Below are 64071 nucleotides of genomic sequence, written 5' to 3'. Positions count from 1 at the left end.
CAGAATTTATGTTGTGTAGAAAGCGAAGATGCGACGAGTATATTTTGACCACCCACCCATGTACGTATGTGTATGCGTATGTATGTGTGCATTGAACAAGTCATTGAACTCATTACCGAACAAGTTCATCTGTGTTCCGGGATGATCACGGGTTTCGGGTTCCGACCGGCCCTCGAGACCGTCACCTCTGGATGATTCTCACGTACGCATCTCACCAACCCCACATCAGCGCCCACATCGGCGCGTTCGTGACCACAACACCGTCGGACCCCGCGCAGCGGGTAGAAGAGAAAAGAAAGATAAACCACCAGCACTACCACCTCTTTACGAAAGACCTGCTTCTCACACTGGCTGGCCGGCCAGTGGGCCGGGCCGCAGCTAAACGTCCTCCAACACAGGAAATAGCTCACGTGATGAGCATTCCAGCGCACCACCGTCCGCCGTGCCGAAGACCGAGGAAGGCGAAGATGGAAGATAGAACTGAAGTTGGAAAGGAAAGCGAACGACCGAAACGAAAAAGAACGCAAAGATATGCTGTACTATGACGAAGGCATAGAACATGTTTCGTAGCACCACGCAACCTACATACAGCCAAAGCCGACGCAAGCAAAGCATAGAAGGGTAACAACGCATAGGTGAAGGCAATCAACCGGTCGTTGGTTCTAGTCGTTGACTCCTGCGGCGGGTGAACTCGTTTCTTTTTCCCGAAACCACGGGATACAGAACCGACATTCTATGCAACGCACTCTCGTTCCTATGTTTGCCTACGATCGTGGTAGTCTTCTTTTTTCCAAAGATCACGCATCTCGTAGGCGTAAGATCATGGTTATCAAATCGACCTTTCATTCGAAATAAAACGAAGATCATGCGAGATCATTGCTTGGACAGGTTTTTATTACCTCAAAGGGGGGCCAATCGTGGTTCGAAGGGACCAATCTACTGATACGCTGCGGTCGCCAAGAAAACTCGAGGAGCATCGGAAGATCGCTAACAAAGACAGAAAAACGGAAAGACACAGCAATTCTCTCTTCTACAACAGGAAGCAATTGGGAAGCCTTCGCCAGAGGGTGGTTTAAAACTTTATGGAGCACTAAATGAAACTTTTCTGGTAAACAGCTACAACACAAAACGGAAACCGTTCTAAGCCAAGTGTTGATCTCGAATCTACACATAAATTGAGAATTAATTTAAATATATTTTGTATTAATTGAAGATGGGATTTCATAAAAAGACGAAAAAACTAGTACATGAAATGTAAACAAACAAACGAACAACAAAAAATATTGCAGGGCAATTATTGTTCGCCAAACATATTCTCAGTTTTTGCAGTTACTGTTGATATAACCACAATCAAGGCTATTTTTCAACCAGAGCCGTGGGCATGACTCACGAACAAGACGTGCACAGGTGAGGAGACAGAATTTATGTTGTGTAGAAAGCGAAGATGCGACGAGTTCTATCACTTATCAATCACACTAATGTTCGTATTATTCATTCAACTCGTTCTTCAATCACGACTAAAGTATTACGTATTGTACATAAAGTATATGAAGTATTTCGTTTAGTATATTTTACGAAAATGCACAGCTTTCCCAAAGCGTCGACTGTTTTCGAATACGTCGATAATCGAAAATCAAGCATTAGGGAATGTATTACGAGTAATAAAGGATGGCCAACACACAGTCATAGTGATATCAACGAAATATGAAGATCTCTGTTTCATTTAGATCTGTAGTACTATTAGTCACACTGGCGCACTTTTGCTTCAGAAAGATCAGCCAATCCCATCCACTAAGTTCGTTAAAAATCTATTGAAAACACAAAAAACATGACGCAAGATCACCTCGGCTGCTATACAGCATTTCGTGTGTCGTGTCATTTTGCAGAACTTGATGGTTTATGTAGAGTTAATACTGATAGGTGAAGTTGATACTGCATGGCAACCTCTCTAGTCCCTTCGCTACGACTAAACGATTGGGAACTGACCAATTATTCTCGAGTAGCGATCTTCTACTTAAAGTACAGTCAAATCTTGTTCCATACTACTGACGACGTAGACGTTATATACCAAAGGTTCTGCGATGTGGTTCGGGTCTACTTAGGGATAGAGCCAGTTTCGGACAATCCTTGCCTGCAGATAAACGAGAGCAAGACTCAATTCATGGTGGGACCACCATTAGCAGCCCTAGCCATCGGGAAGCATATGTGGAGGTGACCGAATCGGGTGACCGAAAGAACGAACTCGTCCCGAGCTTCATCTACCTATGGTCAAAGATTGATACTACTGAGAAAAAAATGATAAAACTGAAGAAATTCGCGGTAAGGTGCTAGCATCCAACAGGTTATTCTACAGTCTGAGGAAAATATTTAGCTCACATCTCGTTTCGAGACGGTCGAAGTTGTGGTTATACAGATTATACTTTACTTCATTGTCCCAGTACTCACATACGCATCTGAGACATGGACCTTGTCCAAAATTGACGAAACCCTCTTAGTCGTGTCCGAGAGGAAAATACTCAGATTGATATTTGTCCCCAAGGGAAAGTGTGGAAGGACAATGGAGAATGGTGGATGACGAACCATCCCGCAAGGTCTTGTTAAGCCGTCAGAATTGACAAAGGGGACGTGGTAGGCACTAAAGGGGAATGCGAAAGCGCCCAAGAGAACAGAATGGTGGACGAAAGGGCGCCACTCAACGCTAGGATCGTCCTACGATTGTGATGCCGGATAAAGTAAATATACTGAAAGCCATCACCATACAACTCTGTTTGTGATGGTGATGGTAGCCGTTTATGTTTTACTGGGTTTTAAACGTACTTAGTTGTTTAATTTCTGTTTTGAAAACACTATCAGAGTGGCCCCAACGATACAGTATCAAACCTTATTAATCATTCAAATAAAATATGAAAACAAAAGCGTTTTCAATAAATCAACCGGTTGCTGCCGTAGAGTTTAACCCACGGGTCATTTATCCTTTCTCAAACCTTAGAACGAATGCCAGTACGTACCATCTAAATGCGTTGTAGTGGAAGTACACCAAACCCAGTCCATAGAGGAACGGCGCATCCCTCCAGTGGTCCACTTTTAAGGCAAAATATTTCTGGTATGCCGATAACGCTGCAAGGCCAATAACAAACACGATTAGTACTCATTAGCTGCCGTCACAATAGGTCAAAACTCCTGCTGGTGTCTCTGATCGCTCTCACCTTTCTCGTAATCCTCCAGTAGCAGATGAAAATGGCCCAGTTTGCAGTAGGTTTTTGGATCAATATTTATATCCTTCTCGAGCAAACTATCTTCGTCCGCCTTGCTATGATCCTCCGCACCGTCCTCCACGGCGGTGCTCGTTTTACCATCATCCGTACCTTCCTTGGACCCGCCATCCGTTGCCGGTCGACTTTCGGCATCGGACATAATTTCCACCGGAAGATTCTCGTCAACCTTGACATCGACATCGCACAGTGGATTCTGTTCTTGCTTAATCTTCACCTGGCTACACTCGTCGCCAGCGACAACCACCGAATCTTTCGACTTTCGCCGGTCATTCTCATCATGGGCTTTCTGTTGGTTGTAGGCTTGGATGAGCATCCGCTCCAGGTACTTTACCGCCTGTACGTTGGATGATCATGGAAATAAGTGAAAATAAAATTAGCACCATTTTCCATCCTAAACACTGCCCTCCCGTTGTTTATGGGTGTGCGGCGACCACAAATGACAGAAGATTTCAAGGTTAAGGACGCACCTTCAGCACAAGAGCTTTCTTTTTCAGATTGTCGGGGGCCGAGAGCTTCAGAAACCCATACTGGCGGCTGAAAAGGTGGAACAAGAACGAGTGCATTCATCAGTGGCTGGCCGATCGCATCGGGTGGACAGTATGCGGTGTGGGAATCGAGTCGGAGTCGAGCCGGTCCCCCACACGTACCTGTCGAGAGAAGCCAGCGCCTGCAGCTCCTGGGTGGAAATACTAAACTCCCCACACTCGAGGATCATCCTGTTTACGCTGCGAACGATCCGACGACGGGCGAGGAGTAAAGGCGCGCTTCGCACACAAACACACGTACACACACACGCAAAGGAAAAACAAGATCACACAACAAAACACAGAAACGGCCAACGAAGGCTACCGGAACCGGATTACCACCGCACCATTCTCCAATCCAAAACTGACGCCCGTATCTGGTGCAGACCTTACGGAGCCAAATTTCCGATGGACCGACGCGAAAAACGCGATTGTTTTACGACGATCGTACCACTAGCCCGAAATTCTTGATAACGCGTAGCGAAAATACTCGCTACTCGCGTGACAGCGGCTGCCAGACGACTTCGCCGCATTTTTGGCGACTGCCATACTGCTCGGCGCTGGGCTCTACCACATTGCAACAACAACGATGCTTTAAATTTCCAATGTGCATTTCTGGTTTATGGTGTCACAATTTGCAAGCGTCCGAAGTTATCTTGTTTTAAGTGTGCACTGAACGGTACACTGCATCGCAAGATAGAAATAAATATTGTCAATTTCATATACAAACTGTTATACGATACACAGCGGCTGTCAGGCGAAGTCAGGCGAAGGTTGTCAAGTGCGAGAACGAAAAAAAACAAATGCGAAGAAAACAGAATCTCGACCATCAAAGCAAGCAATTCCCACTGAGCAGTTGTTCTACGGAGTTTCTCGTTCTAAATTCTGCGTTACGTTTTCGAAATTGCTTCACACAATCGTAAGTAAGGCGGCATCATAAAGCGTAAATCGGCTTCATCGGTGAGTTTTCTCACACGAACGAAATCAAAGCTTGGGAAAGTGCTAGGAGGTAAGAGCAAAAATGCAAATAATTTACAATAGCCAAAGAACGAATGCGTAAATTAGAGGAAGAATGGGAGACATAGGCACATTTTACCAAACAAGTGGTCCAAATCTTAGGGATATCGTCACAGAGAAGAGCCGACGTTTTTCAGCCGTTCGTTCCCTTTCACGTTCCCAGCTCATGTTGTAAGTTTGGCCTTCGATGAGGTCATGATGGCGTCGCGATGTTCGGTTTATTCCTCCGTCGTAGACATTGAATCATCAATAGGCTATGGTTCAACAAAAGACATCCTCGTTTAGAACGAGACCGTCTGATTGCGGCTTGCACATTATGTAATGCTTTGTCAAACATCATCCACGCACACACACACACACCCACGAACAAACTGGTTATCCAAAAAGGAGCTAAAGTAACAATGTACACGATTGCATCCTACGAACCAGGACCACACAACGTGTAGGGAAGAGTTGTCTATTTTCCCTTCTCGTGCGCAGTGATGCATGATTAAAAATAGAAATCGTCTTGCCGCCAATTATAAGTGAAACAGGGGGAACAGGGAGAAGTGTTTCTTTTGCACGATCCCTAAACTTTTCGCTCACCCAAGGTTGGCGCCTCGCAACGTGATGGAACAGTTTTCCAATGAATGCTAGACAACGTGATCAGCTGATCGCTCTCCACGGCGCCAAATAATTGACGCATGATGTTAGTGGAAAAACAAACAACGATAAGCCGTGGTGTATCGTAAAGGTGCATTTTCAGTGATAAGAAATTCGCATAGCTGAGCGAGAGAAAACGGAAAACAAAATTACGCCGATTACGCCATGCACTGGACAAAGCACTAATTTCTCAACATAATCTAATGGGAAGCGCCTTTCAATTCTTTATCCGCAGGAATGAGCGACGGTAAAACGAAAAAAGAAGCAACGAATAAAGAAATTATCAACATGAGTGACGCAGCCGGTTACCTCGATCGCTTCGTTGGCGATGTAAGCAAAAAGTCAGCTACCAAACAAATCCTGATCGGTGCCGGCAGTGGATGGTAAGCAATAGAGCGTTGAGATAAGATGTATCTGTTCTCGAGTGATGGTGGTTTAGTGATGATTTACACTGTTTGCGTTTCCAGGGCAACTGGTTACATCACGATGAAGGTGGGCAAAATGGCAGCGATCGCAGTCGGCGGTGGTATCATCCTGCTTCAGATCGCCAACCAGCAGGGCATAATCGCGATCGACTGGAACAAGGTGCAGAAGAAGGTGGACAAAGTGAGCGACAAGGTCGAAGAAGCTGTCACCGGACAGGGACCGAGCTGGGCTGATAAGGTAAAGCAAATGATGTCACGTACATTTTCTAACCAATCGATGGTTGCACGCTCAATTTGTATTCCTCCTCCTAGTGGGTGAACGAAATTCTTACAAACAATGCCTCCGCGCTCACATGTTTCGCATCATTTCTGGATGTTGTTTTCACTGTCATGTTTACCCTCATCTGCTTGCAGGTGCTTAAGATTGCTAAGGAAAACTCCTACATGGCCAGCGGGTTCCTAGGTGGTTTTCTGATTGGTCTCGCTTCGTAGGCAGATGAGTGGGAAAACGGTTCCTTGCTAAGCAGTGTATGCAGCTCGGTGACCAAAATGCTGGGTGTCGAAGAACAAAAGAAAATTGCTTCCTTGGCGAAACGAAAAGAAAAATGAACCACAATCAAAGAACAATAATTTGGGACTAACCGTAGCGAGTTTCGCCATTGGAATCGGCATTCTTAAAATATCGAACTTGCGAAATATATAGCTCTACAGCTGAAGGAAGTTTCCACATAATGCTTCCATTCATAATTATATTCTTTAATTTTTATGTGCATTTCGCGGCAGTCGCTTATGTTAAGCCATAAATAAACGAGTCACCTATCGACCGGAAGGCCGTTGAAAAGAATTCTCAGCTTTTTGCTTTTACTTTTGTTTAATGTTTCATCCACTGAGAGACTGGACAAATTAAAAACCATTTATCATCCACACACTAATTCGGTCTTCTATTTCATCTCCGCAGGCCGAACGATTCGTCGATCGGAAGTTAAATCAAGCCGAAGGTGCGCTCAACAAGCGTACGAAAAAGGCCAAAAAGTGGTACACCAACCTGATCGGTGACGAAACTGGCTGCAAAGTAAACGATCTTCACATCTTCCTCTGTGCCTTTGTTGCCGGTGTGGCAATCGGCGTCGGTACCGCTTAAACCGGTGTAACAACAACCAAGCTCACTGTGCTTCGATCGGATGAAAGCTATAGGAGAGCATAATGAATCCGAAAACATACTTATTGCCAGTCGACGGTAGGGTAAGAAACGAACAGCAACGGTGCCCTGAAACTAGTTTTCGTGCAAATGGCGAAAATGAGTAGATGAGGGAAATCCTAATAGAGAGACAGAGAGAATGAAGAAATTCCATTAAGCAAATCAAACCGAATCGTCAGTTTCAAAACTATACCATTTCCGAGACACGTTTTTCAATTGATTGAAGAAATGTAGGGCGAGATATGGTTTACTTGTGATTATTCTAATTATTCTGAGACCCAGGCAAATGCAAAACACCAGCTTTGGGTCGCCCACTCACTTTCGTTTCAATTAATGTTCGTTTGTACTTCGTTGTAGAATTTAAGAACCCATTTCCTCTCAGTAAATGTACGACAGAAGCGATTTGTAATCATTTAAGATAATATACCAGCATGCAAGCTAATGCCAAATAACGAACAACTTACAGCCAGAGAGCACGCCAGCCGATGAAAAAACGCACAAACTGTAAAAATTCTAAACAGTTCCAGTGTGCAGTAAAAACCACCGTAAACAACCTTGCCAGTGGAACAGGATATCCTCTGAAATCCTAGCAGACAAACGCCAAGAAAGACACAGTTGATTTATCCTTCAGCATTATTTTCATTTAATCTTCGTGTCGTATTTGCGGTGAATTATTTATGCTTTAATGTCCATCACTCAACGCTCGAAATATAAAGCCAATGTATTTAAAGAATTTAATGGAATATCGCTGCCTTTCTTGAGGGGCTCTAGTTACCGGCCAAATATCCACCCTCCAGCGGCAGGCTGTGGCCGTTCAAGAAACTCGATCGATCGCTCAGCAGATAAACGATCGATTCAACGACTTCGTGCACTTCCCCGAAGCGTCCCAGCGGTATCTTCGCCAGCAGCGGGTCCGCCTTTGCCGGATCAGACCAATTATCGCGTCCCATGCGTGTCAGGATTACGGTTGGATTCACGCTGTTCACGCGAATCTTACGCGGCCCCAGCTCGAGCGCCAAACTCTTCGTTAGTCCATCGATGGCCGCTTTGGACATTGTGTACGCACAGTGCCCTTGGAACGCCTTCATACTGGCCAGCGACGAAACGTTGACAATGCTGGCTCCAGATTCCATTTTGGTGGCCAGTATTTGCGCCACATTGAAGGCTGCCTTTACGTTCACATTGAACGTGCTGTAAGAATCGGAGATGGTCCACACATTAGACGTGGCCACTGATCGGAATGGTTCCAAGCATCACTGACCTGTCGAAATCCTGTTCCGTTAACTCGAAGAACGGTTTTATGATGGCAACACCCGCATTGTTAACCAACCCATCGACCTTGCCGAGTCCACCAAGGACAGTGCGCGTGGCTGACCAATCGGAAAGATCCACTTGCTTGATCTCGATCGCTGGGCAGTCCTTTTTCAGTTTCTCCAGTGGTGCCGGGGACCGGGAAACCGCAATCACCTTCGCCCCAAGCTGATCCAGCGTACGGCAGAGTTCATTTCCGATGCCTTCCGGATCGACACAGTACGAGAATGTGATTGATGGGTTCAGACAAAAATCAAGACTTAAGCTCTCACCCTGTCCAGCTCCGGTCACTACAATCGTTTTGCCCTTCAAACAGCACTCCATCGATTCGTCCGTAAGTGCGCCACTCGAGCAGAACCTTAATCCTCCAACAATCTCCTTCTCCAGAGACCGGCCGCGATGCACTAATCTTATCAAACTCTCTTCAAGCAAGTCGTACGCAAGAGATTCGTCTCCTGCGCGGCAGTATTGTTAATAACCGATTGTGTTCTGGCCATCGAAGATGAGCGATACGAACCTGTTTCGAAACAATTGCGTTCAATTGGTTGAGTTGAGTTTCGTTCATTCGTTCATTCTCCTTTTTCCCAATACGCGAATAGGGAACTGAAATACATTTATAAACGGCAAAGCAGGAATGCTTATTACCACCAACAAACGGTTTATCAGCTGTTTGTGGTTCTACTGCTACTTGTTGGCTCCACACATACAACTGCCGGGCGTTGAATGTCAAGATAATTGGCCACCACCAGCGAAACACGCGTTCCTCGCAATCTCCTCATGAACTATCTGGCGTAGTGGTCGCGGTTCCAGCTCATTTTGCAGCAGCGCGAAGGGTGATGTTGCGCCGCGGTCAGTGTTTCGCGAGTCCCCAACGAAAACGAAAGCAATCGGAACGCACAGTGGGCGTAAAAATAGCAGTCTGAGGCACAACATTGTATTTATTAGTTCGTGGAGCAGTGATCGTCGTGTTGCGTATTCGTGTTAACAGCCCAAAAAAATAACACAATGGCGCTACGAATGTTTGGGTCGAGAATTGCACAACAGATCGTACCACAAACCGGACGTGGGACCTCCGTCTCGCTGTCACGAGGTACGTTAGAGCTGGGGAACGGGTAAAAGAAGTTTGATCTTAGGAGCTAATTTTGCGTATTTTCTTTTTTAACATCTTTGCAGCCGCTTCCACTGATAAAGGTAAGCTATTTCGGATCCTGAGCTGGCTTCCAAGTTCCTGCTATCCTTACAACGAAAGAGTGTCACTTGTTGACACGAGAGGCGGTCAAAGACAGGATTGCCGCACCCCCAACTAGAAACTGGCTCGCAATCCACAGCGATAAGATAACGCACCGCGGCAACGGCGCGACGTTGCTGTGTCGTCTGTCGCGATCTTCTCGCCATGGAGGTGTGTTGCTATGTCTGATGACGATCAATCAAGAAACCCTTTCGTCTTTTAATCCCTCCGTTCCGATCAGGGCCCTCGTTCAACTGGCAAGATCCTCTGAATCTCGAGTCACAGCTGCACGAGGATGAGATTGCGATCCGTGACTCGTTCCGTGCCTACTGCGAGGACAAGCTGGCGGCCCGCGTGATCGAAGCGAACCGACAGGAGGTTTTCCACCGTGAAATCATGACTGAACTAGGTGCGTTCGGTGTGCTCGGTTGCACAATCCGGGGCTACGGTTGCGCCGGCGTTAGCAACGTCGCGTACGGGCTACTGGCGCGCGAAGTGGAACGCATCGATTCCGGATACCGGTCAGCTTTCAGTGTCCAGAGCTCACTTTGTATGGGGGCAATCTATGATTACGGTAGTGAGGCGCAGAAGGAAAAGTACCTACCATGGCTGGCTCGTGGCGAGTTGATCGGGTGCTTCGGGCTGACAGAACCGAACCACGGTTCTGATATTTCGTCCATGGAAACGCGTGCCGTGCACGATTCAAAAACGAAGACCTACGTGCTGAATGGGAGCAAAACATGGATCACCAACTCACCGATCGCGGACGTTTGTATCGTGTGGGCCAAGACGGAAGATGGCAAGGTGCGCGGCTTTATCGTCGACCGCTCCGAAAGCAGCGCCGGACTGGCGACACCGAAAATTGAAGGCAAATTTTCTTTGCGTGCTTCCGCAACGGGAATGATTCTGATGGATGAAGTACGAGTGCCGGAAGAAAATATGCTGCCAAACGTCTCGGGTATGAGAGGACCGTTCGGGTGTTTGAACAATGCCCGTTACGGTATCGCGTGGGGCGCAATGGGAGCTGCTGAGTCGTGTCTGAAAGTGGCCCGTGGCTACACGCTTGACCGGAAGCAATTCAAAAAACCATTAGCCGCAAACCAGCTGATGCAGAAGAAAATGGCTGACATGCTTACGGAAATCAATCTCGGTTTGACCGCCTGTTTGCACGTGGGACGATTGAAGGATCGGAAAATGTAATGCTCCAGAGGATGGTGAGCTTTCACCAGATAATGTTTAATCATGTTTTATGTATTTCCCACAGGCACACACCGGAAATGATATCGATGCTCAAGCGGAATAACGCCGGTAAGGCATTGGAAATCGCCCGGGTAGCACGCGATATGCTCGGAGGAAACGGTATTGCGGATGAGTACCACATCATCCGACACGTAATGAATCTGGAAGCGGTCAACACTTACGAAGGTGAGTAAGGTTGACGAACGTAGGAACGCATCCGTGCGGCAAATACTCATCCATCTTTTTCCTAATTATACCAGGAACGCACGACATCCACGCTCTGATCCTTGGACGTGCCATAACGGGTCTGCAAGCATTTTCCTAAGGAAATCAATGTTGTTGAAAGTGGGTTGGTGGTGCATTTTTATATAAATAAATAACACGTCAAGTGCCTTTTTAAAAGCAAACTTACTTTGGTGATTATAATTTTGTTCTTTGAAACCAGACGACGTTTCCAAAGGGACAACGAAAAAAATATGCTTCTTCCGTAACTGTCAAATCGAACATTTTCCTTGTCAAAAACCATCGGACGAAAGAGACGATGAAAAATCAAAATATTTTCTTCTTCCTTGTCACTTTAATTATCATTTGACGGAACGTGGGTTTCATTTCATTTCATTTCAGTCCCGTCCCGTTAATAAATGCGGTTTTGCAATAAAATCGTAACAGAAACTGCCAGTGAATTCCACCAAAACTTCTGGCTTTCGGACCATCAACAGGTTTAGGAAACAATGGACACCGTCCCTACCGTGGACCAGTCGCCTTCGCCTGCAGAACTACTCGCGGCTCGCCGTGAAGCGCGGAGGAAGAAAATTTTGGAAAACTCCAATAATCGCTTGTCCAAAATCGTTGGTCGAAACTCGCCACTAACAACGTCATCATCAGACGCAGCAAACGACGATGGTATGGAACAGATGCGGTCTCGTCGACCGTTTCAGATGCTTAATTCGTTGACCTTTTTCGCTCCAAAGAGCCCACTTTTCCACAGCCAGAAAGCATCATTTACCCCGACCCGGAAGACGAACGTGTGGTGTACGAAAACACTGAGCATGACCCCTTCCAAGCTTCTACCGAGCAGCAGGATTTTTCCGCCATGAATGGCTTGATGAATGGCCAGAATGGTGATATTTTTCAGCTGCTTAACCGCCTCAACCAAAGGCAAGGGAACGAAGGGCAGAGCATGGGTAACGCGGGTGCTCCTCCTGTGCAGCACGTTCGTTTACGGCGAATTCTTCACACTAAAGTGCACCTCATGGTAGCGGCTGTTATCGTCTACTTACTTTTTGCAACGGGTAGCGAACGGTTCATTGGTGGTAGCGTGTTTTTGCCCCTGCTTGCCTGGGAAGTGATTGAGCTCCTGACGCTCGGCAGCTCGGACACGAACGTCGGTGGTCCCCTACTTAGTTTAGTGCTAATGTTCGGGGGCATTCCTATGCGTACCTCACGGATGCTTCAAACGGTAGCCGGTACGATCAATAAGGTGCTGAAAGACGTGACGTTTTTTGTGTTTTTCTTCGTCCTAACACATCTGCTGTGGAGCCGGTTCGGACTGGGGCTTGAGTTAAGGTATGTGCTCGGGTACGACCAGCTGGAATCAACCACGGACGACATCCTGATGTCCGGCGGTGTGCTTTCGTAGTGCCCCCTTGGACAACACGATTAAACAAATTTACACAAAATACCCATAACATTTGTAATCCTATATGTGACTGCTACCACCACAGACGGTAGACCACTCGCTTAGTTCCGTTCTAAATTGGTTCTTGGTTGTATTTCAAATTAGTTGTTCTTAGTAGCTGGCGATTTTAGTTATTACCATTTTAAGTCCTCTAAAAACTGCTCCCAATCCGGCTGCAGTAAACCACGCACGAAAAGCCAGTAAACTGTGGAAGACATATTGAACCGGGAAGTGTGGTTAACGGTAAATAATAAAAAAGAAAGTACTCAATCCTGATGATAATGAAATTAAGTATTATTAAGTGATTTCGGAAATGTGGCACACGTATTAAAACACGACACGTAAGTTGATTCTTAAGACACTAGTTCTTCGTACTTCGTATAGCACGATGTGGTTCTACAGCGTTTGATTAGGATGAGGCTTCGGTTTCGTATGGATGGTAAAGTTTGTAAGAAAACTAAAGTCACAAAATGCAGTATGATCAGGATTCCAAACTCCGTCAAATTACAAAACTGATTTAAAGAAAAATGAGACGATAGCGAAACATGACAGCTCGAAGGATTAGGATGAATGCATGCGAAACCAAACTGATACGGCCTTCAACAGAACCGCATCCTGCATGCGCTGCAACCACTGTCAGAATTTAAAGATTGATTTCAGCTTGCTCACTATACCCTCCTTCTGCTGGCGGCTTTGCTCCGGTTCTCTGGTTGTTGTCTTTTCGAATGGCACAGCTTTCGCTGGAATAGTTTGTTCATGCAGCGAAACTGGTTCACACGTGTCCCTATCCGGGGTGAGAAGGTCTTTCGATCGTTTTGGCTTTGGTTCACGCTCCCTGATACCGTTGATAGAAGGTTGTTCTGCAGGCACCGTTTTATCATCTTCCTTCACCAGATGGGGACACCCGAGTTCCTATGGCCGAGCACCGGGACCAGTCGGTTGTTTCTTCGTCTTCGATGGTTCTACCAGTACATTCTTCCTGCGCACCACATCGGTGTTGTTCGTCGAGAGCATTTTATCTTCCCAAAGTTTCATCTCCTTCTCGTAACGTACCAAATCTTCTTGGGCCTCCCGGTTGTAGCGCTCCTTCTCGGACGACGGTAGGTTGCGCCACTTTTGCCCGAGATCCTTCATCAACAGCATTCTTTCTTCCCTTGGCATGCCCGTTTTAGATTTATTTTGGGCGGAAAAGCGCAAGAATCCGTTCACCGGACGCTTCGGACGACCAAGCTGCTTCAGCATGCGCCTGTGTTCACGCTTGGCCTTGTCCTCCGCCTTTTGTTGCCTCTCGTGTTTCAACTGCTCCTTATCTGCGTCCGTCAGCTGGCTAAGGTACTTGGCGTTTTTCTGCAGCCACACGGCAAGCTCGCGTTTGTACGCTTCCTCGTGTTTTGTCTTCTCCGACACATCAAGTGCTTGCCACTTAAGGGCAGCCAGCTTCGATATGTCGGAAGGAGAGGTACCAGGGTTCGCGCTGGCCAGGGCAGACCGAATACTCTGCATGTATCTTATGTAAGCATTGGCCGGACGCTTTGGTTTTTCCGGAGCCCCCTTGGACGTGGCATCATTTAGCGACGCTGTCCTGTTCAAGCCACGCGATTGCGTTGCGACCACAGCAAATGGACTCGTTTGGCTGAAGGTGCAAGAGATAAATTAAAATCAGTACCAAACTTGAACGGAACGAACGGAATGTCCTCACATAACCTTGTTTCTGGGTATGCCAGTAGAAGGCAGCTCTTGACTCAACTTACCCCGTAGACACCAGCAAACGAGTACTGTTGAACAATTTAATCAACGAGTTTAGTTGCATTTTAACCGATCGTGTGCGCCCTTCACAAAAATGTGGCGTTTGTTAGGGAATTGTTTCTGCTCGCTGAATACAAAATGTTGGCTTGGCCCAGTGCGAAGCTCTGAAGTGACAGATGAGAGTTGTTTACTTTTTAACCGCGCGTTTTGCTTTCTCGCTTTACTGCGCCGTGGGTTGGCTGAAAAGTGGTTTACGGATGTAAGCTATCAACCTTTAAGCAGCAGCACATTCAATGAAGAAGAACCTCTCGTTTCGCCTGTGAAAAATCTCGTTTTGCCTATAAGTTTTCATCAACTTTCTCCTTAATGTAGTATTTCCATCAAGCGAATGACCTTTAAACGTTTATCGCGCGTTTGTGTGCAGATGAGCTTTTTGACACAAAGCCCGAGTAGCGCGAAGGTCTTCTCTTACATAATTTGTTGACATTGCACACCATCAGCAGGACGATGAGCGCAGCTGGATAATTCCGGTAGACGGAGGGAGAACGAGGTCGAGCCGAAGCTCCATTCATGAACGTGCGAGAGAGTTCGTCCTTGTGGTCCTGCGAGTCCTGTGAGCGCGCCAAGCTACGCAACGAAGACAAGAGAACGCTCTTGAGAACGCTCAAATTCCAACAATTCCAGGTGTGTGGTTGTAAAGGCGTATGTGTCTATCCTTCTTTTTCCCTCTATTTTAGTTCCACGGCCCCGGTAGAAACAGGACAAAAACAAAACGAAAAGTTCATCAAAGGCCGGCAAGAAAGAGACACACAACTCCAAGGAGTGCGCCTCGACGAACAAAAAAATCCAAACTTCAAACGGATCGAAAAAGCAGGCAAATCGAAGGGAAGTTTTGCAGTAGGATTCGTTCCGCAAGCGGCTCAGAACGTGTCTGTTCTGTTGATCGTCGCATCACCTTTGGCCCATCGGTGTCCGTCCTGGGGGTGCCTGGCTCCGGAGGAGGCCTCGGCAACTAAGCCTCTAGCCATCCATCGCCTATCACATTTACGCCGTGCTCTGTCCGGTAACACCCGTGGTGCGTATCAATCATCTTCTCTGCAATGTGCACCCGAAAGATGAAAACGAAATCTAGTGCACACAGGAAACGCTGCACCACACAGCGCCCCGTTCCGTTCCTGAGATCCGTCTGTTTGTGCAGTTACGCATAACAAAAAGAGGCAAGATCTACCCACCAGTGGGGTTCGGAAAGTGGAATGCGTCTATGCAAAGTTGTGACCAACAAAAGCCCAGGCTAGTGCTCGGTGAATGTGAACTTAAAAACGTAACAACATCGCTGCCACAAGAGATGGAATGCAGCGAAAGTGGCCTCCGTACGCATATCAGTTCTATAACGTGCCTATAGGTCAGCCACACCGAGCTCAAGGATAGCCGTCGCAGTATTGATCCTCGGTGTGCGGTTTACATTGATTGACAATCCTCCTTTTGTGGTTGAGAAAAGGCGGCTGTGCACCACTTTTCGAAGAAGCCCCACTCAAAGGACACCATGAAGTCGTTAGTTTTACGTCCTTATGAAAATTGTGGAAGTTCTTGTAATCAACATTGTAAAAAGCGCCGCCAAAAAATATTTTCGAGAAATCATCTGTGCCTTCCGGTGCACTGTGGAATCACAATTAATTCTTAGCAATTAAGCTTAGACTGGCGAATGGATTGAAAATTAGCTCGGTGTTCACATGGCCAACAGAGACTGCACCAACAACCACATACATACGTTCACCGCATGCTCTCAGTTATTCGGTTCATAAATCAATAACTGTTCGCTATCGTTTCGTGGTGGCCGATGCCATTCCTGCTCGGCCACTTTCCTGCACGATTCCTTATATTTATTAATGTTTTTTTTGTTTAGCTTCCTTGTCATTCAATGGCCGCCAACTTTATCGCACTTTCGGTGTTGGCTTTCGCTGCTGAGGTTGATGCTGAAAAGTCTAGGTGTGTGGTTCGGTTTGCAAAATGTGTATACCATTTGTTTCACGAATGGAAAGTACCTTAGTGAAGAATGGATTTATATAATCAACCGGAACACGAGTGAAAGTGGTCGCCGTGCACGTGGCGCATCATGTCATCATCATCATCATCATAAACATCATGTTAGGCAACATGCGAATGGGCATTGGGAAACACTACATTCGTGAAATGGAATTTATTTTTAACTGAAGGGCTCTTGAGGCACGCATCTGCCCTTTTCTGAAGGCACCTCGGGTGGAAGTCTTAAAGCTCTCAACAATCTGATTTGCTATCGAACTGCTCATTAGACCACTTTCCGCTGCCATTTGTTCTTGCTTTCAGCTTTTCAGCGATTTGCTAACGATGGCAACGCACAATGGACGGGACGGCAAAGAAGGGCCCAATGGCAGCTCTCAAGGGCCACAGGAACGAATTCTGCCCACGGCAAACACGAACGGGCACACAACCCAGCAGCAGCAGGAGCATTCGTGTGAAATTTGCGGCATGTCTGGCTTGTCCGATGAAGCGATGCGCGAACACACGCGCCAGTACCATGTGGAGGGTAGTGCCCAATGCCCGTTCTGTGGACTGACTGGTGTACCAGCGGCCGAGTTACTTCTCCATGTCAATCAGGCGCATCTTGACTATCTGACGCCTGAGAACGAGCTGATGTCATTTATCGACGATCAGACGCCCAGGTACGCCATGATCACTAGGTCCTTCAATTGATAGGAGGCCCGCTCGGTTCTTAGCAGGATGGCGAAAATGCATTAATGGGTTAAAGCTTTTGCAGTGTCGACGGTGATTCCGATTCAATCTCTGACTGCCGCGGTCTTTCTCCGTCGATCACATCGGAACTACTAACACCGATTTCTGGACCAGCGGGAAAAGTTTCTGGATGTGGTGGCGGTAGTACCGTTATCACCAACAGCAATAGCAGTATCGTCAACGGTAGCGGAACAACTGATGGCGCGAACTGCACCAACCACATCCATCAACCGGTGGCGGAGTCACTACTCCACAACGGCAACCCGTCGGCATTGGCTGGTGGAAGTAAGATGCAAATGTCTTCTGCGAGCAATACTTCGACAGCACCCGGTAGCAGCATGAGCAGCAGCAGATCCAGCTTAATTGGTAGCAGCACTAATCTGAATGGTAGTCACAATCTAACGAACGGTAAGGTGGCCGTAGGTAGTGGAAACCAGCTGCAACACTTGCCAGAAGTACTGGCATCCGGAAGTGCTAACGACCAGACAAATGGAGCCCTCAGCAAGGATAGTGGGGCGCTGCTGAATGGTGGGGGCGCTGGATGCACAACACCGGCAGGTGCCGGTGCAGGCGGGCAAGGATCACCCTTAAGATCACAGCTAGGTTTGAAGCTGAAAACTCACAAACCAAACCCCGGAGGTGCCGGTGGTCCAGCAACTATAATGACGGTCGCAACAACAACTAGCACCACAACCATCACCACCAAACCGGCCAGTCCATTGCAGTGTTTGCTGTGCCCGTACACATCCGATAACCCAACGGTGCTGGAGGAACACATCAATCGGTCACACTTCGATCCGCTCAGTCCCGGTGTTAATGGTGTGGGAGCGAATGGATCGGGCGGAAGTGGTGGTCCCGGTAGCCAACATGTCGACACGCTCAGCGTACTGCAGTGTCCGATCTGTAACCGGACGTTCGAGTCCGGTTCGGACTTGGAACTCCACGTTAACATCGAACATCGGGATATTCTAAGTCCGGCGAAGGCGGATGGCCGGGCGAACGGCGGTGGAGCACAAGCCAGTGGTGCCGCAACCGTGAACGGTAGCTATGGTGGTAGCACTGGCAGCCTCTGTCCCGTCTGTGGCATTTCATTCGATAATATGAAAACACAGGAGATGGAGTACCACATCGAACGACACTTTTCGAAAAGTCCCCAGCACCCGTATCTTACTGGAGGCGAACCGATGGCGAGCTCGGCAGGAACAGCGGGAGCAGCGGCGGCGGCCGCAACTGCGATTGTTGTGGATCTCGAGAAACAAGCACAGAAACTACGCGAACAGCGCGAATTCGAAATGCTGCGAGCACAGTACGGCATGGACGATCAGGGTAACTTCCGGGAGCAGTCGGCGGCCGCCATGCAGCGGGCCGTTTACGCCGGTGAAATGAGTGTGGCCGATTACTACGAACGGCAAGTTGGATTGCGGGCGGCAGAATCACACGGCGTTGACGATGGTTCATCCTGCACGAAGTCCGTTTCGCCGCGGGTCCTTTCGCTGTCCTCCTCGTCCCCGAACGTGATCAAAACGTACGTCTGCTCGAGCGTCGATCATTATGCCTCCAGTTACGGTGATAAGGGCTGGGGCTGTGGCTATCGAAACCTGCAGATGATGCTCTCCTCACTGTTGCAGGTATGTAACACCATCCTCACTGTCCTGAATGCTCTTCTGAGGATGGTTTTGTGTCAATTTTTGATTTCATTTTCACGCAGAACACCTCCTACAACGAAGCACTCTACTCGGCGTGGGGATCGCATGGGCCAGCCCGTACCGCCATGCCCAGTATTTCACGCCTACAGCGCATGGTTGAAGCAGCGTGGGCCCAAGGTTTCGACATTCAGGGCTCGGAGCAACTTGGCTGCAAGCTCTACAACACCCGCAAATGGATCGGTGCAACCGAGATCGTCACCGTACTGTCGTGGTTGCGTATTCGCTGCGAGCTGGTCGACTTCCATCGCCCCACTTCGGTCGATGGTCGTCATCCGGAGCTGTTCAACTGGGTGTTGCGATACTTTGAGGAACCACGCATCCATACACCACCTCTGTACCTGCAACATCAAGGTAAATACGCTTCGAAAAAAAAATCGGCATTTTGTACAACCTTTTGGGTTTGTGGTTCTCTTGTTACAGGACACTCTCGCACCATCATCGGCATCGAGCAGCGCACTTCCGGCCTTTCATTGCTCGTGCTCGACCCAAGCCACGGACCGCGCCAGGTGGCAGCACTCGGATCGTCACAAGACACATTGCGCTTGATACGCAAGAACTCGGCCGCGATGCGTGCTCCCCAGTATCAGGTGGTTGCCGTCAAAGGCCTCATTGATACTGAGGAACAGTATCAGGTGAGTTAGGTTGGGGGGTTTAGCGTTGACATGACAATTTGGTCAAAGCTTCTCGGGATGCTGTCCACATTTTCCATCGCCAACGGTATCAGTATTTTACTCTAAATGCGTGTATTACGAAACAAACGAGGATGATTTACGTGAGTTAATTGAATTGTTTTTACCAAACATATCTTCCACAGGCCAGCAAGGTGTTGAAGTCCTTACACATACCACCGGACCGTTGACGTGTCCGTGATCGGTTCCTGATCGATTCAAGCTATGCTATAAACGTTTGTAAGCCACAATCGCGCGGGCTGCACTGGCAACAATGGATCACAACAGGAAGACGGTTAGTTTAATTTTACAAGTATGCCTATTCCCTTCTAGTATTTGTAAAAACTACGCGAAAAAGGATATGAAAGAAAAAAGTGCGCGAGAACAGATAAAGATGGAAGAATGGCTGGTTTTGATTAAGTTAAAAATCACTCTCAACCAAAGTCAAGTGAAATGCATAGCAACATCGATAAGGCTTTTGCGAAATTCCTTAACGTTAAGAATGTTGAAGTGATTTGAAAATAGTTACTAAAGAATTTCCTTTGTTTTGAGATTGTGTGTATAGTATTTTCATTTTCTAGCGAATGCTGCGTGTGAATCGAACGGTGTTTTAACGAAAAATAAATAAACAAAATCGTCATCAAGATGGATGTAGATTCCTTTCCTCGGAAGTAACGGAAACCGTTGGTTCCGCTTAATCATTTTCAATAAGCTTGCAAAGTGCAAAACATACACCACATTCGGAAGAGCTGTATTAATTTGATCGCCGCGTTTGCTCATGCATGCTCATTTTAACGGTGGAAAGGATGTTTAAAAAAGAAAAAAGTGTAGTGACAATTTTCGTCTTCTCTCGTTGAAGCATTGGCCAGTTTTTATGTGTTCAAAGTAGTACTCTGCTCAAGAGTTAAGCGTTAACGTACTCACCTTTCGATACGAAATCTTACAATTAAATAATACGATCACACGCTAGTACGTTACTTTATCATTCAGAAGCGTCGGGTACTTCGAATGAAATTATAAATAATTCACCAACTTTTGGGTTCTGATCGCAACGAGGAATGAAAAATCGGAACGAATTCACGTAAAAAATACATTTCGGTAGTTAGGAAGCGCACCGAGAAAAAGAGAAAGCAAAACACATGCAAGCCGACGAGTTGCACAAGAGACAATCCATTTCCTCCAAAGAGAAGAGCACAATTCTACAGAAACTAAATGGCAAACAAGCAGCATTAAAAAAGCACAAATCCAAACGAATTATAAACCAAAAGTTAGTACTTACTTATCCGGCAATTACAACGGCCGAGCGATCCTGGCCTGCAGAAAGGAAAGATAGAATTTATCTTAAAACCAAACCCATACGCTACCCCTGAAAAACAAAGACAAGTGATCCTGAAAACATTCAATTAAAGGATTGTGATATAGCAAAAAACAATGACTAAAAAGGGCACTCCCGCGAGCAAAGCAAATGTGCAACATTTTACTTTCGTTTTCGCTTCCGTCGAAGATCGTGCGACGATCGCTAAGCGGTCAGTGGTCGGAAACGATCGAAGTTGAACAATGCGATTCTTAAAGGTACAAAATAAACTAATTGTAGTAGAAAAATAGGCTGACGATGTTCAGCTTACAGTTGCATCCATTTTGTGTACAGCTTATCGCTGAACATTTGAAGAAACTAATTGGAAGACATTGAAGACGGCAGCCCTGTCAACCTCGATACTACCTGATGAACTGACGAGTGAAACACGTTTAAAAATTGTATTTGCAAGCTTGCATCGTGCGTGAAAATGGAATGCTTGCTTGTGACCGAAACATAATCCGTAACATGCTAGTGGCACGTGAATACCAACACAACCAGAGTTTGACTCTTGTTTTAGAAAGTACTAAGTTTACCGATCGCATAGTGACATTTATTGTACAAATCATTGCTTTTCTGCGCTGGAAAATCATGGTTAATTTTATTTTATAAACACGGTTTGGTATGGGTGACGAGTAGAAGGACTGGTATAAATTTTCACCCTCAATTGATGCATGCCCCCTCTACTGCTCTCTGAAATTCCACTCTAAAAGCAATAACTTATTAAGACATTTCTCAGTGTCTTCACAGCTGATATACGCAGCTATTACAGCTTTAAGCACAATTTGATAATACGTTATTGGATGTTCCAAGTGGGGAAGTATCATTGCTATTGAATTAGTGCGTTGTTAACTTAACATTTCGTTTTAATTGTTGTCCATTGCTATTTTAGATTTTGATCTGTACGATCGATTACCGGTTTCGTGATTAAGTTTTCACTATCAATCGATATTATGCTCCTTGTTTAATTCTTACTGTTCGCCACGATTCGTTTCATCGGTTCATCGGTTTATCAACCGTTCATGGCCATTTCCAAAACTACTCATAAGGTTACCATATTCTTATAGCTCTAAAATACAGCATTGTACTTAGTACATAACTTACCTGATCATGATCATGTCAACGGAAACGAATTTGCACGGTGCATTGTAATATTCCAATTAATCCGTCGGTTGTAACTTTTAAAATTAACTGCGCTACTATCATTTATTCTGTCAAACGGACGGCTTGTAACGTGCGGAGAGAAAAAATAAGTTAACAACTGAGCAAATCGCTTTTTCTAAAAAGAGGACCAATATTTGGTTTCGACTCATTGTCACTGCAGATAAGCATAATTTGCCGGTGCCCCTAACCAAGGGCTGCCCCAGCCTGCCGCTCATAATTATAGCTTTTCACCGTCCATGAACGAACACCGCGTTGCGAAAAACAACACAAAACTCCGCGTCTCGTTTTACGATTTGTTTAAAAAGTGCACGAGGAATTGATCAGTCGTAAGGAATGACGAGCTGCTGGGAGGTAGTAACGGAAAGCTGCTCATAGTTGTGTGTATAGTTGGAGAACGCGAAGTTATTTTTTGAAAATTATTTCCCTGTTTTTACGAGAAAACAGCTAATTGCTTTTATCGTTCCTAAGACGAAAGACGAGTGGCGTGCTCTCCGGCAGATAGTGAGGCTATCCAAACCAACACCAACCAAGCTAACCCTAGAAGACCCCCCTCCTATCTCGGACCGACCTGAGGAGCACAATCGAAATGAGTTGTAAATTAAAAGCTAAAATAGTAAACGACGTAACAAATCACTGAAAGTACCTCCTGTACCGTCTATCTGAATGCATACTCACAATACTTATGTGAACAAGGTGTAGCAGTGCGCATTCGCATCCCAAAGTTCAGTGGAGTATCATATAATTAGGACACACGGTAACAGATTTTGTTTTGCTACCTAAACTACCCAAAAAATAAGCACATGAACTCAGTTTTTGAATGCTCCATTTCCTAACGCCCACTTGTTAGCGGCTAATGATCAATATATATTCCATCCATCCGTCGTTGGTGCAACTAAATTAAAATGACCATTACTATTAAAAAGCTTTAAATGCCTTCCACTCAGACCAACGCATTCATTTCTCGCAGTTTGAAAGCTCCATCAGTATCTAACTATAAAACATAGGACACAATAAATCTCCTGAGTACGAAACAAAGATATTTCCAGCATACATACATTTGCATTCGGATGGGATGATAATAATTAAAAAAAAACAAATCAAATCATCCAAAAATGGACGGACAGTTTATCATTAAAATAAAACCACATGGCTACGTTATAATGGCACAGCACAGGACATGGGATAAATTGGCTATGCTAATTGCACAAAACATGGACAGTGAGATTTATCAAAGGTGGCTAGAAAATTCTGTTTTCGAACGTGGATAAATGTAGACTAATTTCGAACATGGAAAATGTATTGTAAAGCAAACAATTTGTCTCTAAGGAATTTCCCACAAAACAGGAGAACCGAAAACGTAGCGTTGTCTTTAGTTTAACTGCGATTTTTTTCTGCTCCACAATAAACAATGCCACATAAAGCCCCTTTTTTGATACAGACATGCTAGCATGGCCTACGTCGTTTGACGAGCAAACCACAGCTCAACTACGTTTGATTTCAATTTATATGTAACCAAAACCGGGGAGGGCATCTTCCTTACACTCGGCTTTCCCATCGCACGTCACATCGAATTTCTCCGCTTTGTTTCTCTGACGGTGTAAATATGGAAATTTGTCTGTGCCTATCACCTATGCTGGCCGAGGGTGTCGGTACAACAAACGGTGAACGCAAATGCCTAGTCGCATTAATAGTCATGAACCTTAAACTGAATCAAATATTTTTGTGCATAAAACTCTGTACGAACGGAAGGAAATGTGAGAGAGAACTACGCAATAATAACTAGCATTTTTAAAACGAAAGAAAAAAAACGGATATTGGTGACTGGTCAATATCTGGACAACAACAAAAAAGTGAAAAACACATCACACAAGATACGAAACACCATAAATGCGAATTGTCCACAGAAGGCGAAGGAACTAAGTTTAACGGTAAACAGCGCTGAGATACATAGCAAGAGTGGGATGTCACACTTAAAAGACAAAAAATAAAAATAAAATAATATTAAATCACTTAAAACCTGTTTCAGACGTCAAAGAATAAACGTGTTTCTATGGGAAGGTGTTGTGCTGAACGTGCACACGGTTTATTGTATCGAACAGCACAACGCAAAAAGCAAAGAATCACTTTATCATAATTATTTCATTACCAGGACCGAGCATAAGCGGACATATATGATTTACAAAAAGATTTGCTTCTGAAAGGATTATATTCGTAAATATTGAGTAAAAGAAAACACAAATAGATGGCGAATATCTAATTGACTCAAAGGAATCCCGAAACACAAAGTTCGATGTGAAAATACAGGATAATAAAACAAACACTCGGAAATTGAACAACCAAAACTAGGCGCAAAAGGCGACTTATCCGAAAGCACGGCACGGCGTTACAGGTGAAAGTGTTTCTCTAGCGCCTGCCAGCACTCGTAATAGCGGGCGTCTAGTTTCTGGCACGTCTGTTCTCCCCACCGTGTCACGGCCATGCTCAGGGACGATTCGAACATAAACGCCTGGGTGCCATCGGCTATGCGTTCCGGTTTAAGTTCCGCGTTTGATGCGCCCTCGAAGCACCGATGATCCGGACCGTGTGGTGTCATCATGGAGTGCAGGGAAGCACCGCCCGGCAGGAAGCCTCCTTCTTTAGCTTCGTAGCGTCCAAAGATTAGTCCCATGAACTCACTCATGCAATTACCTAGCGATGAGAGGAAATGAGGTTTAGAGCGGTTTGATCCACTAGATTCAGTACAGATACTCACGATGGTAGTATGGTGGCCGGAAGGTACCCTCCTGGACAGACCATCTCGGAGGGAAGATAACAAAGTCGGCGATCGCTGTCCCTGGTCGATTGCTTGGGCAGGTCAGCACGGTGAAAATGCTCGGATCACAGTGGTCGAAGCTGACCGAGTTGATAACCATGAACCGAGCCAGATCGTACTTGTACGGCACATAGTTTCCGTGCCAGGCAACTACATCGAACGGGGAGTGGGACTGTTTGGCCACAAATAAGGCTCCCTGGTACTTGGACACGATACGATATCCGTCAACGGTGCGATCCTCAAATGATGCGGTAGGTGCGAGAAAATCACGCGGATTCGCTAAACCGTTCGCTCCGATCGGGCCCAAATCGGGCAAGCGGAAGTGACCGTCGTACACCTCTAGGATGTAACCACGGGACGGACCTTCCAGTGCCACGGTGAAGCGTACACCCTGCGGAATGACGCAGATTTCGTTCGGTTTGACATACAAGCGACCAAACTCGGTGGTAATGTCCAGAGCACCTTGCTGGGGAACTACGCAGAATGTGAAGAAGATCAAGTTTAAAATGAGAATGAGAAAAAGCTTATTATATGCTTACCTATGAGGAAGTCTCCATCGCTATTGTAAAACGCCGTGTCCTTCATCGAACTGTTGGCCAGGTAGACGTGCACGGCAAGCCCATGCCGAGCGCGAACATCGCCTGCTCCACAGACCGTATGTAAACCGGATAAGAAGTCTACTTCACGTCCCGCGGCCGGTAAATCGAACGGATTCCAGCGCATCTGGTTCGGATTCGGGTGCTGCTCTTCCCAGGCGGTTCCGCGCAAGTACGGAGCCACACCTTCGTACCGGACGAATGGTTGATGGACCACCGATGGTCGGATACGGTACAGCCAGGAGCGCGTATTCTCTGTGCGGGGCGCCGTAAAAGCACTGCCCGACAGCTGTTCGGCGTATAGTCCATAGGCGCACTTTTGTGGTGAGTTTTGTCCCTCTGGCAGGGCATTTGGACAACGGGGATCTTCTGACGAGAAGTGAGACCCGAAACCGGACAAGTACTGCCGAATGGAAGAATTTTAGTTGAAAATGTGCCATCCAGCTAAACTGTTGATAAAAACATAAACAGGTTCTTTGCGGAATCTGTTGGCTCTAAAACTACTTATCCGATCCCCTAAAAGATCAAAAGAACATTTGCGATCAGTGTGATGGTCTAGTTTCAGTACGTTTAGAATTCAAAGTGCATCTAATCAAAACCCTTGACGACCTTTTTGGGTATTGTCTAAAAATACTGTGAACGGTATTTGCACACAATTCTTTCTTCTCTACGCGTTTCCATTCCATAAGATTAATGAATTTTTGGTGTTTTTAGAACGGAACGGATTTCATGAGTTGTTTCTTTTAATGAACTGCACAAATGACGTCTTATCTAGCACCTATTCCTCGTAGACGTGATAAGGAATGTCCACTGAATCCGCAATACAACCCCACCAGAATACCTTATATTCGGGCATGTTCACTCTTCTTGAAGCACAAGATGCTAACACTGTTTAGATTAATCTTTCTCAAACAAAGATAACGGTCACTTTGCAACACTGTATCCGTTTCGTTCACTTCCGGGAGACTTCTTGAGACACTTGTTGCACTCGGTTTGGGCGGCGACAATCGACTGAAAGTCGGTGGCTGCGTTTCAGAACTTATTAACTATTCAAAAATGTCTTGGCGATCTCCCAGTGTCCGTGGTATGTTGTAGCCTTTAGTGTGGTCCAGCGTTAGACACAATATAAGCGGCGATCTGCGTAGTTCCAACGTGCTGCTATCCAGAAACCGATCAAACCGGATTTCTCGCGTTTCGGGTTCTCGTTCTACTGTGTTGCAATGGCGAGGCATCAGGCGATCCTCCAAAGTGGTCCGCTTCATCGCGTAAGGCCGAACCGGTGCCGGTGACGGTGTTGTTGCTGCTCGGTTGCTTTGCCTGTTACTAGGATCAGCATCACGAATGGAGCTCTAATATCTTGTTGATCATGCCGGTCGAAACAAAATACTTGTCCCCCGTTAATGTGCTGTTGCTGACTCTTGCTGGGCACGATCAATCGATCGAGCAAACACATTCGTCGTCACACATATACAAGTACTATGATTGATGTGTGATTGTAAAAAATCATACAAGATGCTGCTCATGGTTGTTTTGAATTTTACTTTGGTTTTGATGCTAATAAAGTTCAACATGTGACATGATACTTGATACATGATAAAAATTCGCAGCAAAATGTAAAAATGGAAAGGTAATCTGTACCGCCAAAGGATAGTTGCCCTGGCTAGTTTAATGTATGTGTATTCGGTAATTATTATACTCCAAACCATCAGAACCATGTTACAAAAATGTTTACGATATTTTAGCCGGGCTTCGTCGCACAAGTAGACAGAAGAGATAAGGACCTACATTTGCTTGACCCTTGTGTACAGAAGCAATCGTCGGGCAAATGTTGTCAATCCAGTTTTTCGGCTGCTTTGAGGAGAGAACCGGCGAGCGCGCAGTCGGTGTTCGTAATTGCAGCTAAACTGTGCCAAAGAAATCAGGCCATGACAGAAAATTCTTCAGTAACATAATTTATTGACCGTCTAAACAACATACTCTGAAAGAAACAGTAAAGTCAAATTAGTCAAAACCTAGCAACTATGTGGTATTCGTTGATTTACACAGCTCTTTTATCGCTTGGTTGGTGTGGAGTGCTTTCTTTAGCCAGGTAAGGATGTTAGAAATATTTATAAATACGGCGCAACAGCAAAACTTACAGTAAAATAGCAATGAAAAAACCACAGTGCGGCGTTAATACACGATCGAGCTGTTATTCCATAAACTACAAGTTGTCAAAATATTTGCATCTCAGTTAACCGAGAAAAAGTATCTAAAATAGAAGTGTATTAAGTTGGAACAGATTTTGTGTGCATTTCATTGGGCTGAAAACCTAGAACCTGAAGTCTATTGTTCGTGAGTTCATCTATACACATTGATCGTTTCTACAAAACGTTATATTAATGTTGGTAGCATTGCTGAACGCCTTGGAGGACAAAAACTATTAAACGGCACCATTCAGCGCATACTAAAAACTGCACTCGAGCATGTTGTTTGGTCGAACGTACCACCCGGTTTTTATCAAATAGTTTCGCAACGAACAGTATTCGCAATTCACCTTATTCATGTTTAAGCTCTCTCGATTGTGATGTTTCATTGTTTGAAAACGAATACAAACACTCCACTGATAACGCTTACACGAACCGGCTTACGTTCATTGATGTGTGCGTACGACTCATGATTAGACTGCGATGGTTTCCACATCGCCTTGGGGGACTAAAACGCGCAGACGCATCTTCTAAAGCCAGTTTTGCTTCATTCCAGTGCACCACATACTCCTGCTACGATGCCAAACAAAGAACCTCGTCCCGTAGTGCTGGTTACGAACAAGGAAACGCCGGAGAAGGGCATCGACAAGTTGCGGCAAAAGTAAGCGAATCATCCGGCGCAGCCCCGCAATTGCCAGACTGATAAAGTCATGTGTTTTGCAGATGTGAGGTCATCTTTCCCAGCAGTCATCCGGCGACAAGGGAAGAAATTCTCGAGCTAGCGGGCCAGGTTGACGGTATCATGTGGGTTGGCCATATGGCACTGAACGGAGAAGTGCTAGACCGTGGTGGTTCTCGCCTGAAAGCCATCTCCACCATGTCGGCCGGCATGGATTACGTGGACCTGGAGGAATTTAAAAAACGTCGGTTCCCGCTCGGCTATACACCGATCGTGCTGAACGATGCAGTGGCCGACACGGCAATCGGACTGATGATTGCTGCCGGACGGCGCTTCCACGAAGGTCGGCTCGCTATCGAGGGATCTCAGTGGAACGGTGGTCCCCAGTGGATGTTGGGGCGAGATATTAAACGCAGCACGGTTGGAATCGTCGGATTTGGTGGCATCGGTCAAACGATTGCAAAGCGTTTACAAGGATTCGACGTCGGCCAGTTGCTGTACTCGGGACGACGGCCGAAACCGGAAGCCGAAGCACTAGGGGCGAAGCTGGTTCCACAGGACGAGTTGCTGCAGGAAAGTGACTACGTCGTGCTGGCTGTTCCGCTAACTAACGCAACGTACCACATGATGAACGAAACTACGCTTAGCAAAATGAAACCCACAGCGGTGCTGGTTAACGTTGCTCGTGGCGATCTGGTCGATCAGAAGGCGCTGGTGAGCGCCCTCAAGAAGGGTACAATATTCGCGGCCGGCCTGGACGTGATGTCTCCTGAGCCGCTGCCAGCGGACGACGAGCTGATGACACTTCCCAATGCCGGTAAATTTATCTGTTTCTTGTACAAAACAATGCATCTGACAAACCATAAGCCTATCGATCATTGCTCTATTGATTATCTTATCATTTGCAGTCATCATTCCGCATCTCGGCTCCGCAACGGTGCGAACGCGAAACGACATGGCCGAGATAGCAGCTCTGAATGTTCTCTCGGGAATCGCTGGTGCTCCGATGCTATCACCCTATCCGCTGTCTATGTCATCAGCGTAGGCCAGAATCTGGCTGGACTTGAGGCAGATGGTCTATGAAATCTTCACTTCTGAGTCCCCGATGGTCAGCGTCGAATCAGTTTGGTGTTTTCACCATGCTCGCCCATAACTTCTTTGGCGCAGTTGCTGATACATGGTTTTAGAACGATTCCGAGCCATTATCGAAATAAGCGACGATATTTTAATACTTACAAAAGTTGACGTTCTCTGGAAAGGGTTGATCTACACTAAGTTTCAAAAGCAATGACAGAAATAAAATGACGAAGAAGATCAACGAACCAGAACTTTCAAAGAACTTTGACAACATAACTTGTATTTGAAAGTACAGTTGCAAAAGGATCTGCATTAATCCGCAGGAGGGGGCGGGTATGGTGACGGCATGAGATTGCGCCGCAAACCTGCCAACACATTTTCAACCGCTCGTAAGGCCATTTCGTCTCGAGTTCTTTTTGTAGCTGTTCCCAAGTGGGGCACCAATACTGTGAACAAAAAATGAAAAGCAAGAAAAAATACACGCTCTTTACAACTCAGTAGACTACAGGAAACTTCTTACCGCAATTTGGAAGACGGAACAATTCACTCTCCGGAGGGGCTGGTTCCGTAGTAACGGTGTCTAATCCAGCAGCACGGATGGTTCCATCTTTCAGGGCATCGATCAACGCCATCTCGTCAACGATTGCTCCCCTGGCAATGTTGATAATTACCGCACTGGACTTCATTTTGGCAAACGCAGCACGATCGAACATCCCGGCTGTTTCGCAAGTTAACGGACAGCAGACGAACAGATAGTCGGAGCCCCGCAGCAGTTCATCTTTCGTAACAAACTGTGCATTGAGATCTTTCGCTTGTCCGCTTACGGAACGACTGTAGTACAGTATCGCACCTACATCGAATCCTTTAAGTCTCTTAGCTACCAGTTGACCTATTCCGCCGAATCCTACGATACCCACTGTAGCTCCTTGAATCGTAAAAGCATGAGTGCAATCGGTAGGAGGATGCCAAAATCCTGTGCCAGCTGCGATCATCAACCCGATTGCAACATCCGCTACTGCTCCGTTAGGTATAGTTGGCGTATGACCAAGCGGAATGTTCCGTTTATTTATCTCTGGCACATCCACACAGTCTACACCATTCATCGTAAGAGAAATTGCTCGCAACTGGGTTCCACACGTATCCAGCACTTCCCGGTCGAGTTTGATTTTGTAGCTGGTCCATAGCAAACCATCAACACCAGGACAGAGGGCCAGTATCTGCGTTCTCGTGGGGAAGTCGGATTCAGGAACGATCACATCACAGCTAAGGAGGCAGAAATCTAAATAAGTCTCTAACAGAAGGTCGAAAGTTCCCCGGTTGTTTTACTCACTGTTGGCGTAATAGATCAAGTGCCAAAGGTTGCACCTGGTGGTGCGTTACCAGAACCAGCGGTCTCGATCGCATGATGATCTTATGCACCGCAAAGAACATGGGATGCTAAAAAATAAAATACTAAGAACACAGAAGCGCATGACAAGGCAAAGTTTTTTGGCAATCTCCAGCCTTGTATGATAACGCTGTTTAAGACGATTAACAAAATCCACAAAAACAACATTATTTGAAGGCAACTAATTTGACTACCTCCGACACAAAATGATTGATTAAAAGTAAGCAAATTATCGTTTGCAAAACATTACTATTACGAAACAAAAATATTTATACCTAACCTCAACGAAGGTTTCTTGCGAACCATTCACAGTTAAGCAGTGAACCGCTCAGAAAATACGAGCTGAAAACATCAAAACAACCCCTACGCATAATATGCGCTCCGGGATCGTTCGATTAGTGCGTGATCTTCCAAGCATGCTGAAACCGCAGATAGATCAATACACGTTTGGTAACCGGCGACCAAAGCTTCTCGTCACCTGCTCCGACATCCCCGCTAGATACATCGATCTTCTCCGTGAGAGGTATCATTGACCTTTGGTCGACCCCAGGCACCGGGAACATCCGAAATTGCTCTAACATTAACTTTTCCCTGCAGGTGCGATGTCACGGTGTGCGACGGCACGAAACGATCAGATATTCTTCAGTCCCTACCGGGTGCTGAAGGAATCTTGTGGCTTACGGCGGATCGGCTAGATGCCGAAGCACTGAATGCGGCCGGTTCCCAGCTACGCGTAGTATCAACAATGACATCCGGTATGGATTATGTGGATGCGAAAGAGTTCACCCTGCGAGGTGTTGCTCTGGGACACACGCCAAAAGTAGTGAACGGACCAGTGGCGGACATTGCCGTCGGTCTAATGCTGGCCGCTGCCAGACGGTTCCATGAGGGCAGGCTAAAGATAGCGGCCGGCGAGTGGGAAATGCGACCACAGTGGATGCTCGGGCAAGACGTGCCCGGGTCGACGATCGGCATCATCGGGTTCGGTGGAATCGGACAAACGATTCTGAAGCGCTTACAAGGATTCGATATAGCCCGGTACTTGTACACAGGTCGAACACGAAAGGACGAAGGTGATCGAGTCGGGGCCGAATACGTTGACCTTGCGACCTTGCTGCGGGAAAGCGATTTCGTTTTTATTACCTGTCCGCTGACGGAAGAAACGACAAATATGATCAACCGTGATGCACTGACCAGGATGAAGAACTCCAGCGTGCTCATTAATGTGGCCCGTGGAGGAATCGTCGATCAATCGGCTTTGGTAGAGGCGCTACAAAGCGGCACGATTTTTGCGGCTGGATTGGACGTGATGACTCCGGAACCTTTAGATCCGAAAGATCCACTGCTCACGCTACCTAATTGCAGTAAGAATAGGTTTGTAATTGCTTGAAACTAAGTTTAACGTTCCTTTTTCTGATTTCAGTTGTTGTCCCTCACCTTGGAACTGCCACACAAAGAAGTTTGTTAGATATGTTCGCGATCAGCGCCTGCAATGTACTGTCGGTACTCGCCGGAGGCGATCTTGTTGCCGCTTTTAAGAAATAAAGCATTTTAAACTTGATTAGCAATAATTTTACACTGTGACTCGATCTTTATTTAAACTTCTCGCGGTTGTGATAAAGTTTCGTACTCGATGCCCAATTTAGCTCCACCGATAGTGGGCATAGGCTCGATTCGCTTCACACTGTCGATGCAGCTCATGCTTCCGCTTCACCACTTTCCCCTGGTTGGCGGCGGCGTCTAGCACCTCCCACGCCATTTTCTCCGGGAAGTGTACTGTCCGTTCCTTCTCACGGACTGCCTCCAGTAGCCATTTCATAGCGAGAAAGTAGGAACGTTTCTCCGTTACTGGCACCGGCACTTGATACCGAACACCACCACGCTTGATTGGTGTTAGTTGCAGCAAAGGGCGGCAGTTCTCCACTGCCTGATGTAGCAGCTTTTTTGGGTTCAGCTCAATCTTAGCTCGCTCCTCTTCGCTCTCGGCCAGGTGGTAACGTTCCAGCTGCAATCGCTTAATATTTTCGAATCCCTTTTCGACCAGTCCACGGGATAGCTCTTTCTTGCCCTGCTTCATTACATAATTCGTGAACTGGCTGACGAGCGGATCGTAGAATACGGACGTGTTTTGGCTACTTAGTGCCGCCTTGATCGGGACGTGGGCCAATTTCGCCAGATCACCAGACTCCTTCAAGGCTTCTATTTGTTTCTTATCAACGACGGGGTCGATGAAGTGGGGACCATACTGCGACATGTGAGCTGCCGGCACGAGTAATCGTCTCGTGTGGCTGCCGGGATAGAAACATGTGAGATAAAGGTAATAAAGTGAAAACTATGCTTACCTCTGCACAAAGCTACAAGCTAGTCTTCGCAACATTTTCGATAATAGTATTAGCACTTTTTATTAATATAACATTGCAAGCGTATTTTGTTGATTCTCGAGGCAAGAAACTTTCTCGTGAAAAACATGAAAACAAACTTCTGTCACATTCTCGCTGTCGCAGAAAGCATGGGAATCCCTTTGGGAATGTGCCCGTAATGGCTTCAGCAGCTGATTCAGGTTTCTCTTTTAAATTAATCCGCTATTAAATGAAATCACCGAAGCTGTTCGATATATGTCATCCATGAGTTTATATAATTTATGTTCCAATATTATGCGGTTAAACGTCAGTGTTTTAAATATATTTAGTTGTTTGCTGTATTACACCTCCTTACATCAATTTTCAGAAGTCTATTTCGGTAGAACTTCATGACCAAACACTTTGTTAAACGTCTGTACATCGTAAATTTCTCCATATCGGTGCACCAACTTGTAGACGTCATTGTTTTCGTGATTCTTTACTGGAAAGTAAAGCTTAAGAAATGATCGAGGAAGTTCGGACCGTGCCACGAGATCGTCGACCGAATAGATGCGATTCTGTCGTTTACCCTTTGGATCCAGAAACGAGATCTTCACTTGGGTAAGCTGATCGTTGCAATACACAAACCCGACGAGGTTATTAGTTAATAAGCTAAACAGCGAAAGAGTCACCGTTGTGGTAAGTCCTAAAATACAGTAAAAAATCTTTCTGAATTAACGTGGAGGTGAAGAAATTGATGATGCCTTACCAACCGCCCCAACGATTTCAGCCGTCGTCATCGACCAAATGTTCGTGTATGCCATGCCCAGGGAAAATGGTACAGTCACGGCGGTCAGTATCATAGGATAGAATTTCAGCCTCTTAACCGAAGCAGTGATCATTATCGACGGAAAGTGGTAGATTGTGTTCCAGTTGGTAATCGAGTTATCGTCATTCTTCGAAGCCGCAGGTTGATCCACGGGAGCCGGTACAGAGTTTGTGGAGCAATATTTCACCAGGCAACCGGCACTGGATTGATGTTGGATGTTTAGAAGAAGGGGAAAGTGCCGCTGGCGTGGGAGCGATGATATAACAGCGTTTTTGCCGATCGACGAGAGAATCGAAAACGTTCTAAACATTTTGGCCAGCTACAACAGCCACAAACAGGTTGTATAATACCAAAAAGTGCAACACAACAAGGGCGAATAAATGCTCACTGAAATTTTCTGTATTTTCGACGGTCTTTTTGACATCAGCCTAGAATCATTTTGTAAACAAATGAACGTCAACCGGCTTCAAATGTCAAAACAATCAAGCCGCATTGCAAAACACGTGCGATTTCACGAGGCACACAAAAATCAAGGTGCACCATGAATTCGAAAGTAAAACTGAAGGAAGTGTAAGTACTAAGGGCAAACAAATATGCTCCGATGTGCCCCTGCCAATACTAACGATTTCTTTCGCTCCGAAAAGGTATGAAGTAAAAACGCAGTACAAAGCATTCTACACCGGTGGAACAGTTGCGTGGACAACCGACGGACGGGAGTTCCTGTGCCAAAACAATGGCGCGATCAGTATTGTTTCGGTGGACAACCAGCATGAACTAGCTACTCTGGGTGAGGTGCAACTGGACAGTGACATTAACGAAGATGTGATCTTCACTTTTGCGGTTTCGGCCTCCGGAACGAACATTGTCTCTGCCCACCGTTCCGGACTGCTCAAATTGTGGGACCGTGAAACACGACAACAGCTCAAAATGTGGAAGGCCATTCATCAAGGACCGATAGCAACGCTCGTTTACAGCCCAGACGATCGATTGATTGCTAGCGGCGGTAGTGACACAACGGTTCGGGTCTGGGATCCGACACGCCAGCTTTGCCTCGGAACGTTGCGTGGATGCAGTGGCGTCGTCAATTTGATCGTTTTCCATCCGGATGTGGATAGTAAAACGATTATCGCGGCAGGGGACGATGTTAAGATACATGCATGGAACTACGAAACACGCGAAATGACGAAAACATTTGCCGGGCACTTTTCACGTGTTACTGGGCTATCGTTTTCGGAAGATCGGAAGTACTTAGTGTCCTCCGGCAGAGATAAAATCTTGATCCTGTGGAACTACGAAACGGAGGAAGCCATCAAAACGATCCCAGTATATGAGGCACTTGAAGCGCTCGTTGTATTACCATCCGGTGTGACGTTGCCCGGTTGCAAACTGAAAGCGAACCGGGTATATGCCGCGTGTGGCGGTGAAGAAGGCGTTGTGAAGGTGTGGGAAATGACGGAAGCAAAGATCGTCTACAAGCAAACGAACAGTCTCGTGACTAAAGCTACTGAAGAGGGAGGTCTCGCGATCACGCACCTCTTTTACAGTCAGCCTTTAGGACAGATGGCCATCGTTTCGGCGGACCACAATCTGCTGGTGCATGATTGCACTAGCTTCGACTGCGTACGACAGCTGTCGGGATTCAGCGATGAAATCTTGGACATTGTGCTTTTGGGACAAGGTAAACGTTACCTGGCGATGGCGACCAACAGCAACGACTTTAAGCTCTACGACACCGCCACTATGAACTGCCAGCTGGTGAAGGGACACAACGATATTGTGCTATCGCTTTCGGCCAATCAACGTCACCTTTTGTCCTCCTCGAAAGACAACTCGATCCGCTTGTGGCATTTCGACGAAGAACGCTTCACGGTCCAATGTCTTGCCGTTGGAATGAAACACACCAGTGCGGTTGGCTGTGCAGTAATCAGTCGTGTTTCAGGACAGTTTTGTGCTAGCATCAGCCAGGATAAATGCTTAAAGACTTGGAAAATTCCAAAGAGTTCCGAGCGCGCAGAGGGCGATGAACTTCCCCGTCTTCAGTGCACGCTGACGCAATTGGCCCACGACAAGGATATCAACAGTGTTTGCATCTCACCGAACGACCGACTTTTGGCGACCGGCTCGCAGGACAAAACGGCAAAACTGTGGGACGTCAGTGATTTGAGTGTGGTCGGAGTGCTGCGCGGTCATCGGCGTGGCATTTGGTCGGTTCGCTTTTCTCCTGTCGATCAGATACTACTGACGAACGCGGCAGATTGTACCATCAAGCTGTGGTCGTTGACCGATATGACCTGCCTGAAGACCCTCGAAGGACATGATGGGTCTGTGTTGCGAGTTGAATTTCTCTCCGCCGGAATGCAACTCCTATCGGCTGGGGCCGATGGACTGCTTAAGCTTTGGTCGATCAAATCATCGGAATGCTTGCAAACCATGGACAAACACGAGAGTCGCATCTGGGCGCTGTGCGTGACGCGGGACGAGAGTACGTTCTTTAGCGGTGGATCGGACTCACAGCTTATCAAGTGGCACGACGTGACGGAGACCAAGCGGGAACAGGAAATGAACGCTCGGAAGGACGTGCTGCTGCAGGAGCAGGAATTGAACAATCTTCTGTCGGAACGGAAACTTCTGAAGGCTTTGCGACTTTCGCTCAATCTTGACCGACCGTTCGCTACGCTAAAGATTGTCAACGAAGTGATCAAATCACAGGAGACAGGCTTCGAGGGCACGGTTCGCAAGCTATCGAACGATCACAAGGAAACACTACTTCGGCATGCTGTCGAATGGAACACGAACAGTAAAAATGTAAGACCCGCTCAGTTCGCGATGCACATCCTGCTCCAGGAAGTGCTGGCCGGGCGGTTTCAAGCAGGTGAGCTGGGCAAACATCTGGAAGCGTCACTGCCGTATACGGAGCGGCACTTTAAGCGACTCACCGAATACATGAAGGATCTCAATTTTATTGAGTACACGTTGCGCTGCATGCAGCCTCATGCTTCTCGGACCGACTAGCTGACGATGATAATTTGATGATAAATAAAAGAGAGACAAAACTGTGCCGAAACTAATATTTAGCGTTGAGTTTATTACTGCATCGTATCCAGCATTGCCAAAAGCTTCGTATTCACAACTATCTGCCACGAACTGTTTTCCACAACATATAAAAGTAATTAAAATAAACTTTATTTGCTTGTCATCGAAACCTATTAAGGGTTCTAACGAGGGCAAGCAAACTCGATTGATTGTAAAGTTGTTAATTGAGCTAATTTTAGCGGAAGTGCGCCAGCATAATTTATATCATGATTATTCACCACTTTTCGCGTCGATAGAATCATTCAACTCAATTCAGCCAAGACAAATTGCGTTGGGCAAGATTCAATGAATAATTCCATACTTTGCCGTCCACTGTTAGCTTCCGCTCCGAATGTGTATTAGCATGTTTCCCATTAATCAATGGATCGGAAACATTTAATTATTACGAGAAATTATTGACTCACGGCTACCAACAACATCGTTCAAGGACAATCATCCGGCACTGTCCGCTGTGCATTGCCTCTCGCAAGGATCCTCGAAAGCGTTCAACGCTACAACGGTAAACCCCAATGCCCTTTCGCCGTTTATCAGCCAAGCATTTATTGTCATGCAGAGTGGAAGCATTATCGCCGTCTTCAAAGCCACACTTAATTAGTATTCACACCCTCGTACGGCGCAGGTGGCAATTTGCCTTGTGCATCACCTCTTAGGATGCCTTAATTAAACGGCAGGCAGAAGGCGATTACGAGTGAGTCAGTTGCTGCTGTCCTGCTAACCCAGACCCTAACCTCGAATCAAACTGGCCCACGCATCTGGCCGGATTCTCTGGCGCAAGTGATAAGGAACATAGAACTGCGAAAGAAAGGAAAATATTTAAACCCTGCAGCTCCCTGCCAAACTGTTTACCGGTTCGTTTGCAGTGTTCCAATATTGGCGCCAAATAGAGGCTGACGCAATTCCGCCAATCCGCGGCGCTCTTGGGCGGTTCTTTGCGATGGCGTTGGCGGCACCCGCCACTTATGGTGGTCTCGGTCTAGGGTAAACTAATTACCGGAAACGATGGCAAACATTTGTTCAAGCCACAATATTCGGTATCACATATGCGCCCGTGACAACTCTTTTGTGACCGGCCATCCCGTGCCGGTGGCTGTGCTTACTTAACGCAAGATTTAAAGACCAAATAATTTGATACAAATCCCTTTTCGGTGCGCTTATCAGCGCGCGCATGCGCACGTAGAGCACGTGTTTCAGTGCGCTATTGTTGCTAACAACAATCACAGGTCGAATTTTCGGGTCGGAAGTCTACAGACTTTCGCGTCCTTCATGAGGACAGATAAAACCTGCCAACAGCAGACGTTGGTCCCAGGTTTGAGGGGGTGAAGCTGGTCTGGTAAATAACATGTTGTGTCCATTACATTGAACGAAGTGTAATAATAAAAAAATGAGCTCGTTCAATCCAGATTTTGGCAGTATTTTCCCGACGACGTGCGTTGCACGAGCAACGGGAAAACACATTCGCCGGAACCGGAACGTTTGATGAGCAAGTCGTGCTATCTTAGAAACATAAATGCGTAAGTGATGTTAACTCTGTGTTCTTGCTGTATTTACCGTCCGCTTACATAAAGGTTGATGTGCGTCGAAACAGAAAATATGAAAGATATGCTTTTACCAAATAAAATTATATCCGAAGTTTAAAAACCCTTTAGAAGGATGCTGGACAATACATCACTGCGCTACCGTGTGCTTGATTTTACGTTCGCGGGTTGATGACCGGATTGTTCTATGGAGCGCGAGCTACGGAACAATTAAATAATGGGAGATTTCTTTATATAGTAAACAATGAAAACAATGTGATTTCTTGCATATTTCACAATATAATTTTGCGAATCTGACTATGAAACTCGTTTTTAATATTAATACCTTTCATTGCTTTTCAGTTTGCTTGCATATAATTATGACACTGCTGCATCCAGTGGTTTTATGGTCAATTTTGAGACCAGTATTCTCAAAACTGATTGCACTAAAGGTAAAAGATATACATCATAAAAAAGGTAATAATTATCCTCTATTGATGGTTATCCGCTATCTATGAGTTGTTAATTGAATTTGATCATCACCGCCAGTCACTCGCAAAAAGGCGGATCCAGACACATTCACTGGGTACTCCACCACAATGTTACTCTCTCCGAAACTTTACATCAGCGTCCGCGACAAACAGCTATTTAGCTCCGGAGGATGATTGATATAACGGTGGGCAAGAGTCACATCCGTCACCGTATTGCAACATTTCATTTTAAGGTTGTCGCGATCGGCATTTGAGTCAAGCCCCTGTTTATGTTAATCTAATTTTTAACATTTTTCACTGATTTACAAAAATCCAAAAATTTAAATACAATAACCATAATCACCATTTTGAACGCTACATTTACCCCATTTTCCGTACGATCGAAAACATTCTAATGATGTTACGTAACCAAGCATTTGTCCCAGGAATAGTACGAGTCAATGTTCCAAACAAACAAATGTACTCTAGTCACTCTATAAACAGATCCCATAAAAAACGCACTCTTCTTGCAATTTCCGGCAATAGGTTTGCACACACTTAAAATTTACAGCTGTGCCTTCCGCGAAACATCCTACTCTTGAGTTATTAAATAAATTAATGAGTCGTGTTCTGAGATGTGCTTCATTATTCGTAGACAAACATCGGAAAAAATGGCTATTCTTTTGATTCGAGACCGAGTCGTAGCGACGTTTCCATTATCATGCAGGTCGATCAGTGCTGTTTTCCCCAGGAAACATGTTTGACGAAACGTTCTTATTATCAGTTCAATTCAAATCAAAACGCATCCACTTGAAGTACTCTTTTTGTATTTATTTTACCAATGTGTCTCCTCATACGCGGCCACTATTTCTCAATACAAAGGATAATATGAATTGTGATAGCTAATTTCTAGTAGTTTCCAAACTCGCCTTGTTATTTAACTTTCGTGCAGATTCACATCTTCTTTCAATTGGCAGCGGTTCGCGATGATCCAACTTGGATTGATGAAGATGTCTATAATACGTAATGAAGATATCTATATCGAGTACAATCGATTTTGGTTACCAACTTCTTGCGGTTTGTGGCGGCGGTGCGTTTTGTATCGTTTATTTGCATTACCTTTTATCTACCATATCACGAAGTTATTACCTTCATCCTCGTGGGTTCCGCGGAGTGTGAATCACGCCTCTTCATGAGAATTATTTACGATTAATGCAAATATACCATAAATTATGTTGTTAGTCTGTTTTTATTTTTTCATTTCTATAAATAACTCTATTACAAAGAGGCAGGGTCACTATTGCAGTAATAAATCTGTTAGTTATATCTTTTTAACTGTTAGGTTTGCAGTCTAAATCTGAGAAATGTACAATTATTGTACCTGTGGTCTCTAAAAATCTTTCAAAGCATGGAACTCTATTTTCTACTTTTGCTGGGATACAATTTAATGGCAATTTCTGCTAAAGATATTTGTTTCAATCTTAACTTAATATTGAACGTACAAGTTCAGATTGAAATTATTTGCTGGTTCAATATTCTGTCAGTCGGTTTATATAGCTCTTTTGCCTTTGCTGTGACGATGCTCAGGGGGCGGTATGTGTCACGATTTAACACTTGCTACACATCATGACCCCACTGGTTATCGTTTGCCCTATTTGTACTCGATGTGAATTACACCATCATGAACTGAAAATTGCTTTTGGCAATTTTGTCTACGATGTAGCGCGCCATGTCCTTCGTAGCAAACGGACGGATGTGCTGTTGCGTTTTTTTGCGATGCGCTGAGGTTTTTTCATAAAACAAATTCAAAGAAACGCACCAGGAATCGTGACCGACTCAAAATCCGCCGCTGTCGCTGGGAGACGGTGATAATTTGATGCAGAACAAATAAGCCATCGAGGATCACAAGAAATTGTTTTTATTTCGGAGACCACGACATGTTTTTCCAATAAACCTTTGCTTGCCATTAACATTTTCGTTGTTTGCCCTTCTGTGTGGTCGTCAGTTTAGTAATTCGTGATAAATAGGTTTCTGAACTCGAGCCGCCCAACGAGACATCCTTGGAAGCGGTTAGTTGGTAGTCGGCGGCATTGTACAGCGAATATGTTAAAGCAACGACAATGGGCCGCGTGTTGTGTATAGAATTATTCATAGTCGATCGTTAGACAGCGTTTGGAAAATAGAGGAATTTGAAAAGCTAGCTTTTAGATTTATTTGTAAAATATAACAAAAACTATGTAGCAAAACTAAAATCAATATCTTTGGATGCATGCTAACATTGGCTACATAATGTTGTGTTCATGTTAATACTTCATAGTTAATAGCAGCTCATGCTCTCTTTCTCGGGGTTTTCATTCATAAAACACGCTAAGCCAGGCTAAGTGTCGGAGTGTATTGTTCAATGTCACGAAAGATGACTGATTCAAGTCTTTCCCCTTTTTAGCGCCGGTCAATTAAAACATGTTATCTCCTACGCTGCTAGGAGCGTAGGTGCAACTGGGGCAGACCAACGAAAGGAGGAAACCGCCATGATAAGGATGCTCCAATGATGAGCTTTTCGTCCACTTCCCACTGGATACAAACAAAGTGACTGATACTTGCTCCGGTCGTTGCAACATGCTTCGTCAATTAGGCAATGACGAGAAACCGGCGCAGTGTAAGACAGGGGAACGAAGGCTCAAAACTCAAAACAACATTTTCCAACGGGTTACAAGAAGCATCATTCACGGTACGACTTTAACTGCCAGGCCCTCGATTCCACGAAGAGTACTGCGAGCCAATGGTTAAATAAAATGTATTGTAATTCCTTCGTCTTAACACGTTATAAGATGTTTGTTTCATAAATTGTTTCTTCTTGAGAACTATTCGAAAGCCTTATTTTCACTTCCCTTGAAGGAACTCTGATGAATCTTTGGCTATTTCAATTAGATGTTATATTTAAGCACTTCCGTTTTCCATGCCGAATTGATCGCCTCGAAACATGATATAAAGTCGCCAGTTTTTTTAAATGTTGAGCACTTTCTACAACCCGCAGTAAATCCCATTATCAAGCAATCGATTCTCAAAACGCTGAAGACAAATGTCTTTGTAGGAAAGGAAAGTGTGAAAAGCGAGAATTTTCTAGAACTCCATGCTGTGCTCACAATAATGCAAATGTGCAGTGTCTGAACGAAGAAGTGCAACGCGATCGCGCAGAAAGGGCGCCCAATTGCGTCGATCGCGTCCTGTGCTCTTGATAGCGGTCGAGGATGGGAAAACAGACTTCGATGACGGAGCAAAGGCCCCCAACACACACACACACACACAGATTGCGCAAACAACCGACGAGACCGCATCTCGGATATAATCGGTTGGGCTCGGTGCTCCGCCGTTCAATAAGGAATCAGCGCTCGGAACCGGCGGATCACGTGCGAAACGCGCGCGCATGTACTCAAGTGTTCTGCGGTCGACATCTTGCCTCTTGGGCTCTTGGCTTTTCTATTAGTTTGTGAAGTGGAAGAAATTGTGGCGAGCCACGATTCGAACGAAGACCAAGTGGTTCTGGTCGGGTGAGAGGAATATGTGCTAAGTTCGTGTTAGTTTCTTGTGATTTGTTTTGAAGTGCTGCCACTATTCGCGCTCGGGGTGTCTGGTGCTCGAAGAAGTGCCCTTAGACGAAAATCTACGCCACACTGTGAGGGACCTTCAAAAGTGATCGTGCCGCACCGTGAACTGGGCGGAGGCTTTGAAGAAACGAAACGTTTGCCGAGCAAAGGAGAACCGGGGCGATTATACAGCATCCAGTGAGTGAAGGAATCGGTGTAGTTCGAACACTATGTGATTGATCCTTCCCAGCGTCCGCGAAGTTTTACTTCCGGTCTCGTTTCGCCGTTATCGGCGTGGGTCTCTCGTGTTGGTGCGTAATGTGCCTCAGTGTGGTTCGTAGCTAGCCACCAGTTCCACCACCACCAGGACCTCTAGTCCAGGGGAGGCAAATCAACTTGTGGAATTGTTCGACAGTGCGTCACAAGGCAGCCGGACGTAGACGTAGAATAAAGTACATCAAATTAGTGGCAACGATCCCAAGGAGAACAAACCCCCCCCACACAGAGTAAAGATGAATTCTCAGGCAGCGTACGTGCTTCTGATATGCCTGCATGCTTTCGCGACGGCCGTGACAGCACAGCAGGGCACAGTGGCCACTGGACTGATGACGACGATAACGACGCCAACGAGCACGTTGCCACTAGCAGTAACGGCAGCATCCACATCCTCCGGATCGTCTGATGCTTTCCCCACGATACCTCCGCCGGTCGCCCCTACAGTCACCCACGGTCTGCTCAATGAAACGGAAATAGTGGACCTCACCCAACCCGCGGCCACTCAGGTACCCTCGACGGATGGCGTAGTCGTTGTGCAGACGACGGTTTCGACGACGACCACAACGAAGCCGCGAACGACTCCTGATGGGGTATCGCGCGACAACAACACCATGACGCCGGAGGAAATCCAGAAGCTGCTGTTGCCACCGGCCACGGTCGAGGCCAGCATCCTGCATGTCAACACTACCGACGACGATCCGCTACACGCCAAGTCGAGCGGGACGTAAGTACTCCTCCTTTGGGCTGCGAACAGAGAACCCAAGGGAATCGCATTTTTCCGATCATGATGAGTCGAAGCCGCACCCAGTTGGGCTTCCTTGACCCAGTAAAGCGGCCAGTAATTCGTGTGTGATACATTGCTGCCCCAGGAGCGGATAAAACAGTCACACCTGTTGTGCAATGCCCATCAGGGTGATTCACAGGGAATCTCACGATGAAAGTCACACATGTGCGCAACCGGTCTCTCTGATCACCTTGCGGCATCGTGGAACGGCAGGGAGGTTTTATCTTGCGTGTAGAAAGCAAATAGAAGCGAATTTCTTGGTCCGCTTCCTCTCGGTGGATTGTAAACTGGAGACCGTCTGCCACCGTTCGGTCGCTGATAACAACCTCTGGCCGGGTAATGATGTATCCGGCGGTACGTGTCTCGAGACTCGCGAATGAAACGGAAAACGTCTAGCTTATCAGTTTGTTTGGTTAGGTAAAAGAATAACCAATTGTTGGGCGCTGTTGACCCAAACGCTCTCTTAATTGCGGGCACTAGTGATCGTGTCAACAGCGGACGCTAGCGATACCTCCGAGCTACCGGAGTGTTGACGTAGAGAACTATCGTATACCAATCCTAAACCTTGAGCATGTTCCAGAGCAGGGTTTCCATTAACGATAGGAGTTCCATTAACACCTAAGTAACGCTGTCGATTTGTGGCCATGTTTCGCTACGCCTGATTCGCTGATGCCTGATGAAAGGGAACCCCTTTCGAATGATCCTTTTCAGGCACCCATTAGTGACAGAAAAGCGAGGTGTCGGATTCTAACCGGGAACGTTCAACAATAAACCCCGTGCTGAACACACAAGATCACGCCGGATATGGCAATCAGGTTCGTGGCGTCAGGACGGGCAATTTATTTGTTTCAACAAAACCGAACGAATCCCTGTGAGGCACCGTGATAATTTAAGATTCTTTAAAAAATGTACTTCGTCTTCCTGCGGCTAAATATTCTAGAAAAATCACGAACTCAGCGTGAGTCTAGCTACGGTTGGCAAAACGATGAGAGCATCTTTTGATTTTTTTTAATGGTGAGTTTGGCAACAACCTGGAACCAGGCCCGATCGGACCGGTGATCAAGATACCGCGACGTGCTCCACCGAGTCTCGGCAATCCATAATGGAGTGTTTGTGTTTGACTTGTCCGGGCGATACGTGCGATAAAATCGAAACCAATAATGCACACCGTTCAATGGCATGGCGCGGCATGAACTGGGAGGCATCTTGCGCGGAGAATATGTCGCAAACTGCCTGCCGCCGCTATGAAGAGAGAACGGAATCTAATGAACCTGAAGCAGCGAAACACCTGAGCAAAACCTCCGGCTCCGTCAAACACACGCATCACCTGCCCCGAAGGCGTTGTGACATTGAGCTTGCTCCGAGCCACGGTGCATTCAACGCAAGACGCACCCAAGACGTGCAGTGTGGCCCGCAAAATGCACTTTGCTCTCTCGGAACGGAAGTGGCCGATGCTTGGGGCTTACGCGTGTTTGATTTACGGCAGCCGTTTGTGGAGCAGTTCAGTAGTTACTGCAGCAAAATGTCTTCGTTACGTACCAGCTCCGGTATCGAACCGGTTTTTGCCTTTTCTCCTTCCGGCGCAGTCCGCAACGAGCAGCGGTGGGGCTGTGGAGTCCCGGGGGGATCAGGAGGTCGAGCTAAAGCTTTTACTAACAAATTGGGTATGAATTTAGATTATGTCCATGAGTTCGCACTTGCTTGGGTCGCAAACTAGAGCCTGCCTATTGAACAATCTTCCAAACGTCCATTGACCTCTTCCTTGCAAGCTATCTTTCGAAGCGTGTCCTTTCCTTTTCATTATACGATTTCTTCCTTTAACCAGGTTTCTACAAAGTTTTGGGGAAAGGTATGTAACTAAAGTTACATTTTTAGTTTAATTGGAAAAGGATTTAAAAGATTCAAATCGAATGAGATCACCTTAATACAAGAGAAAAAGATCGTTGAAAAAGAATTTTCAATTGAAAACCTCATTCTCTTACTATTCCAGCAGTAATGTTTCGGCAACTTGAAATTGCGAATCCTCTGTTTCCTCTCGTGCCAGTGGCAAATTACATTCCACGTTGGCCAATCGTTGGCCAACTCGTGTCACACTTTGGGAACCGCCAATGATTATTCCAACGACATGATGTCTTGCACGGCGAGTCGGAAACTCAATTGAAAAATCGTGCCGAAGGTGAGAGGATAAATAAATGCGATAATTTTCAAACCGTTTTTCGCAGAACCAAACAGAACAGAAAACAAATCGTAAATGCATGACCGATAAACACATCGCACATAGTCCCGGCTGCGTTGAGTTTCCGAACGTGATCATGTACGAGGGAGGTGATCGTTCCCGTGCCGTTTCGCTCCAGCTTCCAGCGATTGGCAGAGGACGCGATGCAGCTTATGGAAATGCAGCAACGGACTACACGTGGTACCGCAGTGCGCAAAACGGTGCACGCGAGAAACGATTTAAATTACAATAGTTTGTGAGCACGTGAGGATCTGCTATTGCTCATTCCACGACAAATGCGATTGAATAGGATTTGTTGATTTCGGCAAACATCTTGTAGGTGAACAACAGGTTACAAAACTGTGCCTAACGCCCCCAGGCAATTTATGTTGAAGGAAAAGGTTTTATGTTTCGACGTTCCTCTTGGACTCTCAAGCGATCTTGAAAACTGGTTTTACCGGAAGTATATTTTCTACAATGCTACCCTTGTGGCGCGAACGGGATTCCTAATGAGTCAATCGACTTATGAAGGGCTCTCCTCTTGAGACGCTTTCGTTGTGTTTTTATACACTCTCTAAACGGCCTTGATCGTTCGGCGAGCACATGGTTCCCAAAGGCATGCCGCCAACAACAACAAAGTAGCTGCGTATGTGACCCTACCCTACGGACCCAGTAAATCACGGGCCACGACTGCAGACCACTTGCGCGCCAAGTACGTCGAGGTGCTTGTGAAAAGTAAATAACCTCACGGCGGATGGTAATTGGTTAAGCGTTTTAATACCTTCCGATTACCCCGTGTGGCCCGCTCGATTATTGGCCAAGTAAAGCGGCCACTTACCACACCATCGAACAGGAGCTCAAATGCGGATGTCGTACGAGCCATTAGAGGGATCGTCCTTGCAGACCGGCAGGCTTCCAAAAGCAACTGAACCTTGTAATGGATGTTTTATATTGTCTATAACCATGTTGGAAACGAGTAAAACACTTGCTTTCGTTCGTCTACTAAATCTTGTCTCTAATGAGTACATTTTATGTTAAGAGAGTGTAGATCCGTCCGCTTTCACAATTTTCTTCAATCATCTCCTCAACTCACAATCATCTTCAATGCAATCATTTCGACAAATAAGTACTTTTTACGTTGTGATAATTCAAAGAAATGGTTATGACTCGATGGGGGAATGAATTTGTCACTCGCTTTAAAATGGGCAAACAATACTTCGATGGCTTTATTAAATCTTCGAACGTGTGATAATTGCATCAGGGGCATAAAGTGAACACCCGGTGCAGCACTGATACCGCATGTAAATGGGTCCCAAAACGTGTTGGGCGCGTTTTTCGCTGCCGTGAACCGTGTGGGTGGACGACGACGCTTGGCCGATTCAATTACGAGCGATGGCCAACCGATCGGGTTCTCTATCTCTCTCTGTACTGAGGACCTTGCAGTCGACGGGGCTCACTTCGACCGGTGCATACTAAGTGCACTCATTTGCCTCACGCGCCTTATGCACGCACTTCAGGGTGGACCATACGACCTTGCACTTGGCCTCACGGGAGTGTCGCAGAAGAAGGCGAAGGGCGCGATTTTGTGTTTGACTTATGTTACTTTTATGACCATCTCAATATTATAGTTCTCGCTGTAACTGCCCACCGGTTTTTGTTGGGGAATTGAATAATCGATTAATTTTTATGTCATCGTCGGGTGAACCGATTGCATATTGCCCACTCGCCCGATCGTAAATAAATTCACACGCCAGTGTCAATTAGATGATCGAGGCACGCACGACCTAATCGTAAATCTCGTCGTCAACGTCGTCGTGGTCGTTTTTAATTCGCGTAAGACGGTGGCGAATCAGCCAAAAGGGACCGCATGTAACAGCCAGGGAAGGAGTAAATCAACAGCTGATTGAGGCCATGCTTGACAAACTCTAGCCGGAACCGGTAACGTGTTTGTCGTGTAATTAGTGAGAACGGAAGTGATAGGATTTTTTAAATTTAAATGAGGGTATCCCATACTTTGCTCCTTTTATGTTTTGGGAATAATACGTTTAAATATTTATATTAATATTTTCGGATATTAAAGGATGTAACGTGTGTAGTCGTGCCAAACTTGGGTTCTAGTCGAGTTATCTGGCGAATGAATCAATCAATGAATCACCTTCGATTGTTCTAAAGAGTTGTTAGCCGTAGAACGGAAGACTTCAACCAGACGGTAAACAACGAACCCGTTGTCAAATATTTATTCCGTCATTTGAGATGGTTTTTAAACACATTAAGATGCGTTCTAAATCGGAGTGGCAAAGCGATATTTGTTCGTTTTTTTTACGACGACGTCGTTTACCTTCATTGAAAGAGACAAGAGATTCTGGCCAAATAAAACGTGCCATTCCTGCGATTCAAGAGAGCGAATGATGATGATGATGATGATGATCACTACGATCACCGCCGTTGTTGTTCCTCAATGGCGCACCCATTTCGCTGTCTGGTGATGCTGCCGTTTCGCCTTCGAAACAAAATAATCTTCGTTTGATGTTGCCCCGAACCGCTTCAGGGACCCGAAAAGTTCAACATCTTTCGTTTACGCGTTTCTCGAATTTCCTAGTTCAGCCTTCCGCTCGTTACAATCCGATTGCCGCCAAGATGGAACTACACAGAACCACGGATATACAGTGGAGGACACGTTTCGTTTGGCCGGATGAAGGAGTTTCTGCGCGCATAATAAAGCCATGGGCGCTGTGAGAGACGCGGAAGAGGTGGAAGGGATGGTGGTCAGGGAACTTTATTAACCTATTAGCGGCAAAATAAACAAGGTCATCGGAACTGGTAAGCATTGAACTTTTTCCGTCGCAATGCCACGGTAAATCCGGCCAGCCCAGTTTAACGAACGGCAGCGACGACGGTGAAGACGAACGTCGACGATGGTAATGATACATTCCGGGGCCGATGGGCTCGTTAAGAATGTTGGCCTCGCAATGTTACGATTCTGTTGGGGAAGATACAGATAATGTAGTAATTGCACATTTCTACCTCCGCCATTTTAGTGATCCATTTTATGTTGATTGTTTTTGTGTACCCATTCTCATAGAAATTGAAACGCCGGTTTGCACCGATCGTTAGTTGGAGCGATTGAAGTTACAGAATTTGTAATGAATATTCTCTGGTTCTCTAGGGAGTCCGATTGTCCGACGTTGGAAGGCGCTGATCAGCTATCGCAAACGCAGCTACTCACCCGATTAACGCACGTTTGTCGCTACGATCGCCTGGAACGACCGAAAAGAGGTTAGCTTTTGAGAGCGGAGAGCTTGGAGACTGCGTTTGAATACTCATAAAACCTCTTTATTCTCATTCTAGAATCACTAACCGGTACCAATCAACCGGTGAAGGTGTACGCACGTGCGTACATTTATTTTATGCAAAATTTGGAAGCTCACGATCTGGTAAGCCGCCATTCTCAAGGAACTTCTGGTTTTCGGCCGGTCTGACCTTACAGCTAGTTAATTTCCTAATCCGTCCTTATCCGATTTCGTGGCGACATTTAGCAATTCAAAATCCACGCCTTGCTGCAGTTCCGCTACGTCGACTCGCGATTGGTATTCAAAGAGGTTGCACCGAATCGGACGAAGCCGATCATGGGCGAGCAGTCGTTGCGCGATTTGCTCTGGGTGCCGCACGTCTTCCTGGCGAACGAGCGCAGCTCCGACATACTAGGCACGGCCGAGAAGGACATCCTCACATCGATCTCACCCGACGGGACGGTGATCGTTTCGACGCGTATCAGCGCCACGCTGTACTGCTGGATGAACCTTCAAAAGTTCCCCTTCGACGAGCAACACTGTTCGACCGTGCTGGAAAGCTGTAGGTTAATGATCGCCCCTTTCTTTTAATGTGTGTTCTCGTCTTCAATAATGGTTTGTTTCGTTGTGCCCCACAGGGATGTACAATAAAGACGATCTGGAGCTACTTTGGGAACACAAGTCCCCGGTGACCCTGGCCCCAGAACTGCACCTGACGGAGTATGTGCTCCTAGATATGTTCACGAACGAGACAGTGATCAATGCGGACCTGAGTGATCTGCGACATGGCGCATTCGGTAGGTGAAGAGGCATCTAAAGTTTGTGGAACAACGTTTGGAGGAACAACATTTTGAATTATTTACTTTTGCTTTCAGCTGGTAATTACAGTTCGCTCAGCTTCACAGTTCACTTGGCGAGAGAGATGGGTTTCTACATGATGGATTACTTCATTCCCTCGATAATGTTGGTAGCGATCTCATGGGTTACGTTCTGGCTTCAGGTTTGTGAATTGTTCAAACATACAAAACTTATAAAAAATATTGTATTAATTTAATTTTAAAAAAATATTTTCAGGCCGACCAGTCGGCGCCCCGAATCACTCTGGGCACCAGCACCATGCTGACGTTTATTACTCTGGCCTCGGCTCAGGGCAAGACACTGCCAAAGGTGAGCTATATCAAGGCGTCGGAAATCTGGTTCCTTGGCTGCACCGGCTTCATCTTTGGCAGTCTGGTCGAGTTTGCGTTCGTCAACACGATCTGGCGCCGGAAGCGCAACGTCGAGGTGAAGAAGGTGAATAGCAAGCACGTGCTCAAGCAGGCCCTAACTCCCCGCCCGGCCCGGAAGGAAATGAGCGGCTTGCATAAGTCGCACTCCTGCACCAGTTTGGCTGATTCGAACACGAGTGCTTCGAACAACTCCTTCAACAACTACCTTACTGTGCATGTATGTGTTTGTGTTTTCCATTGTAGAATGTTTGAAAAATGTCGAATCTTCATCCCTCTCGTAGGCTATCCCGCAGAACAACACCGGTAGTGCCGTACCGATAATTATGACGACTGATGCCGACAAGGTAGACGGAAAGTCGAACGGAAATATTTCGATTCAGGTTGACGATCAGACCGGAAACGATGGCACCGCGAACGGTAACGGGTGGACGACGATGACCCCACAGCAAGTGGCAATTTGGATCGATAAACGTTCACGGTTCGCCTTCCCGGTCGCGTTCGTGATCTTTAACATTTTCTACTGGACGTTCGTTTATTACGTTTAAAAACTTGCAAACAATGCTCGACGATGCTAACGAAACGAACGATTACAATACAGAAGATTTCAATTAATTCAGAAACGATCGCTTCGTAAGAGTTGCCAGATAGTATTCTGAGCGGGGCAATCCATGGGACGCACTCCTGGTTGCCTTGCTCACCGCTTCACAACAATCCACGGTGCCGAAGATTAAACCTCTTAGCAAAGTATTATTTATTGATTGATGTCTCCAAGATACACTGTGCATATTATGTAAAACGAATAAATGCTTAATGATAAGACCCTACCGACCATCACAATCGTATGTTTTTTCGTCAATCTTTTTGAACTAAATTTAACTGAACAAGCAATGATAGCAAAGCTACAAGAACAACACATTTTATAAGCCATATCTTTTATTAGTTTTGGTTTCTTGATTCGATTACAATAAACTAATATAGAATGAAAATGATTATCAATGTAGTTTTGTAGTAGTTTTGCAATGTAGTTCATTTATATGTGAACCATCTCCTAAGAAATTCTTCTGTAAATCCACTCACAAACGTTGTGTTATTATTTGTAAAAAAAACTCTAAATGGGTCTCGAACAATGAATTGATAAATATTGATATAAATATTGATAAACTAAACTTTTTTTCTGCCAAATGAAAAAAAAACGGAAACGGTTCCTTAGAAAAGACTCTTGTTTTCTGTCGGGTGTTTGTCTCCTCTTTTATTTCTGTCTCCACAGGTTCTTTTCGATCAACCCAACGATTGTGGTTTTGTTTACCATTTCGCCAGCCCGAGCTTTTTGAACCACCCCACACAGCTGTCAAATGACCGGCCTACTTTGTCGAGTCATTGCTTGTGGTTGTGGCCATAGTTTCCAACTCCTAAACATATGCGCAACTCGAATTTGCGGTCCACGGAACTCGGGTGAAAGTGTCGAAACGGCAAACTTTCCTTACTGCCGTTATTCGAACAGGTCTGCCTTCGTCGAACAGTGAACCGTCCGACCCCGCAACGGTTAGGATATCAAGGTAATCTTATCGAAAACATCCTGTTGGAGGCATCAAACACCTCGCCAATTTCTACTCCCGTTAGTACGCCTAAACTAGACTTTCACTAATCAGCAGCGACTTTATGGATTCAAGTTTTCTAATCAACTTTCGTTCCTGCCGCTTTCTTAGAAAATCATCTACAACCGACATCAACATGGCACGCTCCCGACTGCTGGTGCGCCTTTTTGCCATTTTTCACCTGCTGATCGATAAGGTTCTTTACGTGATCCTCAAGCGGTACTGGGGACCCAGCAAACAGCGATGTCCAGCGCTGCAGCGCAAGCGCATGATCGTGACGTACAGTGCGGTCGAACTGGCCAGAATGATTCGCCAGCGCGACGTTTCTTGCTACGAAGTGGTCAGTGCTTTTATCGATCGGCTGAACGAGGTGAATCCGCTGATCAACGCCGTTCTAGACGGGCCGTTTGTGGACGCTCTCGACGAAGCCCGGCGCATCGACGAACAGTTACAGCAAGGTTTGATCGATGAAACGGAACTGGCGGCCAAACCGTTCCTCGGAGTACCGTTCACGACCAAGGACAGTACGGCCGTCAAGGATCGGTTGCACACGCTTGGGATCCTTGCCCGGCGCACCGTTAGGTCAAACAACGATGCCGAATGCGTGCGATTGATGAAGGAAGCGGGTGGCATTATCATCGCGACCACGAGCATTCCAGAAATTAATCGCTGGTAGGATTTTGACCCACTTGGGAGAACTTCTTAACAGGCACAACTGAGGGATGCTCTTTCGTTTTGTAGGCAAGAAACACGGAACAACATCATTGGGCAGACGAACAATCCTTACGACAATCGGCGCACAGTGGGCGGATCGAGTGGCGGAGAAGGAGCCCTTTTGGCCGCCTGTGCAACTGCAATTGGCTTAGGTAAGGAGTGCTGCCCTGAAAAAAGGAGCTGTCTTTAAGATTCATCTCGTCCCCTAGGAACGGATATTGGAGGTTCGATTCGGATGCCGGCATTCTACTGTGGCGTTTACGGTCACAAACCAACGACGGGAGTGGTCAACACTCGCGGTTGCTCGCTTCGTACAGGCCGGGAACCCTCCACCATGGTCGTCGCTGGGCCGATGACACGCTACGCGACCGATCTACTGCCTGCCATGAAGGTCCTTGTCGGTCCGCAAACAGCAGCCGCACTCAGACTGAACGAACCGACGGATATACGTAAGCTGCGGTACTTCTTTATCGACGAATCCGGTGACATCAAGTGCAGTGCCGTGCAGCCGCAGCTGAAACAGGCGATGAATCGCGTCGTGCAGCACTTTGCAACCAACATCGTGCCAGAAACCGGAGTCCGGCGTGTAAAGTTGATCGGAACCGACCATACGACCAACATGTGGCGATACTGGATGACACAGGAACCGGCCAACTTTGCTACACTGCTCGGCAATGGGAAACCCGTCAATCCGCTGTTGGAGCTGGTCAAAAAGCTCACTGGCCGCAGTGATTTTACGATGGCATCGGTCTACTCGCTAATGGATACGCTGCTGCCGCAAGAACGTGAGGATATCATGAGAGAGCTGACCCGTCGCTGCGATCAGGAGCTGACGGAGCTGCTTGGGGACGACGGAGTACTGTTTTATCACAGCACCACGCACACCGCCCCTTACCACTATGCCGCGTTTGTAAACGTTTACAACTTTAGCTACTGGTGTTTGTTCAATGTGTTGCATGTTCCGGCAACCCAAGTGCCGCTGGGTCTGGATGCAGATGGCTTACCGCTCGGAATACAGGTGGTGGCGTCGCGAAACCGTGATCGCCACTGTCTGGCGGTGGCCGAAGAGATTGAGCGAGTTTTCAATGGGCACATTCCACCGTTTATTGTTGAATAAGTGCCAAAGTGATCAGCAATCAAGCTACAAGGTCAGTAGGGAGAGGATTAATTTATTAACAATCAGGACACTGTACGGAAATCTCTGTCGTCCATTCGAGCAACCACAATTGCCCTCTAAGCATCGAATGCACAACTGGCGTGTTCGCTGTCCTCGCCCGTCGCGCTGCTCATCCTCTCTTTGGTATGGTTATTATATATTTATTTCATATTGTTAGTCGGTGTTTCTCTTTTTTGTCGTTAAATATAAAACAGTAATGATAAACTAAACGCCGTGCGTTTCTTGTTAATCGCTATGTTCATGGCGCAATCGTCAATAGACTCAGTAAAAGAACAAAAAGGATGGAGTCCGAAGTTAAAATAGATATCCTAAAGCACACTAAACGAAAATACTTTTTTCACAGAGAATCGCTTGAATGGCCGAGGCCGAGCATGCCGTTCGTTGATGGACGATCCTCTGGTCAAAGCGACTGTAACAAGGAATGTCTAACGTTTCTGGCCACACGTCGGTTTGCTAGAGGTTGCTTTCAAGCATGTCGACTAGTCGTTTAATTTCGCGGCTAAAAACAAAACAGGGTAAATAACAAGTCCGCCAAATGTCTCGTTGTCGATACCTACATGCGCACTGCTAACGCTTCCGCCGGTTTAATCGTTTTAGAGATCTCCTCCGCCTTTGCCATGATCGTGTACATGCACTTGATGTTGGCGTCCATGCAGTCCGTCAGCTTCGTCACGGCGTTCTTGTAGATCTCCACGTTGTCCGCAGTGATTGCCGAGATCGAGTGCAGCACGCTGCACAAACTTTCCGACAGATTGTCCACCGAAGCGGCCAACGCTTGGGCCTCCCTTTCGATTTCGTTCAGCACGTTCGGATCGACGGAGGAGCCTGCCGAATGGCCGTGCTGATGGTAGGCGGATGAATGGCCACGAAAGGGCCCGCTTCCGGGAAGCGCAAGATGCGCGATGCCACTGGGGCCCGCCGTAGCCGCCGACGGGGTACTCTGGCGGGAGCTGGAGAGGTTGCAGGAATCTTTCCGTGTAACCGTCACCGGACTGGCGAGCTTTATTTTGTACTCCAAGTTTTCTGCTACAAAGTGTGTCATGTTACCGTCCACGCGAACCGTACCTTCCAGATTGTACGGGAAGGAAGCTGCGGACGGAAAAGGGTCAATACATCGAACGAGGACTTGTTCCAGCAGTAAACTTACCTTTCCGACTATCGCAAACCAGCGAATCGGGACGCTTTTTCGTCTGTGATGAGGACGACGAAGAAGACGATCCATCCGGCTGGTTGCCGTTGCTGGCTGCCCCGTCCGTTTCGTCTGGCCCAGAGCCAGCGAAAAGGTTGTGGGTATAGGCAATTTCGCTGTACGATTCGGTCATCGCTGTGAGTGGTCCGTCGCAGGGATTCTCTGGATCCTGGCCTTCGTGATCTTCCATTGGTTCGTCGCTCCGGAGTACGTTCTGATCCGCAACGAACGGGTTTCTTCGCCGATTACGGTGGTCCGCCATCGTTCCGTTCTTTACGTTTCTCCTAATGATACTTTTGCTATGCAATGCAGTTTGACTAGATAGTTTCCACCATGATAGTGGCTTTCATGGTGTTGGCGAGCTAATTACACTTTTAACACCAATCACATTGATTACATTCTGCACAGTCTTTTCTTTATTTTGCACTTCAAAATAATCGCTTATGTATTCCAAGGATTTGTTTTGATTTCGCCAATCCGTCAGAGGGGAAGAAATGTCAAACTGCGGGGCCAGACGAAGCGCAAATCGGACCGCAAAAACGTCATTTCGTTTGCGCTTCAAAAATATAAAATCGAAATGTTAAACGTGTTTGCATTCGTGTTTTTGGTCCGAGAAAACAGAAATAGAAGAGAAATCAATTGATTTATAAGAACTTAATTAAATACATTGAGAAATAAGAACTTATATTATCCATACATACAGTTTAATATACAGTTTAGCATGAATCTTTGGAAACAGAGGGTTTGGAGTGCGTTTAGTTGATTTGTGCTCAATGCGGTTTTTGTACAAAAATCCACCAAAATGACAGTTCGTACTCAACGAGCTTGACAAGCTTTCACATTGAAGCTTTTCAGCACATTTTAGCACATTTAGCACTCGGAGCTTCTCTAATTGAAAACCGTGATCCCGGCCATCGAGTTCGACAATCGAGAACGAGAACTTCACTCGATTCGACTGTACGAGTTTGATAATAGGGGGTTGGTCAGGTTCGAAGGTTCAAAGTTACGTTCAACACGGTGAGATTCTCTGAGAAACGCAAAAACAGAGACTGGGAACGCAGAGTCAGAGTGCGGTCAGAAAGTCCCGAGACTAATTTGGCGGAACAAACTAAAGTTCGAAGCAATATGAAAATTTGAAAACTTCTCGGAGCTGTCTGGTGACATTTTCGAGGGCGTTCGGACGTAAATCTGTGCTCTCTGTGCCCCTCTCTCGCGGCTGATCGATTTTTCGCAGCAGAGCAGCGGAAAGAACAGAATCCTTCCCGATTGATTTATCTGGTTTACCCCTTCGCCATCATTTCGTGGTGAAAAAGAAATTTTGTTTCCCTGCCAAGCTTACCTGTTTTGTTGCTGCGAATTTTGCGGTTCCGGCGTTCCGAGTCCTCGTGTTTTAAGCCAGTGCAGTGCCGGTCGATTTGAGACACTTGCTGAAGTACTATTTTCCGGCTAGAGTGCCGAATCGTAGTGCACCTTGCGGGAGCTACTTCGCAAGAGACGGTGCTTTTTGTGTAAAAGTAGCCACAAATTAGCAGTGAACTCTTACGGGACAAGTGTGCAGAAGAATGGCGGAATCGGAGGACATGAGTAGTAGTAGCAATAGTAGCAGTAATGGCAGCAGGGAGGATATACATTTTTTCGAAGGCGTCGAAAAGCTGCTGGAGATCTGGTTCGAGCCGAACCCAGCGAACAAGGGTGCCGATTTGCGGAAAATTCCCAGGTAAGTTTTCCTCCTGTCGTCCTTGTCGTGCGCGTGTGTTGGTGGCGGCGAGACACAAATTTCCCTTTCTTCGCCAATGTGTGCGCCGCGTGCGGTTGTGTGCGTCCCACTATTTCCCAAATCAGCTGAAGTCGCAGATTTTTTGCGGACAGATTCCTTGTGCATGCATGTGTGTGCGTGAATGCTAATGCTAGATTTATGCGGATCCGTTTTATGCGCGCTTTCGTAAAGAATTGTTATGGGCGAAGGTCGGAAGCAAGCATGTGTGCGTGACTCGTGTTTTCATTTTTATTGCAACCGGTCCCCCGGAGATAAACAAGATCTATGTTTCTCTCGGCAAATCTCGAGATTTTGCCGGCTCTATTGAATATGCGTCAATGTTTAGATAACTGATCGATTGGTAGATAATTGAGATAATTACTGAAATACCGGCGTGGGGAGAGTGCCTGCTCGAACGTTCTACATCTTCCCATTACGAGGATTGACAGCTCTCAGCTGTTGAGAGGAAAATCCGCGAGAGAACATTATGTAACGATGATCGTCTTTATCAAGCGGGAGGCGGTGATTTAATTGCGATAATTGCCACCATTTTATCAACATGATAAGGTGCTGATGCGTTAGAGAAGTCAAGTGCATCAAAGATGCAATGAGCTGAACTGTTTTATTTTTATTGCTGTGAAAATACAAAATTTAAAAAAGTAAACATTTTGGAAAGAAACAATGGAGAACGACAAAGTTAAGTACTTTGCTAGCCGTATTCATTTGTTCCGTCGGTCGCCACTTTGATGTCAAGTGGCAAGGGCAAGGCCAAGGTAATAAGTCTTGTTACTGGGAGCCGCCACGTCGCGTATTTAGACAGGCGGTTCAATGCGACGGTACTAAAACACGGCCAAATGTTGTCCTGTTTGATCTGTCCCACAAAATGGAGGTTGGTTTTCGGGAAGTTTTCCAAAATTGCAGTTCAATAAATGTCGTCTGTCCCAACGCACCTGTGTCCACAGCTTGATAGTATGTGAACACGTGCGCCAATTGGTTTGGTGTGCGTGAGTAAACACTGTAAGAGTCTGGCGGATTCAATTCCAAGGTTTTTCTCTTAGCGATTGATGCCAAAATCTTATTTGCGCAGGTTGAATGTCTCGCATTTTTTCACGTTCGGCAAGCACTTCTTGCCGGGTTTGACTTCTTTCGCGGTACGTAAATCTTTTTTGAGTTAAGGAAGCGTAATAGGGCGTAATTGGAAGAGTTATAACATTACACGAGCGACGACAGCTTTCTCCTCCTTATTTAAGGTGTGCCGGCATCCGAATCTCCAAGCATTTCCCTATTCAAATCGATTTTTACTCTCGAAAATTACATTGAATATCAAACACCGGCATTTTGTGTCTTTCTCACCATAGATATGTCAAATTAGTGTCTCTAGTACATTAGTTAGGGTGAGTCATGTAAAACCGAATTGTCAGGACTTTCTAAACTTGAACAAGAGACAAAAATTAAGTGAAAAACGTCGACGGAATGTTCCAGAACGTTTTCGGATCCATCGCCACACGCACACATCTGCACCGGCCGCGGACCGCGTGTGCGGACGACTTCGTTCCCGCCCGCTGCCGGCATCGCATACGCACACGCGGACGAATCCTTCCTGCCACACACTTCTGCAGCCTATCCTGAAGCCAAAATTTGCGTTCTGCCAATTGCTGCATGCTAAAACTGCAATTCGATTGCATGTGCATCTCATGCTAATATTATTTAAGTTTCCTAAACCCGCGCCACATAAATGCCTTAAGATACGAAACATGCTTGACTCACTTAACATAAGGGCGATATCGTTGAACAGCGGCTTATGGCACCGGCACTCTGTGCTGTCCTACATTATGTGGTGGAAAAAAATCAGATAAGCATATTTACAATGTACCATGAACGATTGGAAAAGGTTGTTCTACGCCGGACTGCAAATGGACTAAACTTATCGTCGTTGCTTTGCCTGATCCCGGAAGACAGTTTCATGCAGAAATAGCAACCCTGTTCCGTGCTCCCGGGCCCAATCGCTAAGGGTACCATGTGCGCATCCCATCCCGGGGTCTTAAGGGTATCAAGCCGAGACGGACTAGGCCGGCACAGCGGCTCATGATTATCAGTACACACCACGTGGCGACACACAATTGTCAACTGTGTGGCTATGTGTGTGACGCACTTGCCGCTAAAGACACGAAGCACGCGATGATGATGCTCGGTTGATTGATCGCGCCAAAGATAACGCGGGACGCCACGCCTGCCTGTGGGAGAATGATACGCATCACACGCCGCTTGATATTTTATATTTTACAGCATGATACCGATCCGATAACACCGAATGCAATAATCGCCCGAATCCGGTTTAAACGTGTTCGAAACGTGATAAACTGATGAAACATGAACTCCATTGTTGAAGAGCGTGCCATTTGTGTTCACCTATCCTGATAGTTTTTTGTACTTAAGCCTTGCGCAGAGCTGGCTGCAAAACGTCTCTAGAAAGCTGGCGAGTTTCTTCGTTATTTCCATAAAATGTCCACGCATAACCATACATGAATGCAATAAGGCAAACCAGTTTGACGGCCATCGGAAGGCTCCGCTTGGACAGCATCAGAAGCGCTTCCTACCGCGTTAGCATAGTTGCAATCCCCGCAGGGACAAGGCCGTCGTCTGGCTTACATTTCGGTTTTTAAATTTGCTGATTAGCCACTGAATCACGTTGAAATGACTTGCCTGAAGAGAGTTTCCATTTTATTACTGTTGCTTACAGCTATGGGAAGCAAAACAGTGTCGGGCGCGTAATCCATATATTGTTTTAAAAATGTTATGGTTCTGAAATGCCGGCTCCAGGCTGACGAGCACGTTCCTCCGCGTGCCGGTTACCAATTATGGGACAATGGCCGTGCTCCGATATCGTTTCGGTTTAAAATACACGACAGCCAACGTTAACCATATTTCATTTCATTCTGTCGAACGTGCAGGCGCGAATAAGCATAGCCCTTCAGGCAGGGGAGTGGATAGAAGGATATGGGATGGTTTGTAAAACTCGAATCCGCTGCGACAAAGCGCATTTGGGTGTGTCATATTAATAATTTATATGGTGCTAAAAATGGTCGACAATAATTTGCTGAGCGAATCCATTTTGACCTTGGGCGTGAAATTGGACGTAATTTTTACTCCAACACCGGTTCGCGGATTGAGGGGTCTGTGGTATGTAGCATCATTGTTCGCTTACATAATCGATTTTTCAACTACTCGGCGAAAATTGCACTCGAACCTTCCACTTGTCCGTGCCGTGCCCTGGTGCGGTGGCGTTGACTGGCAGTTGAAGGATAATCATCACTTTCATATTATTATATCGCATATTGAGACCTTTTTTGTTTCTTTCTACTCTCGTTACAGACCGATGTGGGATGCGCTGCTGAAAACGGTGCGATGTGAAATCATTAGCTTCACCAGAAACGACCAGATCGATGCTTATGTGCTAAGGTACGAATAACAAAATGCTTGCCAATAGTGTGCCCGCTATAATGGGGCAATCCCGCTGTAATGGATTAACCCATTAACAGAGCCATTTCATCCTTTCTACTTTCTGAGCAAATGGCCCACTCTTTGGGCTTAGTTTTAGGGGAGAAGACTTCTTCAGTGGCACGTAACAGTTCTGAAACAAAGAACCAAATATTCATTCGATCGATTGAATTTGAATACATGAGCGAAGGTCTTTAATTTTGCAAACTGCATCCAGTTATTCGGAGCACAGTTTTTGTTGTTCCTTGCTTTTTGTGCAACATCTGACGGTATGATAGCATACCGTGTCGAAAATAACGGCTACCAGCTGGGCTACCAACAACAAAATTCTGCCCTCGGACGAATATAAATAAAAAAATCATTTCCCCAGAGCGTTTTCCCGGCTTTTCTTTAGCCGTACAGCCGTGTACCTTTTTGGCATCCGCGCCACGTCGCGCATCTTCTTGTGTGTTGTGTTCGTGTGGATTTTTGGGCCATTGTACCAACAATCAGCGGATTGAATTATTTATAAACTTTGTGACTGTTTCACTTTGGGGGAAACAAAAGAAATACATGCGAAACTCCCTCCGTTGACTGCAAGTTTGTGTACCAAACGAAATTTGCGTCACAATCGTCGAACATCGTACGGAGTATGGGATCGTTTAAATCCTGTAAGCAGGGTGGCCAAGGTTTGCTGTAAACCTCGGACTAAGTCTTTTCTCAACAAAGCGATTGTCGTTTGCGAAGTCTAGCTCACTTCCTTTTTAATTTATTTAGCTGTGCATTTCTACTGCTAATCGAAGTGCTACTTAGTGTCCTGGTTAAAAAGTGTTATAAGTATTTGGTCCTCGATGTGGTGGTGTTTCTTTTTTGGTCGCAGGCGTCGTTCTTTGGCCAGTGACAAAAGTATTTCACTGTCGCTGTCAATCAACAAATCTGCCGGTCGCGGTTCTCTTTCTTTGGGCTGTGAGTGTATTGGGTTGTTCGACGATCAAAACTTGCGATCAGTGTCGTGTCACGATCTTGACCTTTCCTCGAACGAAAGCGAATTTAAAACTGACAACACCACCGCTTTTGGTGCCGTTCAATGAACTCACCACGATCGTAGCAAATACGGGAAGAAAACGGCCATATCCGATTTTGAAGATCAATTTACAAAGTCAAGTCAAGTTGTGTCAAGGCGATTACACTATCATCTTGACGTTTCAATCATTTTTATTTTTACCGATGTGGTTTAATTTTCCGTCCAACGGATCGTATGGTATTTGTATAGTTGATTACTTTCCATAGTTTATATTTGGATTTGGATGCTACCCGAAATGGTGAATAGGAAACGATGTTTGAGGCAGAAAATGCTTCACCTTATCTGTGAAGCGACACTACCAAGGTTATTTTTACTGCGATAACCTCCCATTCGTACAGCGTTTTCAAGCTGTTGGAGTCTGGCAGCATTCGCTGATTGATGCTGCGTCTGCAGATTATGTGCTCATATGTGCTTCGAATGCTATGCCGGCGATAGTGACTACTGGGTGGTGTCCGCCAAAATGATAAGAACCCCTTCGTCTTGCGTCGGGGTTCATTTGTTGCTGATAGCGGGTTGCGAACCAAGAGATAGAAATTTACATGCCACGGACTGTAGTCGACCCACCATTAATTCGCGTAGCCCGTTATGTAATTCTATCGAAGCATACGACGCGCTCTGACCGACAGAACTTGTAAACACATAATATTTGAAAGCTGGGCCATCTTCATGGGGATTACTTAATCACGATGACCTACTTCACAAGTGTGTTACGTTACGAAAAAGGCATGGGCCGAATATCCTACCATTGTTTGATTCCGAATGGCACTTCTGCTTCTGACCCCCTGATATTTACCGTTAACAGCGAAAGCAGCATGTTTGTCTCGAAGCGGCGTTGGATTCTGAAGACATGCGGAACTACGACGCCTCTACAGTGCTTCGAGCCGCTGCTTCGTCTCGCGTCCGAGATCGGCGGTTACGCCGAGATCGAGGATCTGTTCTACTCGCGCAAGAACTACAAGCGCCCGGAGCTGCAGGTTTCGCCGCACCGCGGCTTTGAGGAGGAGGTTGCCTTCCTCGACTCGTACTTCGACGATGGGCGCGCCTACAGTCTCGGGGCGATCAACCGCGACTGCTGGCATCTTTACACGCTGAGCCGCGGGGGAGGGGGCTCCAATGTTAAGAAACGCAACGGCCACATTCATCAGCTGCACCAGCAGCAGCAGCAGCAGCATCATCATCATCATCTTTCGGCTGAGCAGCAGCAGCATGAGCTGCAGACGATTGAGTCAGCCATGATGATGCAGGAGCTGCCGGACCCAGACCAGACGATCGAAATCCTGATGACCGATCTCGATCCGAAGGTGATGGCCATTTTCACCAAGAATGAGTGCAGCACGGCCAACGAGGCTACGCAGGTACGGGTCGGGCGAGTGGTGTGTCCTGTAGCCTCAATTTAATGCTTTCCGTTTCGTTCGACTATTTTGTAGAAATCGGGAATTCATAGACTCATTCCCGGCATGGTCATCGATGATTATCTCTTCGATCCGTGCGGCTATTCCATGAATGGCATTTCGAAGAATGTAAGTATTGAGTTGGGTGCGCCGTCGAAACGGGAAAACATGAGTCGTTTGACGATTCATACTTATGTTGTTCTTTTTTATTTACCGTGTACTTTGTGTGTTTTCCTCCGTGCTCTTCGGCAGTGTGGAAAAAAATACAAAGAGGTAAGCCCCGCGGGCAAGGGTCACTTTTGCGTGGTTTGTGGTGTGGGCTTATCACACTGCAGATCCTATCATTCCTATCAGTGCTTTGCATTCACCGAAGTGCCACATGTCGTCTTGTTTCCATTTGATCAAATCCCGTTTCCCGCTGAAGAAGCAATCAGCGAGTTAGTTTCAATTCGAATCTTTGCTTGGTTACACTTTTCTAGGGATGCTACATGACCATCCACATCACTCCGGAGCCGGAATTTTCGTACGTAAGCTTCGAGAGCAACCTTGCGTCGACGGCGTACGCCGAGCTTATTTCGCGCGTCATTCGCACTTTCCAGCCGGGAAAGTTCATTGTGACTGTGTTTGCGAATAAGGTAAGCCCTGGGAGCAGTGCTAGTCATTCCAAGTCCACAATTATAGGTTAACGATCGCTTTGTTTCATTGTTCGTACCTCCCGTTGCAGACATCACCGGCCGCTAACGCGAACCGCGAGATTGAACATCTGGGAACCATCGACCAGTGGAAGCGTCGCGATATCCAATATTCGCGCTTTTCGGGCTACGACCTTACGTACGCCCAATACTGCAAATACCCTAGCTGAGACTTACCGTGCCCGGCTCCTGCCTTAGGGGCTATCTCCTCCCTCCCTTCCCTTGCTCCTTCTCCCATCCCATCCTTCTGTTCGGCTTCCCGCACGGCGCCTGATGCGTTCTCTGGCGACTGTGTATCGCACCCGATTGCTACTCCTTATCCTCCGAAGCAATATCCGCCACTGCTGAGCAAACCAACGACGGCCACTTCCGCCTCCTCTTCTTCGTCTGCCGCATTGCCACTGTTTATGGCATTTGTGCAGCTGTTTTTCAACATTTTTCCAATGCTGACGGTCCATGCTACGGCCACTGGGGCCGCTACCGGTGGCGGTAGCGAGCGAACTGGCAAAAAGGCATACTTAAAACGCCGCCAGTTAAACGTGGCACAACCTGACTACCGTGACAACAACTTTCCCGGAGTTTGCATCGACGAAGTGCAGCCCTGGATTGGCGATGAAAAACCGTCGCACCCGGCTTTTGGTAATAAACCGCAACTGCAGTTGCACCATACTGTTGCTAATTGTTTTCAACAT

The 64071-nt window shown here is 46.4% G+C and overlaps 18 protein-coding genes across 22 annotated transcripts in view; 11 read left to right on the top strand and 7 right to left on the bottom strand.

Moving 5' to 3' along the window:
• Positions 1-4592: 4592 nt before the first annotated feature.
• LOC131212430 (FUN14 domain-containing protein 1) lies at positions 4593-7814 on the top strand. 2 transcript variants are annotated; one of them, XM_058206289.1, is made up of 4 exons: positions 4593-4718; positions 5694-5841; positions 5926-6121; positions 6842-7814. In XM_058206289.1, the coding sequence occupies exons 2-4, from the start codon at positions 5696-5698 to the stop codon at positions 7022-7024; spliced, it is 525 nt and encodes a 174-aa protein (XP_058062272.1). In that variant the 5' UTR covers positions 4593-4718; positions 5694-5695; the 3' UTR covers positions 7025-7814. The 2 variants fall into 2 exon arrangements, with proteins under 2 accessions (XP_058062272.1, XP_058062271.1); XM_058206288.1 differs by having other exon boundaries at positions 4599-4808.
• LOC131212429 (L-xylulose reductase) lies at positions 7718-8953 on the bottom strand. Its single transcript, XM_058206287.1, has 4 exons — positions 8910-8953; positions 8665-8847; positions 8343-8595; positions 7718-8272 (listed from the first exon to the last, which is right to left on the bottom strand). Exons 2-4 carry the CDS (start codon positions 8714-8716, stop codon positions 7849-7851), a joined length of 729 nt encoding a protein of 242 aa, XP_058062270.1. The 5' UTR covers positions 8717-8847; positions 8910-8953; the 3' UTR covers positions 7718-7848.
• Positions 8954-9207: 254 nt separating this feature from the next.
• LOC131209784 (glutaryl-CoA dehydrogenase, mitochondrial) lies at positions 9208-11259 on the top strand. The gene is made up of 5 exons (XM_058202923.1): positions 9208-9482; positions 9566-9583; positions 9862-10816; positions 10885-11045; positions 11120-11259. Exons 1-5 carry the CDS (start codon positions 9398-9400, stop codon positions 11182-11184), a joined length of 1284 nt encoding a protein of 427 aa, XP_058058906.1. The 5' UTR covers positions 9208-9397; the 3' UTR covers positions 11185-11259.
• Positions 11260-11497: 238 nt separating this feature from the next.
• Positions 11498-12806, top strand: LOC131208570 (uncharacterized). Its single transcript, XM_058201363.1, has 2 exons — positions 11498-11762; positions 11831-12806. The coding sequence occupies exons 1-2, from the start codon at positions 11591-11593 to the stop codon at positions 12496-12498; spliced, it is 840 nt and encodes a 279-aa protein (XP_058057346.1). The 5' UTR covers positions 11498-11590; the 3' UTR covers positions 12499-12806.
• LOC131208571 (transcription factor A, mitochondrial) lies at positions 12606-14442 on the bottom strand. Of its 3 annotated transcripts, none has more exons than XR_009156829.1 (3): positions 14289-14442; positions 13207-14170; positions 12606-12742 (listed from the first exon to the last, which is right to left on the bottom strand). XR_009156829.1 is itself a non-coding variant. In XM_058201364.1 (2 exons), exons 1-2 carry the CDS (start codon positions 14345-14347, stop codon positions 13450-13452), a joined length of 780 nt encoding a protein of 259 aa, XP_058057347.1. In that variant the 5' UTR covers positions 14348-14442; the 3' UTR covers positions 12800-13449. The 3 variants fall into 3 exon arrangements, 1 of the variants encoding a protein (XP_058057347.1); XR_009156828.1 differs by having other exon boundaries at positions 13212-14170; XM_058201364.1 differs by lacking the exon at positions 12606-12742 and having other exon boundaries at positions 12800-14170.
• Positions 14443-15269: 827 nt separating this feature from the next.
• LOC131210831 (zinc finger-containing ubiquitin peptidase 1-like) lies at positions 15270-24399 on the top strand. The gene is made up of 6 exons (XM_058204127.1): positions 15270-15358; positions 16627-16982; positions 17069-18680; positions 18761-19109; positions 19179-19390; positions 19573-24399. Exons 2-6 carry the CDS (start codon positions 16648-16650, stop codon positions 19615-19617), a joined length of 2553 nt encoding a protein of 850 aa, XP_058060110.1. The 5' UTR covers positions 15270-15358; positions 16627-16647; the 3' UTR covers positions 19618-24399.
• Positions 23996-26748, bottom strand: LOC131210832 (homogentisate 1,2-dioxygenase). The gene is made up of 4 exons (XM_058204129.1): positions 26194-26748; positions 25296-25755; positions 24697-25230; positions 23996-24632 (listed from the first exon to the last, which is right to left on the bottom strand). Exons 1-4 carry the CDS (start codon positions 26206-26208, stop codon positions 24328-24330), a joined length of 1314 nt encoding a protein of 437 aa, XP_058060112.1. The 5' UTR covers positions 26209-26748; the 3' UTR covers positions 23996-24327.
• Positions 26749-26993: 245 nt separating this feature from the next.
• LOC131210833 (glyoxylate reductase/hydroxypyruvate reductase-like) lies at positions 26994-29747 on the top strand. Its single transcript, XM_058204130.1, has 5 exons — positions 26994-27022; positions 27095-27441; positions 28095-28199; positions 28262-29034; positions 29126-29747. Exons 2-5 carry the CDS (start codon positions 27374-27376, stop codon positions 29260-29262), a joined length of 1083 nt encoding a protein of 360 aa, XP_058060113.1. The 5' UTR covers positions 26994-27022; positions 27095-27373; the 3' UTR covers positions 29263-29747.
• On the bottom strand, positions 29497-30749 carry LOC131210836 (glyoxylate reductase/hydroxypyruvate reductase-like). Its single transcript, XM_058204132.1, has 3 exons — positions 30625-30749; positions 29815-30557; positions 29497-29740 (listed from the first exon to the last, which is right to left on the bottom strand). The coding sequence occupies exons 1-3, from the start codon at positions 30723-30725 to the stop codon at positions 29607-29609; spliced, it is 978 nt and encodes a 325-aa protein (XP_058060115.1). The 5' UTR covers positions 30726-30749; the 3' UTR covers positions 29497-29606.
• A 284-nt stretch (positions 30750-31033) lies between these two features.
• On the top strand, positions 31034-32226 carry LOC131210834 (glyoxylate reductase/hydroxypyruvate reductase-like). Its single transcript, XM_058204131.1, has 3 exons — positions 31034-31204; positions 31279-32045; positions 32105-32226. The coding sequence occupies exons 1-3, from the start codon at positions 31056-31058 to the stop codon at positions 32224-32226; spliced, it is 1038 nt and encodes a 345-aa protein (XP_058060114.1). The 5' UTR covers positions 31034-31055.
• Positions 32227-32258: 32 nt separating this feature from the next.
• Positions 32259-33142, bottom strand: LOC131210362 (small ribosomal subunit protein uS7m). The gene is made up of 2 exons (XM_058203597.1): positions 33024-33142; positions 32259-32969 (listed from the first exon to the last, which is right to left on the bottom strand). Exons 1-2 carry the CDS (start codon positions 33056-33058, stop codon positions 32324-32326), a joined length of 681 nt encoding a protein of 226 aa, XP_058059580.1. The 5' UTR covers positions 33059-33142; the 3' UTR covers positions 32259-32323.
• Positions 33143-33353: 211 nt separating this feature from the next.
• On the bottom strand, positions 33354-34265 carry LOC131210649 (transmembrane protein 186). Its single transcript, XM_058203927.1, has 3 exons — positions 34238-34265; positions 33790-34168; positions 33354-33726 (listed from the first exon to the last, which is right to left on the bottom strand). The coding sequence occupies exons 2-3, from the start codon at positions 34157-34159 to the stop codon at positions 33413-33415; spliced, it is 684 nt and encodes a 227-aa protein (XP_058059910.1). The 5' UTR covers positions 34160-34168; positions 34238-34265; the 3' UTR covers positions 33354-33412.
• Positions 34266-34357: 92 nt separating this feature from the next.
• Positions 34358-36884, top strand: LOC131209238 (transducin beta-like protein 3). The gene is made up of 2 exons (XM_058202252.1): positions 34358-34419; positions 34494-36884. Exons 1-2 carry the CDS (start codon positions 34391-34393, stop codon positions 36859-36861), a joined length of 2397 nt encoding a protein of 798 aa, XP_058058235.1. The 5' UTR covers positions 34358-34390; the 3' UTR covers positions 36862-36884.
• A 6138-nt stretch (positions 36885-43022) lies between these two features.
• Positions 43023-51002, top strand: LOC131207744 (pH-sensitive chloride channel 2). Its single transcript, XM_058200368.1, has 8 exons — positions 43023-43510; positions 48952-49061; positions 49134-49219; positions 49322-49637; positions 49714-49872; positions 49951-50075; positions 50150-50521; positions 50586-51002. The coding sequence occupies exons 1-8, from the start codon at positions 43023-43025 to the stop codon at positions 50847-50849; spliced, it is 1920 nt and encodes a 639-aa protein (XP_058056351.1). The 3' UTR covers positions 50850-51002.
• Positions 51003-51774: 772 nt separating this feature from the next.
• LOC131208766 (fatty-acid amide hydrolase 2) lies at positions 51775-53999 on the top strand. The gene is made up of 4 exons (XM_058201646.1): positions 51775-51860; positions 52011-52571; positions 52641-52765; positions 52823-53999. Exons 2-4 carry the CDS (start codon positions 52036-52038, stop codon positions 53728-53730), a joined length of 1569 nt encoding a protein of 522 aa, XP_058057629.1. The 5' UTR covers positions 51775-51860; positions 52011-52035; the 3' UTR covers positions 53731-53999.
• Positions 53800-55394, bottom strand: LOC131208767 (BLOC-1-related complex subunit 6). Its single transcript, XM_058201647.1, has 3 exons — positions 54938-55394; positions 54348-54879; positions 53800-54289 (listed from the first exon to the last, which is right to left on the bottom strand). The coding sequence occupies exons 1-3, from the start codon at positions 55239-55241 to the stop codon at positions 54244-54246; spliced, it is 882 nt and encodes a 293-aa protein (XP_058057630.1). The 5' UTR covers positions 55242-55394; the 3' UTR covers positions 53800-54243.
• A 751-nt stretch (positions 55395-56145) lies between these two features.
• Positions 56146-63570, top strand: LOC131211536 (S-adenosylmethionine decarboxylase proenzyme). 2 transcript variants are annotated; one of them, XM_058205038.1, is made up of 7 exons: positions 56146-56696; positions 60108-60194; positions 62099-62651; positions 62724-62816; positions 62940-62960; positions 63167-63322; positions 63412-63570. In XM_058205038.1, exons 1-7 carry the CDS (start codon positions 56542-56544, stop codon positions 63547-63549), a joined length of 1203 nt encoding a protein of 400 aa, XP_058061021.1. In that variant the 5' UTR covers positions 56146-56541; the 3' UTR covers positions 63550-63570. The 2 variants fall into 2 exon arrangements, with proteins under 2 accessions (XP_058061021.1, XP_058061022.1); XM_058205039.1 differs by lacking the exon at positions 62940-62960.
• LOC131211542 (uncharacterized) overlaps positions 63570-64071 on the top strand; it is a 3380-nt gene continuing 2878 nt past the window's right edge. The window contains exon 1 of the mRNA XM_058205044.1: positions 63570-64018. Within this exon, the coding sequence (XP_058061027.1) occupies positions 63787-64018 (232 nt within the window). The 5' untranslated portion in view covers positions 63570-63786. The remainder of the gene's footprint in view (positions 64019-64071) is intronic.

This window comes from Anopheles bellator, chromosome 2 (genome assembly GCF_943735745.2).
Source record: "Anopheles bellator chromosome 2, idAnoBellAS_SP24_06.2, whole genome shotgun sequence".
In the NCBI taxonomy this organism is placed as follows: Eukaryota; Metazoa; Arthropoda; class Insecta; order Diptera; family Culicidae; genus Anopheles; species Anopheles bellator.
The sequence above is the reverse complement of the archived record's forward strand: the minus strand, read 5'-3'. Positions and strand labels throughout refer to the sequence as shown.

Excerpts from the sequence above, each read along its gene's own strand:
- LOC131212430 (XM_058206289.1), top strand. The coding sequence starts at position 5,696 with ATGAGCGACGGTAAAACGAAAAAAGAAGCAACGAATAAAGAAATTATC. Across the intron at positions 5,842-5,925 it reads ATCGGTGCCGGCAGTGGATG|GGCAACTGGTTACATCACGA; the intron begins GTAAGCAATAGA and ends TTGCGTTTCCAG. Across the intron at positions 6,122-6,841 it reads GACCGAGCTGGGCTGATAAG|GCCGAACGATTCGTCGATCG; the intron begins GTAAAGCAAATG and ends TCATCTCCGCAG.
- LOC131212429 (XM_058206287.1), bottom strand. The coding sequence starts at position 8,716 with ATGGAGTGCTGTTTGAAGGGCAAAACGATTGTAGTGACCGGAGCTGGA. Across the intron at positions 8,596-8,664 it reads AGTGACCGGAGCTGGACAGG|GCATCGGAAATGAACTCTGC; the intron begins GTGAGAGCTTAA and ends TCGATCCGGAAG. Across the intron at positions 8,273-8,342 it reads ACGGAACAGGATTTCGACAG|CACGTTCAATGTGAACGTAA; the intron begins GTCAGTGATGCT and ends CGATTCTTACAG.
- LOC131209784 (XM_058202923.1), top strand. The coding sequence starts at position 9,398 with ATGGCGCTACGAATGTTTGGGTCGAGAATTGCACAACAGATCGTACCA. Across the intron at positions 10,817-10,884 it reads CGATTGAAGGATCGGAAAAT|GCACACACCGGAAATGATAT; the intron begins GTAATGCTCCAG and ends TATTTCCCACAG. Across the intron at positions 11,046-11,119 it reads AGCGGTCAACACTTACGAAG|GAACGCACGACATCCACGCT; the intron begins GTGAGTAAGGTT and ends TAATTATACCAG.
- LOC131208570 (XM_058201363.1), top strand. The coding sequence starts at position 11,591 with ATGGACACCGTCCCTACCGTGGACCAGTCGCCTTCGCCTGCAGAACTA. Across the intron at positions 11,763-11,830 it reads AGACGCAGCAAACGACGATG|AGCCCACTTTTCCACAGCCA; the intron begins GTATGGAACAGA and ends TTCGCTCCAAAG.
- LOC131208571 (XM_058201364.1), bottom strand. The coding sequence starts at position 14,347 with ATGCAACTAAACTCGTTGATTAAATTGTTCAACAGTACTCGTTTGCTG. Across the intron at positions 14,171-14,288 it reads CGTTTGCTGGTGTCTACGGG|CCAAACGAGTCCATTTGCTG; the intron begins GTAAGTTGAGTC and ends TTGCACCTTCAG.
- LOC131210831 (XM_058204127.1), top strand. The coding sequence starts at position 16,648 with ATGGCAACGCACAATGGACGGGACGGCAAAGAAGGGCCCAATGGCAGC. Across the intron at positions 16,983-17,068 it reads ATCGACGATCAGACGCCCAG|CTTTTGCAGTGTCGACGGTG; the intron begins GTACGCCATGAT and ends AATGGGTTAAAG. Across the intron at positions 18,681-18,760 it reads TGCTCTCCTCACTGTTGCAG|AACACCTCCTACAACGAAGC; the intron begins GTATGTAACACC and ends ATTTTCACGCAG.
- LOC131210832 (XM_058204129.1), bottom strand. Across the intron at positions 25,231-25,295 it reads CGATGGAGACTTCCTCATAG|TTCCCCAGCAAGGTGCTCTG; the intron begins GTAAGCATATAA and ends CATTCTGCGTAG. Across the intron at positions 24,633-24,696 it reads CCGGCCACCATACTACCATC|GTAATTGCATGAGTGAGTTC; the intron begins GTGAGTATCTGT and ends TCTCATCGCTAG.
- LOC131210833 (XM_058204130.1), top strand. The coding sequence starts at position 27,374 with ATGTGGTATTCGTTGATTTACACAGCTCTTTTATCGCTTGGTTGGTGT. Across the intron at positions 28,200-28,261 it reads ATCGACAAGTTGCGGCAAAA|ATGTGAGGTCATCTTTCCCA; the intron begins GTAAGCGAATCA and ends TGTGTTTTGCAG. Across the intron at positions 29,035-29,125 it reads GATGACACTTCCCAATGCCG|TCATCATTCCGCATCTCGGC; the intron begins GTAAATTTATCT and ends TATCATTTGCAG.
- LOC131210836 (XM_058204132.1), bottom strand. The coding sequence starts at position 30,725 with ATGTTCTTTGCGGTGCATAAGATCATCATGCGATCGAGACCGCTGGTT. Across the intron at positions 30,558-30,624 it reads CTTGATCTATTACGCCAACA|CTGTGATGTGATCGTTCCTG; the intron begins GTGAGTAAAACA and ends CTGCCTCCTTAG. Across the intron at positions 29,741-29,814 it reads GTTCCGTCTTCCAAATTGCG|TATTGGTGCCCCACTTGGGA; the intron begins GTAAGAAGTTTC and ends TTTTGTTCACAG.
- LOC131210834 (XM_058204131.1), top strand. The coding sequence starts at position 31,056 with ATGCGCTCCGGGATCGTTCGATTAGTGCGTGATCTTCCAAGCATGCTG. Across the intron at positions 31,205-31,278 it reads ATCGATCTTCTCCGTGAGAG|GTGCGATGTCACGGTGTGCG; the intron begins GTATCATTGACC and ends TTTTCCCTGCAG. Across the intron at positions 32,046-32,104 it reads GCTCACGCTACCTAATTGCA|TTGTTGTCCCTCACCTTGGA; the intron begins GTAAGAATAGGT and ends TTCTGATTTCAG.
- LOC131210362 (XM_058203597.1), bottom strand. The coding sequence starts at position 33,058 with ATGTTGCGAAGACTAGCTTGTAGCTTTGTGCAGAG. Across the intron at positions 32,970-33,023 it reads GCTTGTAGCTTTGTGCAGAG|CCACACGAGACGATTACTCG; the intron begins GTAAGCATAGTT and ends CTATCCCGGCAG.
- LOC131210649 (XM_058203927.1), bottom strand. The coding sequence starts at position 34,159 with ATGTTTAGAACGTTTTCGATTCTCTCGTCGATCGGCAAAAACGCTGTT. Across the intron at positions 33,727-33,789 it reads TGAAATCGTTGGGGCGGTTG|GACTTACCACAACGGTGACT; the intron begins GTAAGGCATCAT and ends ACTGTATTTTAG.
- LOC131209238 (XM_058202252.1), top strand. The coding sequence starts at position 34,391 with ATGAATTCGAAAGTAAAACTGAAGGAAGT. Across the intron at positions 34,420-34,493 it reads AAAGTAAAACTGAAGGAAGT|GTATGAAGTAAAAACGCAGT; the intron begins GTAAGTACTAAG and ends CGCTCCGAAAAG.
- LOC131207744 (XM_058200368.1), top strand. The coding sequence starts at position 43,023 with ATGAATTCTCAGGCAGCGTACGTGCTTCTGATATGCCTGCATGCTTTC. Across the intron at positions 49,220-49,321 it reads ATTTGGAAGCTCACGATCTG|CAATTCAAAATCCACGCCTT; the intron begins GTAAGCCGCCAT and ends GGCGACATTTAG. Across the intron at positions 50,076-50,149 it reads GGGTTACGTTCTGGCTTCAG|GCCGACCAGTCGGCGCCCCG; the intron begins GTTTGTGAATTG and ends AAATATTTTCAG.
- LOC131208766 (XM_058201646.1), top strand. The coding sequence starts at position 52,036 with ATGGCACGCTCCCGACTGCTGGTGCGCCTTTTTGCCATTTTTCACCTG. Across the intron at positions 52,572-52,640 it reads ATTCCAGAAATTAATCGCTG|GCAAGAAACACGGAACAACA; the intron begins GTAGGATTTTGA and ends TTCGTTTTGTAG. Across the intron at positions 52,766-52,822 it reads TGCAACTGCAATTGGCTTAG|GAACGGATATTGGAGGTTCG; the intron begins GTAAGGAGTGCT and ends CTCGTCCCCTAG.
- LOC131208767 (XM_058201647.1), bottom strand. The coding sequence starts at position 55,241 with ATGGCGGACCACCGTAATCGGCGAAGAAACCCGTTCGTTGCGGATCAG. Across the intron at positions 54,880-54,937 it reads GGTTTGCGATAGTCGGAAAG|CTTCCTTCCCGTACAATCTG; the intron begins GTAAGTTTACTG and ends TTCCGTCCGCAG. Across the intron at positions 54,290-54,347 it reads GAAGCGTTAGCAGTGCGCAT|CCGCGAAATTAAACGACTAG; the intron begins GTAGGTATCGAC and ends TTTTGTTTTTAG.
- LOC131211536 (XM_058205038.1), top strand. The coding sequence starts at position 56,542 with ATGGCGGAATCGGAGGACATGAGTAGTAGTAGCAATAGTAGCAGTAAT. Across the intron at positions 56,697-60,107 it reads GATTTGCGGAAAATTCCCAG|ACCGATGTGGGATGCGCTGC; the intron begins GTAAGTTTTCCT and ends CTCTCGTTACAG. Across the intron at positions 63,323-63,411 it reads TGACTGTGTTTGCGAATAAG|ACATCACCGGCCGCTAACGC; the intron begins GTAAGCCCTGGG and ends CTCCCGTTGCAG.